This window comes from Furipterus horrens, unplaced genomic scaffold, assembly GCF_987537825.1.
Source record: "Furipterus horrens unplaced genomic scaffold, mFurHor1.1.pri manual_scaffold_2, whole genome shotgun sequence".
In the NCBI taxonomy this organism is placed as follows: Eukaryota; Metazoa; Chordata; class Mammalia; order Chiroptera; family Furipteridae; genus Furipterus; species Furipterus horrens.
Window position 1 is genome coordinate 147,866,223 of NW_028327172.1, and position 72,089 is coordinate 147,938,311.

The 72,089-nt window shown below is 37.5% G+C and overlaps 1 non-coding gene and 2 pseudogenes across 1 annotated transcript; 2 read left to right on the top strand and 1 right to left on the bottom strand.

The window, feature by feature from the left end:
- Positions 1–7,404: 7,404 nt before the first annotated feature.
- On the top strand, positions 7,405–8,457 carry LOC150019689 (farnesyl pyrophosphate synthase pseudogene; annotated as a pseudogene).
- Positions 8,458–21,432: 12,975 nt separating this feature from the next.
- Positions 21,433–21,849, top strand: LOC150019690 (large ribosomal subunit protein eL31 pseudogene; annotated as a pseudogene).
- Positions 21,850–53,603: 31,754 nt separating this feature from the next.
- On the bottom strand, positions 53,604–53,677 carry TRNAN-GUU (transfer RNA asparagine (anticodon GUU)). Its single transcript has one exon. It is a non-coding gene; the product is annotated as a tRNA-Asn (tRNA).
- Between the last annotated feature and the right edge of the window lie 18,412 nt (positions 53,678–72,089).

A 72,089-nucleotide genomic window follows, 5' to 3' on the forward strand; every position in this document is an offset into this window, starting at 1 on the left:
GGTTTGCACAGTCAGAAGCAATAAGGCTTTATTTTCCCCAGTGCTGGAACCATGAGCTGTGTGGTCCTGTTTGGTGCTGGGAGCCCTCCGGGAGCCCTCCCCAGGGGTCCTTTCCTACTTTTTAAAAATGTATGACTGAACTTTCCACCGGCCTGAGGCTGCTGCCGCTGCTGCCACCACCACATCCTGTCTTCTCTGCCCCGGCTCCGCCCCTCCTACCTGTCTGGATGAGTATTTCTTCTTTATTTCTTTGTTTGTTGGACCTCCATGCAGCTCAGTTTTCTAGAACTTCTGGTTGTCTCTAGTTTTGAGGTAGTTATATTCCTTCTTAGTTGTGGTGGGAGATACAATGTGCTTGTCTAGGCCTCCATCTTGGCCTCTATTCACTTTAAAATTAAGTATTGTGATAGATGCCTTACTAAGCTCTGACATTATTTCTAAGTTTTCTGTAGGTGTTTTTGGTGTCTCTAGGGTGTCATCTGCAAATAATGAAAATTCTTTTTGATTTCTATTTTCCAATTCTTGAGTCTTTTTTTCTTATTGTTTTATATAATACAGACAGTAAAATAACAAACAAATGTGATGCAAATAGTGCTCTACTTTCAGTCTCCAACGCAAAGTCTTTTCACTTGATCAACTAATCTAGCCTCCAAAGTGGATTCCTCAATTTTCTGTTCCTCTCCATTCTTTCTGCACTCAACAGCCAGAATAATCTTAAAAACACAATCTAGGTTATGTCATTACCTTGCCTTAAACCAGTGGTTCTCAACCTGTGGGTTGCGACCCCTTTGGGGGTCGAATTGAGCCTTTCACAGGGGTCACCTAAGACCATTGGAAAACACATATATAATTACATATTGTTTTTGTGATTAATCACTATGCTTTAATTATATTCAATTTGTAACAATGAAAATACATCCTGCATATCGGATATTTACATTACTATTCATAACAGTAACAAAATTACAGTTATGAAGTAGCAATGAAAATAATTTTATGGTTGGGGGTCACCACAACATGAGGAACTGTATTAAAGGGTCGTGGCATTAGGAAAGTTGAGAACCACTGCCTTAAACCTTTCACTGGTTTATAATTGCACCTAGAATAAAATCTAAAACTTTTAACAGAGTTTACATATTCAAGCCCTTCTTTTCTCACTAGATTTTCTCACATTACTTTTATTTCCTAAAGATGACAAAGCTTTCCTGCTTCAAGTCCTTCTTGGTGGCTGTTCCTTCTTCCTAGAATGCCCTTTCCCTATAGAACTACTCTCTACTAGGAAAGTTCCCAGAGAGGCCCTCTTATTCCAGAAATTCAGTCATCTTATTCTTTTTAAAAAATATTTCATATAACTCTTCATTTTTCTTTCAGAGTATATACTACCTTGTGTAATTATATATATTTATTTGTGTGGCTACTTAATATATGCCTCTCCCATTATACTAAAAGCTCTGTTATCCCCTCATCCCTAGCCTATGGCAATTTGCCCAGAAAATACTGTACTCTTAATAAATATTTATTAAATGAATAAATGGATAATGAGGATATAAAGATAAATAAGACATACTCCTGGCTCAGAAAATGCACCCACAAATCTTTCCCTTTAGCCTCAATTATTTGTTTTCCTTACTAGGATTAGAAATGGCAATAATAGCAAGATGACATCCATGATCCTGACTTCATATTCCTTGGTGAGAGGACCTTTGGTCAGAAATTGACTAATATAAGCAATTATAGCAGCCTGAATCTGGGCTGACAATGGCAGGAGAAGCAGAATAAATGGGGGCAAGAAAATAAATACAGAACTTATTCATTACCCATCCAAATCTGGAAGCTAGGGCAGCTAAAATACCCATGATTGGAATTTATTGGAATGAAGACCTAAACAACTCTTAGGTGAATGAGGGTCTAATGTATTACATGGTGACCATAGTTGATAATACTGTACTGTATGATTGAAATTTGCTTAAGAAAGTAGAACTTAAATGTTCGCACCAGAAAAATGGGGGAGTGTAAATTATGTGAAGTGATGGATATGTTAGTCAACTCAATGGGGGAACCTTTTTACAATTATATATGTATTAAATCATCACGTTGTACACATTAAATATCTTACAATTTTTTTGTCAGTAGTATTTCAAAAAAGCTGAAAAAGAAAACCTATCATATTACCTGGGAGTTGAATTTAATCTGTCTCCCCTTTTGCAATGGTCTTGAATAAAGTCTCCTTAAATAACCCACTACTACCACTTCACAATCCCTAAGCATTTCTCAGAACACAGTTCAATGTGACTCTGGTCTAACTAACCAGAATCAAAAACCTCAAGAAACACAAAGCCCTTTTTGAATTCATCTCTGCCTACCACTACAACCTCAAATCCTTCTGCTCCCTGCCTGATATCTTAAATTTCAACACTACATTTTTGTAATTCACCATATAAACTATTATTGACCTTTATATTTTTAGTTCACACTCTCCTCTCATCAGGAGTTTGTCTTTATTAGCTTTCTTGTCTAGATAATGCCTATTTTGACATTCGGTTCTGTATCTTTTCTTCCAGAAATTTCTTTCTGGTTTTTCTAGTCCTCTCTCTGAGCTTGATAATTATCTTTTATATTGGTACCCAGTGTACATCACTATCATTGCACTTGTTGCATTGTACTATCAAGATATGTCTGCACTTGCCTCCCTTCCAAATTGTGAGCTCCTTGAAGGCAGGAACTATATATTAGTCATTTTCACCATCTAACATAGTACCTGTCTGAGGATGTGGTATGGTGGCAGCAGCAGTGGTGGCAGCAGCAGGCCGGCAGAAAGCACAGTCAGATGTTTTAAAAACTAGGGAGGGACACCTGGGGAGCGCTTCCAGCACCAGACCAGACCACACAGCTCACAGATTCAGTGCTGGGGAAAATAAGGCCTCATTGCTTCTGACTGTGCAAACCAGTGGGATTTGGGGTGGAGGAAGAAACTTCCAGTCTCTCAGCAGAGTCTGCCTGTTTAAATGGCCCCAATGGTCCTAGAACATCTGCAGACCCACCCACTCTGCGAACAACAACTAGGGCAACAGCTAGAGAAGCGCCAGTCCCATATGGAAGTGGGAGAAGTGCCTGGAAAGGGGGCGAGTGTTGAGCAAGCAGCATTGTTTCCTCTCAGACCGCTCCCCCACACACAGCACCACAACATGGTGAAACGGGTCGACCTGTAAGGAGCTACACTCCTTACAATGTAACAGGTGTGACAGCTCTACCTAAGAAACAGAGGCAAACAAACACAGGAGACTGTCAGGATGAGGAGACAGAGAGGTATGGCCCAAAAAAAATAAAGGATCAAGGTTCCAGTGGGAAAACTAAGCGACGAGGAGATAGCCAACCTAACAGTTGTACAGTTCAAAACACTGGTGATAAAGATGTTCACAGGCTTGAGAGATATGCTTAAGTATGGTAAATGCATAAGGGAAGGAGTAAAGGCTATGCTAAATGAAACGAAGGGAAATCCACACAAAACTAATGGTGAATGAAAGGAAATTGGGGTTCAAATCAATGATTTGGAACATAAGGAAGAAAAAATCAGTCAACCAGTACAGAATGAGAAAAAAAGAATAGAAAAAAACGAGGAGAGGCTTAGGAACCTTTGGGACAACTTTAAACATGTTAACATCGGAATCATAGAAGTGGCAGAAAGAGAAGAAGAAGAGCAAGAAATTGAAAGTTTAATGAAAAAATAATGAAGGCAAACTTCCCAAATTTGGTGAAGAAAACAAACATGCTCAACATCATTAGCCATCAGGGAGATGCAAATAAAAACCACAGTGAGATACCATTTTACACCAGTCAGAATGGCCATCATCAACAAATCAACAAACAACAAGTGCTGGCGAGGATGTGGAGAAATGGGAACCCTACTGCACTGTTGATGGGAATGCAGACTGGTGCAGCCACTATGGAAAACAGTATGGAATTCAAAAAACTAAAAATGGAACTGCCTTTTGAACCAGAGATTCCACTGCTAGGATTATACCCCCAAAATCCTAAAACACTAACTAATTCAAAAGAGCTTATGCACCCTATGTTCATAGCAGAGCTGTTTACAATAGCTAAGTGCTGGAAACAGCCTAAATGCCCATCTGTAGATGAGTGAATCAAAAAACTGTGGTACATTTATACAATGGAGTACTATGTAGCAGAAAGAAAGAAGGAACTCCTGCCATTTGCAACAACATGGATGGAACTAGAGAGAATTATGCTTAGTGAAATAAGCCAGGCAATGAAAGAAAAATACCATATGATATCGCCTAATACAGGAAACTAAAGAACACAAACAAACGAACTAAATAGGAAAAAGAGCAGAATAGCTGTCAATAGGAGGGAGGGGGGAGGGAGAGAAGGGGGATAAGAAAGGGAAGGGTTTAGTCAAGGAACGTGTATAAATGACTCAGGGACATGGACAACGGGGAGGGATATGATCGTGGGAGAAGGGATGGGCTGGGTGGGGGAGAGCAATGGGGGAAAGATGGGATAGCTATAATTGAAAAAACAGAAAAAAATATATTTAAAAAAATGACAACAAACTCACAACTATTAACTACTGAATCTAATAAGCAAAAAGAAAATTCAACTAAGCAAACCAGAATAGGAGCAGAATCATAGGTATGGGGATCATTTGGAGGATTATCAGCTGGGAGGGGAAAGGGGGGGAAATGGGGAAATGATGCAGGGATTAAAAAGCATAATTGTTTGGCAAAAATGGACAGTGAAAAGTTAAGAATAATATAAAAATAATATAACGAAGCACAGAATTTATATGCACAATCCATGGACATGAACTAAGGGGGGATATTGCTGGAAGGAAGTGGGGTACTGGGCGAAAGGAAATAAAGAAAAAAAATGGGACTACTCTAACAACATAATTAATAAAATATACTTAAAAAAACACATGCAATAAAACCATATTATAAGGGAGGAAAAAAGAAAATATAAACACAGGATTCAAGTCAAGGGTTAAATGAGGTCAGAGAAATTCAAAGTTATGGGAGATCAGGCGAAGATTATGTGAGGTCAGGGAATGTTATATGAGATGGGGAAGAAGCCATATGGTTAAGACTGGGGTTATTTGTCAAGGTTCTAACTTTTGTTTTGCATAATGGGTTTTAGGATGTTCGTTACATTATGGAAAACGTAATAAATACACAAGTAAGCACACTTAGTTGGAAGCAGAGCTAGAATGTGAATGAAATTTTTCTGAACCTAGTCCAAAGGTCTAGGCTGCTTGTGCACAGGAGCTGGTCCAATATCTCCTCCTCTTTTGCAACAGGGAGAAGGTGCAGGGTGACTTTGTAATCTGCACTCAGGTAGGCACAAAGTCAGGGCCTTATTGTATGCTAGGAGAGGATCAAGGCTGAAGAATTTCAGATAAAATAAATACATGTATCCAGGGTGAGGCAAAAGTCGTGAGTATGCAAAACAGAGTTTATTCATGTATTATTATTTATTAATTATTGTATTATTTTCTATACAAACAACTGTAAACCTGCTTTCACCCCACCCTGTATTTCCCTCTTTTCTGTAGAGAACAAATTTAAAGAATAGCCATTACTAAATAGATTGATGGAATCAATACAACAAACCCCAAACAGTTGTTAAATGATGAGATCCTCCTTTCATTGTTAACTGAGAATTTGCAAATGATGAATAATTAATTCTTGCATCAATAGTTAACACAATTTAGTAATAGAAGAGCTATTTGATTAAGAAGTTAAATTTTAGGTCACAACACATAACCGGTAAGTCTGACTCTTCTTTTATTAAGTTAATCTCAAATGGGTAGGACCTTGAAATAATATAAAATATGTGAAGCTTACATGCACAAGAACAAAAAAAACACATTTTAATATTTTCACACTAATTCTTTGGTTATGTTATATGGGATTGGGTCGAAGCAGAGGTAAAAATTAAGTGTGAGCTTTACAGAAATTTTTTTTCTACTTCAGATCATATTTAAATTTTCTCCTAATGATTGGTCAGTATCTGACTAAAGCCATGATTGCTCAGGCAAAGTATAATGGAGCTCAATAATTTTTCTGTGAATCTGATCAATATAAAAAGCTAAACCAAATAATACAAAGAAAAAAAGCTCCCAGAAACAGCATTTTCTCCCCTCCCCATTCACTCTCCCACCAGCACACACATCATCAGTTTATTCTTGAGCACAATTTATCCTGCATTTCCATTTAACCTTTTTCTCCATATGTAAGACTTAAAATTTTTTTTTGCTAATAGTGTGCTGACTTGACATGGTGCAGAACTTAAATACTTACCGGTACACTAAATTATTAGGCATTACAGAAGTCAGATCAGAAAAGGAAAACTCTGACTCCAAAAAACCTCCGCTGCCTTGCGGCATACCTCTTCAGGGGAAAGGCTAAGGGAGTAAACCCCGACAGAAAATCCGGAGCCGGAGTCCCTAAGGCGGTTTGACGTTGTAGTCAACACCGGCAACTCCTGCGGCGCACCTGAAGCCAAGCTGTATTGACTCCGTCTTTCCCTTGGACCCTTCAGCTGCGAAGAGAGGGGGCGTCTGCTGCATGGGCAACAGCAGACCCTCCATATCACCCTGCCCAGGCTCTGTAGCTTCAGCTTCACTGGAGAGGACACTCCAGCATCATCACAAGAGTCGATTCAACACGGGAGGAGACAGATACCGTGTCACTCCCGAGTCGGACTGCACAACCATTCTCGGCAGTGCAGATAGACTCTTAAGAAGCTACACCATCGTCTCTCGAGACGGACGGCTGCCGACAACAACAGAAGTCAGAGTTCCTGGCTGGTTTGGCTCAGTGGATTGAGCGTCGGCCTGCGAGCTAAGTGTCGCTGGTTCGATCTTCCAGTCAGGGCACATCAGAGAAGGAAAACTCTGACTCCAAAAAACCTCCGCTGCCTTGCAGCATACCTCTTCAGGGGAAAGGCTAAGGGAGTAAACCCCGACAGAAAATCCGGAGCCGGAGTCCCGAAGGCGGTTTGACGTTGTAGTCAACACCGGCAACTCCTGCGGCGCACCTGAAGCCAAGCTGTATTGACTCCGTCTTTCTCTTGGACCCTTCAGCTGCGAAGAGAGGGGGGGTCTGCTGCATGGGCAACAGCAGACCCTCCATATCACCCTGCCCAGGCTCTGTAGCTTCAGCTTCACTGGAGAGGACACTCCAGCGTCATCACAAGATGTCGATTCAACACGGGAGGAGACAGATACCGTGTCACTCCCGAGTCAGACTGCACAGCCATTCTCGGCGGTGCAGATAGACTCTTAAGAAGCTACACCATCGTCTCTGGAGACGGACGGCTGCCGATGACAGAAGTCAGAACACAAGAACTGGCATCCAAAACAGAATACTTCACTCATCCCTCAGAATGAATGAAGACCAGAAATTGGATGTTTATGGCCAAAGAGAAGCAGAATTTCATCCAGCACTTTTCCCAGATTGTCAAGGTGCTGACTGAGAATGACACAGGGCACCCAGATACTGAAGATGCTATTGCGTGGCTCAAGGAGATCCTGAAGTACAATTTTAGCGGAGGCAAATACCAGCAGGGTTTGACAGGGCAGATAACATTCCAGGAGCTAGTGGAACCAAGAAAGTAGGATGCTGATAGTCTCCAGCAGGCTATGACTGTGGGCTGGTGTATGGAAGTGCTCCAAGCTTTCTTCCTGGTGTCAGATGACATTAATGGATTCATCCCTCCCCTGACAGGGGCATATCTGCTGGTGTCAGAAGCCAGGTATAGGTTTGGATGCCATCAATGATGCTATGTTTCTGGAAGCATGTATCTACAGACTGCTGAAGCTCAACTGCTGGGAGCAGCCCTATTACCTAAATGTGATCAAATCTTCTTGCAGAGTTCCTATCAGGCTGAGATTGGACAGACCTGGACCTCATCACAGCCCCATAGGGCAATGTGGGTCATAGCAGATTCACTGAAAAGAGGTACAAATCTATTTTCAAGTGTAAAACAGTTTTCTACTACCTTCCTGTAGTCGCTGCCATGTATATGGTGGGGATTGACTGGGAGAAGGAACATGCCAAAGCCAGGAAGATCATGCTGGAGATGGGAGAGCTCTTTCAGATTCAGGATGATTACCTTGACCTCTCTGGGGACTCCAGTGCAATGGGCAGGATTGACACTGACATCCAGGACAAAAACTGCAGCTGGGTGGTGGTTCAGTGTCTGCAATAAGCCTCTCCAGAACAGTGCCAGATCCTACAGAACTATGGGCAGAAAGAGGCCAAGAGGGTGGCCTGGGTGAAGATGTTCTGTGAGGAGCTGAATGAACAGGCTGTGTTCGTGCAGTATAAGGAAGACAGTTACAGGCACCTTGTGTGTCCCAGGGAGCAGTACTCTTTGCCCCTGACTCCAGCCATCTTCCCAAGGTTAGCACACAAGATGTACTAGCAGAAGAAGTGACCTAGAGACTGCTAGGACGGGGAGGAGAGGCACTCAATAAATTGCAGTAAATCTTCAACAACAACAAAAGGTCAGAACACTCTTATTTTTGTTTTGATTGTGGTCAGCTTGACCATAGAGAGACAAAATCCAGTGTGATGGCTGTGTCTGGCCTGCCTCATCAACTTGTCTCAAACGTTCTAGAAATTACTAGATAATCACCCTGTGATCTTATTCATTCTGGTCATGTAGACTCAGCTCTGTACTGCTAATGTCATAGTGGTTCTCTCCTGGTCATGGACCTTGAAGTCTAGGCTGGAAGTGTGAACATAAATCAGCACAAAAGAAAGTTTCTGAACAAAGATGATATGATTCATGATTTGGAGAGTGAGTACAGACAGCAGTAGAAACACATGAGAGTAGTGGGGTCCTGAGTTCAGCAAATCTCTATAAATAGGTTAGAAGGTAAGAAACAGGAAATAATTAATTCAGTAATAAAGATGTTGAATTTAAGTTATTAGCAGGACATCCAGTTTCAGCACATAGTGGAGAATGCAGAACTGTTACTCTGGGAGATAACATTGCAATTAACTAAGGTGATAGCAAGTCATGGAATAGAGATCACTGAGGCTGTGAAAGAATCAGGTAGATATGAAGGGTAAATTCTTGAACTCAGTCCCTCAGCAAATAATAACAATTGCACAGGTACCAGCAAAATCCCCTCCCCCAACAAACTTAAGAGGCTTTATCATCACAAACAACACACACACACACACACACACACACACACACACACACACACACACACATGGATTCTCAAAGCTTTAAGAAAAGAAAGATATATCTTGGTTATAAAATGTTTATGTAGGGCAGGAAAGATTCTCCCCCAGTTCTCTTAGGTTCTGCAGCTGGGACAAGAATTAAACTGACAAGAGACAGGTTAATAGGAGAAAAGCATATAAATTTTATTTGATATTAATATTTCTATGTGTACCCAGTGTCCTTCATATAAAGGAAGGAAAGATGAAAAGAAGTGGATAGGCCTGAGAGCTTATACACCGCTGTAACAAAGACTGAGAAATTGTGAGAATGTGACAAGACAAAGGCAAAGGGGGTTGGGGTTAGGAGGAGTATATTGTGGGAAAGTGTTTAGGAAGTAAATGAGGGAAACTTATGAAATATAAGGATTATTTTTGTAAGGCTTTTTTTGGTACAGATTCATCTCAGCATTATGACTTGCTTCTGAGTAGAAAAGAGGGCAGAGAATCCTTCCTATATCTGCTGTTTCTCAAGTGACTTCGGCTCAAAATAACCCATAAATCAAAGTGGGATATTGTGGGGTGACATGTTCTGACCCCTTTATTTGCCATTCTTGACTAAGCAAATTTTGTGAACTGTAACATAAATACACCAAGATTTCAGCACACTTGTATGAAGTACCTCACAATATAAAACAGATATATACTGAAACTAAAAGCATTCCATTACTATATTATAGCATTAATTTCATAGTAAATTTCTTCAGTGTTGCAACATCCTGCCAAATTAGAACTATACTAAGTACTTTGGGAAATAAACAAGTAGAAATCCACCTCTTGCGATCATTTTTCAAAATAAGGGAAATTAGTATACATATAAGTGATGAACATTGATAAGCATAAGACAGGGTAGAAAGCATGTCTTAAGTCAGAACAATAAATCCCAGACCTGGCTCATGTGTCTCAGTAGATTTTGTACTGACCTGCAGACTGAAAGGTCACTGGTTTGATTCCCAGTCAGGGCACATGCATGGGTTGTGGGCCAGGTCCCCGTGCATCGATCCTTCTCTCCCTTTCTTTCTCCCTCCTTTCCCCTTTCTCTAAAAGATAAACATTGAAAATATATATTTTAAAATTCTATTCCAAATGGGGGGTTGAGAGAAGCAGCAGCAACTCTCAGGTGCTTAGGAAGGCTCCATAAAGGACTAGACAACTAAATTAGTCCTTGAAGCATAGTAGAATTTGGAATGTAGAGATGAAGAAGACAGCTATCACCAACAAGAAGAGCAATGGCCTATAGCTGGGAAAATTCAGCTTGTAGGTAAGAGAAAGCAAGCGTTTGGTTGAGCCAAGGGCAGGATTTATTGAAGGGAGTAGAGGTTCTTAAGACTGGAAGTGTTGGTTAAGCTCACATCATGATAGTCTCAAAGGTCATATCCTAAGGATTTGGACTTGATTCTGAAGCCAGGAGACTCTGAAGGTTCAGTGAATAGAAGGAGGCATGATACAACCATAGCTATTATAGTTCAGGAAGACAAAATGGCAACACTGTGTAAGATGTAAGGAGAAAAAGAGCCTAAGTGCAAGCAGAAATGAGGCTCTGTCATATTAGGGTGCAGGGATTCTATGTCCTAATAGAGCATCAGTGTCCACATTTCATAATGCAACTAGTCCTATTTGAAATGAAGATGTTCTCAAACTAGGATGAGGGGCAATTTTCTCTGTCTTAATATGAATTTTAGCCTAAGGATATTTTGTAAAAGTGAAGTTACTTTTGAAAATAAAGACTCTTCATGGAATAACTTTGCTAAAACACAACACCATGGAAGGATCACACAGGGTAGTGTCAACTGCTGTAAAAGACTACAGATAACAAGTTTTGATCTTTCAGAGAGTCTCTTGATCCAATGCCACAGTTAAAGTGACATTAGAGTTTATTTTTAAGTTTTATTGCTTTGTTCATAAGAATGATAGCTAAGAAAGAAAAACTAACTTTATTCAATATCACAATCAATGGTAAATGATGCTACCCAGATAGGCATTTGGTTTTATTTACTATATTTTTTGAAGTCAAAGTTTGGAGACATATTAGAAACACAGCCTAAAACTTTCAAGAGGTCTCCAATGATGGCTGTAGAAACTTTTAAGTTGATTGGACCTGATAGATGAAATTAATCCTTGATATATTTATAGCTAATAAAGAAAAATTAGACTTTGGGGCTATCCAGTGTCTTTTACATTTGCAGTCTTCATTCATGAAATCATGAACCTTGTACTTGTCCTTCATGGCACTTGTAATTAAATAGAAAGAGAAATAGTAATCACATAAAAACATACAAGTAAGTATATTTTTACTAACCATAGTAAGTTTTTTGGTAGAGTAAAAACTGAGCACCATGAGAGAGACTCAGGGGATGTATGTATGTAGGGGATCAGAGAAAGCATCTCAGAGGAAGCAGTATTTAAACCAAAGTAGAAGTTAGCCAGGAAAAAAGGATCAGTGTTTCACAGTAAGACAGAATCTCAAGTCAGGTGAACTATAATAATCACATTGAAATTACACGAACCTAGTATACATTTCATTGGACCTAGAAGTATAACATAAAAATATTACAGATCATCTAACAATATATGAAAATGTCACATACTAATTATAAATAGCAATTTGCAATACTATGGTTATAAACTTTTTGGCTTGGGGCTATATATTTCTATGTCTTATGATTTTATTAATTCTCATTTAATGCTATTGTCCCTTACTGTGAAGATTAGAACAATTAAATACTCCTTTCATCTATATTAATTTATTAGTTACTGATGATGAATCCAGTAAATGTTGCTGTGTTAGTTGGCCAAAGTAAGTTTTATGGACAAGATAGCAACACAGCTAAACAAGCACATGATCAAATACTTAAAAAAAAGAAACACTGCCATCATCAGCAAATAAAGTTGAAAAACAGATGGACAACAGGGCTAAATATTTTGATATATTAAATAGCAATCCATTTAACATTAGTTGGGTGACCAAACATAGTTTCTATAGTTACAGGCACTGATGTAACAGGACTGTGCCTCATCATCATTTCAGAATCAAAAGTAGGTAACTGAAAATGACCTAAGTTCTTAGCACTGAATTCCTTGACTTAAATACTAACAATAGATAGAACTGCTCTTGCAGATTTTTTTTTTAGAAACAGGAAGATTTCAAACCAAGAAAACCAGCAATGGCACCAAGTAATTAGTGGCATAAATAAAGAGGAAAATTTGAGTGGCTCCAAAAGTGTGATCCAGGTACAAGCAGCATCAGCATTACCTTGGAACTTGGTAGCAATCCAAGTTGTGGGCTCTCCACCCTGGTTACTAAATCAAGGGAAGGCCTGTGATCTCTGTTTTCAACAGGGGGCTCTGATGCATACTGAAGAAGGTTTTCTCAAACCTCATTGAATTTAAGATAAAACCAGATTTAAAAGCTCACCTCAATTTTCTTGTAGTTTCCTAAAAATTATTTTCTTTAATTTCTTTCAGTTTGGAACAAGTGGAAGCCATGTAATAGCATATCATTTATAGCCACTAGATCAAGAATTTAGCTATAAATTGAAATTGTTAAACTTTGAATAAGTTCCACTTTGACCTTTGAATATTTTTTGTTTTTTGTTTTATTTTTTCAGATTTAATGTGTTTTATTGATTAAAATATTACATTTGTGCCAATTTCCCTTCCCTCTGCTCCCCTCCACCCGGTGGCCCCCCTCCCTCCAGTTGTCCCCCCCTTTTAGATTATGTCCATTAGTTGTGCATACAGTTCCTCCCAACCTCTCTCCGTCTATTCCATTCCCTCCTACCATGATCCCCAATTCCTATATCATCTCCCTCCCTCTCCCCACTCCCCCTCTCTGTTGACCTCCCCCCCAATATGCTTCCCGTACCCACAGTTCCTTTTCCACTCTCGTTGCCCGTTTAGTTTGCCTTTGTTTCATCTCCCTAGCTTCTGTTTTTTAAACCAGTCCCTTTAACATCTCATATAACAGTGGTTTGGATCTAATGAACTCTTTCAGTTTTATTTTGTCCTGGAAACACTTTCTCTGTCCTTCTATTCTGAATGACAATTTCGCTGGATAGAGTATTCGTGGTTGTAGGTTTTGGATTTTCATTACTTTGAATATTTCTTGCCAGTCCCTTCTTGCCTGTAGGGTCTCCCTTGAGAAGTCAGCTGATAGTCTAATTGGGACCCCTTTGTACATAATTCTTTTCTTCTCTCTTGCTGCTTTTAAGATTCTCTCTTTATCTTTAATTTTTGACATTTTGATTATAATGTGTCTTGGAGTGGTTCTCCCTGGGTCCAGTCTCTTGGGAACTCTCCTTGCTTCCTGGACCTGCAAGTCTATTCCCTTCCCCAAGTCTGGGAAGTTCTCCTTTATTATATTTTCACTCAATTTTTCAAGTTCTAGTTCATCTTCCTCGCTCTCTGGCAAACCAATGATTCTTATGTTGGGCCTTTTATAGCTGTCCCAGAGGTTTCTGATCCTCTCATTGTTGCTTCCCATTTCCTCTCGCTGCATTGGTTGACTGCTTGTTCCTTCTCCATATTCCAGTTTGTTGAAATGAACTCTGGATTTTTTTTCCTCACCATCTGTCTCGTATGTGGTTTTGTTCCTTTCGTTATGTATGTTTTTCGCTTCTTTCTTATCTTTTTCCTGCTCTTTTGTGAATTCTGTAAGCCACCTGATAACAATGGCCCAGAACTGAGTCTCTGACAGGTTTCTTATCTGTTCATCTGTCAGGTTCTCTATCTGCTGCCTGGTGAGCTGTGTCACCGGGATTTCTATAGTTGTCTGCCACATTTTGACAGATGCGTTTTGTTTTCTTGGGCCGGCTATAAGGGGCAGTGCCTGTGTACGCGTCACAAATTAGCGACCGGCTCCTGCCTGTCCGCGACCTATTTCGCAGCCCTGTGGTGCTTTCTTTGGGGGCGGGGGTCCAAGATGGATTCACACAGTTATTCAGCTAGGAGACCGGGATCCGTCCTCCCGCCCCCCTGGGCCTCACTGTTCAAGGCGATGCGGCGGCCGCTCTCCCCAGCGCCGGGGTCGCGCACTGCCAGGGGCTTGACCGCACCCGGGATTCCTCGCTGCCCGCCGCTCCAGGTGCGACCGCAAACAGCGTTGCCCTCTTTAACTCTTTCCTGCCCAAATGGCACCGCTGGTTTATAACTTCGTATGTTGGGCTTCCGTGTAGTTTTATTTTCTGGAATTTCTAGTTATCCTTTGTTTTGAAGTAGTTGTATTCCTCTCTAGTTGTAGAGGGAGACCTAGCGTGTCCGTCTAAGCCTCCATCTTGGCCGGAAGTCCCGACCTTTGAATATTTTTAATATGTTGTAGACTTAAAGTTCTGAGGATCACATGAAATTTGTGTGATCATAAATATGTTTTTACTTAACACAACTTGAATTTCATGGTAAAAATAACATTTATACAATATATTTTCATTTGCAAACTTTTATTGTGTTTTTTTTAACAAGGTTACTTTTATTTGTATTTTGTTATTTTTATTATTTTATTTTTTATTTATATGTTTTTAGAGAGAGGGGGAAGGAGAAAGAGAGGGAGAGAAACATCAATGTGCAGTTGCCTCTCACGTGCCCCCAGCTGGGGACCTGGTATGCAACCTAGTTATGTGCCCTGACTGGGAATCGAACCAGTGACACTTGGTTCACAGGCCGACACTCAATCCACTGAGCCACAGCAGCCAAGGCTTGCAAACTTTTATATAGTTTAGTATGTCTCACATGGCATGCATTAAAGTTAATAGCTGCCTGTACTTATATCAGACAAAATAGATTTCACAGCAAAGGCCATGGAAAGAGACAAAGAAAGACATTTCATAATACTTAAGGGAACAATCCATCAAGAAGATATAATCCTGGTAAACATATATGCACTCAACATAGGAGCACCCAAATATATAAGGAAAATCTTGGAAGGCTACAAGAAGGATATAGCCAGCAACGCACTCATAGTAGGGGACTTTAACACCCCATTGTCAACAATGGACAGATCTTCGAAGCAAAGAAACACCAAGGATATTGAGGCACTGAACAACACTCTAGATCAAATGGACTTAACTGATATATACATATATAGAACATTTCACCCTAGAGAAGCAAAATATACATTCTGTCCAAGTGCACATGGAACATTTCTAAAGATAGAACACATGGTAGGGCACAAAACAAGGCTCAACAAATTCAAGAAAATTGAAATTATATCAAGCATCTTCTCAGATCACAATGGCCTGAAATTGGAAATCAACTTCAAGGAAAAAACTCAGAAACATTCAAACTCATGGAGAATGAATAACATGCTATTAAATAATGAATGGGTCAACAATGATATCAAGGAAGAAATAAAAAAGTTTCTGGAAACTAATGATAATGAACACACAACAGCCCAAAACCTATGAGACACAGTGAAGGCAGTCCTGAGAGGAAAGTTCATAGCAATACAGGCCTACCTAAAAAGGATAGAAGAATCTCTAATAAAAAATCTAACCCTACAGCTACAAGACCTAGAGGAACAACAACAAACAAAGCCCAGAGTAAGTAGAAGGAAGGAAGTCATCAAGATCAGAGCACAATTAAATGACATAGAGATGAAACAAACAATTCAAAAGATTAACAAAAGTAGGAGCTGGTTCTTTGAAAAGATAAACAAAATCGACAAGCCTATAACCAGGCTCATCAAGAAAAAAAGAGAGAGGACCCAAAAAACAAAATCAGAAATGAAAGAGAAGAAATCACAACCAATACCACAGAAATACAAAGGATTGTAAGAAATTACTATGAACAACTATATGACAAGAGATTTGACAACCTGAATAAAATGGACTAATTTCTGGAAACATATAATCTTCTAAAACTGAATCAAGAAGAAGCAGAAAGTCTGAACAGACCAATAACATCTAGAGAAATTGAAACAGTAATCAAAAAACTCCAAGCACACAAAAGCCCTGGACTGGATGGCTTCACAGGTGAATTTTACAAATATATAGGGGAGAACTAACTCCTGTCCTTCTCAAACTAGTCCAAAAAACCCAAGAAGAGGGAAGACTCCCTAACTCTTTCTATGAGGCCAATATTACCCTAATTCCAAAACCAGGTCAAGACACAACAAAGAAAGAAAACTACAGGCCAATATCGCTAATGAATATAGGTTGCTAAAATCCTCAACAAAATATTGGCAAACAAGATCCAGCAAAGCATTAAAAAGATCATACACCACAATCAAGTGGAATTCATCCCAGGGATGCAAGGATGGTTTAATATTCACAAATCAAGAAATGTAATGCACCACATAAACAAAATGAAAGACAAAAATCACATGATCATATCCATAGATGCTGAAAAAGCATTTGATAAAGTACAACACCCATTTATGATGAAAACACTCAGCAAAATGGGAATAGAGGGAGCATACGTCAACATAATAAAGGCCATATACGAGAAACCTGAAGCCAACATCATACTCAACGGGCAAAAACTGAAGGCATTCCCACTAAGATCAAGAACAAGACAAGGATGTCCACTCTCTCCACTCCTATTCAACATAGTTTTGGAAGTTCTAGCCAGAGGAATCAGACAAGAAAAAAAAAAATAAAAGGCACTCAAATTGGAAAAGAGAAAGTAAAACTATCATTATTTGAAGATGACATGACAGTGTACATAGAAAACCCTATAGACTCCACCAAAAAATTACTTGCCCTAATAAGTGAATTTGGAAAAATAGCAGGGCACAAAGCCAATATTCAGAAATCTAAGGCATTTCTGTACACCAACAATAAAGTATCAGACATAGAAACTAGGAAAAAATCCCATTTACTATAACAAGAAAAATAAAGTACTTAGGAATAAGCTTAAGCAAGGAGGTAAAAGACCTGTACTTGGAAAACTACAGAACACTGAAGAAAGAAATTAAGGGAGAGACAAATAAATGGAAGCATATGCCATGTTCATGGATAGAAGAATCAACATCATTAAAATGTCCATACTACCCAAAGCACTTTATAGATTTAATGCAATCCCTATTAAAATACCAATGGCATATTCCATAGACCTAGAACAAACAGTTCAAAAATTTATATGGAACAAAAAAAGACCCCAAATAGCCACAGCAATCTGGAGGAAGAAGAACACAGTAAGAGGAATGTTAATACCTGATATCAAACTATACTACAAGGCTACTATAATCAAAACAGCCTGGTACTGGCATAAGAACAGACACATAGATCAATGGAACAGAATAGAGAGCCCAGAAATAAGCCCAGGTTCATATGGTCAACTAATGTTTGACAAAGGGGGAAAGAACATCAAATGGAGTGAAAAGAGCCTCTTCAACAAATGGTGTTGGGAGAACTGGACAGGAACGTGCAAAAAAAATGACACTAGACTACCAACTTACACCATACACCAGAATAAACTCTAGATGGGTCAAAGACTTAAATGTAAGCTGTGACACCATAAAAGTCCTAGAGGAAAACATAGACAGGAAAGTCTCAGATATCCCATGTAGCAATATTTTTGCCAATATATCTCCTAGAGCAGTGGTTCTCAACCTTCCTAATGCCGCGACCCTTTAATACAGTTCCTCATGTTGTGGTGACCCCCAACCATAACTAAAGCATAGTGATTAATCACAAAAACAATATGTAATTATATATGTGTTTTCCAATGGTCTTAGGTGACCCCTGTGAAAGGGTCATTCGACCCCCAAAGGGGTCGTGACCCACAGGTTGAGAACCGCTGTCCTAGAGCAAAGGAAATAAAGGAAAAAATAAACAAATGGGACTGCATCAAACTAAAGAGTTTCTGCTCAGCAAATGAAAACATCAGCAAGATAAAAAGGGAACCAACATGATACCTCAGACAAGAGTTTGAGCTCCAAAATATATAAAGAACTTATAAGACTCAACACCAAAAAGACAGACAACCCAATTTAAAAATGGGCAAAGGACCTGAACAAACACCTCACTAAAGAGGAAATACAGAGGGTCCAAAGGCATATGAAAGAATGCTCAACATCGCTAACCATCAGAGAAATGCAAATTAAAGTCACAACGAGATACCACCTCACACCAGTCAAAATGGCCATCATCAACACACAAGTGCTGGCGAGGATGTGGAGACAAGGGAACCCTAGTGCACTGTTGGTAGGAATGCAGACTGGTGCAGCCACTATGGAAAACAGTATGGAATTTCCTCAATAAACTAAAAATGGAGCTGCCTTTTGATCCAGCAATTCCATTGCTAGGATTATACCCAAAGAATCCTGAAACACTAATTCAAAAGAACCTATGCACCCCTATGGTCATAGCAGCACTATTCACAATAGCCAAGTGCTGGAAACAGTCTAAGTGCCCCTCTTTAGATGAGTGTATTATAAAACTCGTACATTTACACAACAGAGTACTATGCAGCAGAAAGAAAGAAGGAACTTGTACCATTTGCGACAAGATAGATGGAACTGGAGAGTATTATGCTTAGTGAAATAAGCCAGACAGGGAAAGACAAATACCACATGATATCACCTAACACAGGACACTAACGAACAACACAATAAAATGAGCAAAATAGAACCAGAGGCAAGTAAACAAGGAGCAGACTGACAGTGACCAGGGGGGAGGTGGGTGGGGAGAAGGGAGGAAATAAGGAGAAGGGTTTAGTCAAGGAATTAGTATAAATGAGCCATGGACACGGAAAATGTGGTAACGGGGTGGTGATGGACTATGGGAGAAGGGTGGGCGGGTGGCGAGGAGCAATGGAGGAAAAAGTGGGACAATTGTAATAGAAAAAAAATAAATTACAAAAAAACTAATAGCTGCTTTCTTTTAGGAAAGCCTGTTTTAGAACATAGCCAATTTATTTAAAAATATAGAAAATTACAAAAAGATCACCTTTGACTTTAAAAATATATTTCTCTCATCATTTAAAAAATAATTTATAAACATTAAGTGTATATACATTTTTTATATTCTGTATATATATCAACTAACTCAATCATATTCAAATATACCAATTTTTAAGTCACAAGTATGCTATACACATGTAACATACATCTCTTCCTCACACCAGATTTGAAGCCATTTGGAATCTCTTCCAGTGTACAGTAGTCCCCCCTTATCTGTGCGGAATATGCTCTAAGACCCCGTGTAGATGCTTAAAACTGTAAATAGTACCAAAAAAAAAAAAAAGCAACAACAGTAACTAATAATACAATATAACAATTATAGCAATAAACTGTAATAAAATTTATATGGATGTGATCTCTCACTTTCTCTCTCAAAATATCTTATTGTGCTGTATTCATTTTTTCTCTTAAAGGAAGCACTTTGCGGCTTCTCCTTGGCATGTCAGAATTGCTAGCATCATGATTCTTGTGCTTTGGGACCATCGTTAAATACAGTAAGGGTGACTTGAACACAAGCACTGTGATACTGAACACCCCATCTCATCACTAAGATGGCGACAAAGTGACTAATGGGCAAGGAGCGTACACAGTGCGGAGGCACTGGACAGAGAGGGTTCATGTCCCAGGCAGGGTGGTGCTAGATTTCATTCCACTAGTCAGGACAGTCACAACATTTAAAACTTATCAATTGTTTATTTCCAGAATTTCCATTCCATATTTTCAGACTGTGGTTGTTGAGGGTAACTGAAAGCAAAACCGCAGATAAGGGGGGCACTACTGTATATTGAAGGCCTCCTCATTGAACACAATCTGATTTTCTGTAGTAAGATTTTGTCTAATCTTTCTTCTGCTCCACACGCTGCATTTGTAGAGGTTTCCCAATACTGTGAACAGTCAATTAATAAACAAATACATTTTAACTTAACCTATGTGTTAAAAATTAAAAGAAACATTATTAAGCAGAGCTTGCTATAATGCCAAAGGCAGTTCTAGGAGGAAGCATATCAAGCACAGTGTTTTGAGTCACTGGTAATTAATGTCACAACCAAACAACCATGTAACATAAATAAGAACTCCCACCTGCCTGGGGGAGATGGGTTGAGACAGATTGAAGAGGTGGTAAGGCATGTAGCTGTTCAGTTTGATTAAGAAAATGAAGGAATAAGAATTGGTTTTTCCTATTCTTCCTATTATGAAAGTCTCGAGGAGTCTCCAGAAAGAACAAGGAGCTAGAGTACTATTAACACACCTCACATAACTATATGTAGTATGGAGTACAATTTCTTTCTGGTAAAGACTTAGAAAGAAAGCTAGGAAAAAGTTCCCACTTGGCACACATATAAGGACACTTTTTTCTATATACTACTATAACTAAGTTTGGGGACTAAATCTCCTTAAGGTAAAGATAATTTAGGGTTTGAACTAAACTCTGAACTGTAGAGTTTTCTCATTAGATAAATAGTCTTCCCTCTGTCTATCTTATTTTGCAGTGTGGAGAAAAGTAAGTGATGCCATGTATATAAGTAAAGTTCTTAGCACAGTGCCTAGCATACAGGAAGTGTGGTGTGCATATCTGTCATCATAATCAAGGTCATCATTGAATGAACCACATCCTCTTTGCCATCATGCTCCTTGTATTTAGGACATTTTATTTACAAAATTTGACAATATTAGTATTATTCAAATCTTCCAGAATCCACACTCAATATTAGTCCTGAACCTAAATTGCACTTTAATCTCCTTCTACTATAGAGAGCATGAAACTAAATCAGCTTTAACACAGTTCCTCTTCATCAATGGCATAGTCTCAGGAATTTCTCTCAAAAAGTACAATAATTTTTAAATTCAGGAAAATCAACTCCTGACATAATTCCTAAATAATCAGATTTTTTTCCTGTTAATTTTCAGATAAACTTTAGAGCTGCAAGTAAAATGATCTACACCACAAACTCATGGTTTAAGGCACAGCATGGTTTGGAGGCATGCCCAAAGCTGTTCTTCAAGTCAGCACAGGGCTGAATGGGCACAGGTCTCCTGACCACATGCCAGACTGTCTTCATTATCATATATGCATCAAGTATAAATGATACAAAAGAGCTTCCTACTTGTCATATTAAATAGCATATTACCAAGGATTATTCAGGCTTTCCTTATAAGAAATATTTTACACAAAATATTTAATTCTCTGAGTTTCTAACAAACCAAGGAGACACTAAGCACACTAACTTCAGTATTTTAGTTGAAATATTTCATGTAAAAGAATTAAAATGTGGTGCTCTTTCTTTCAAACTTGGGCCCAGCATAATGGCTCTCACAAAGAAGGGTGGCCAGAAGAAGAGCCATTATGCCATCAACAAGGTAGTGACCAGAGAATACACTATTAACATTCAGAAGTACATCCAAGGAGTGGGTTTTAAAAAGTGTGCCCCTCAGACGCTCGGAGAGGTCCAGAAATTTGCCATGAAGGAGATGGGAACTCCAGATGTACACATTGATACCAGGCTCAGCAAAGCTGTCTGGACCAAAGGAACAAGGAATGTCCCAAACTGTATCCGGGTGCAGTTGTCCAGAAAACATAATGAGGGTGAAGATCCACCATACAAGCTCTATCTGTGGGTCACCTATGTACCTGTCACCACTTTCAAAAACCTACAGATAGTTAATGTGGATGAGAACCAACTGCTGATTGTCCAATAAAATTATTAAACTGCCAAAAAATTGTGTTACAATTTGTTTTTCGTATAAACACTACTAAGTATATTTGCAACATGTCAATTACATGCATTATATGGGAATATTTACTTTAACACTCATTTGTTTTACTGAGAATTTTGAGTACTGTATCAAATCACTGACTCAGATTCCAAGGAGATTGTCTTTTTTTTTTTTTTTTTAAATCAATGACCTGGTTTATTCTCCAAAAGAATTTAAAATAAATATTGTGATGTTTATCCAAGGTAATTATTCCCACACTCATCTCCCAGCACCTAAAATACTTGTCCTCCTTTCCTAAAGTAAATTTACATTCGGAGAAAGGGTTTTGATAACAGATTATTTTCAGGCTATAATTTGATAAGCTTATCAATTTAAGATAAAATTCAAACTCCAATTTCATAAGCTGGCTATAAAATTCAATGTCATTCTAGGGACCATACAAATATCAATATTATCAGCATCTGTACCTTCTCCAATTCTTTCTTTTTATACATAAATGAAAAGATTTTCTTTGATATACACTATCTGCCTTGGCAATCAGCTTTCCTCTGTAAAGGAATCCATCACCCATATGTCCTGTAACATCTTTGAGTAAATTCTGACTTCAAAAGTTTAAACCATCAATAGAAGAAGCTTCAGGTAGAAACTTTCTTGTTCTCATTTATTTATTCTCTCTTTCTTAAAATTGTTCACCTTGCTAGAATGGATAATATTAGTGAATCTACTGAAGTTTAAGGGGAAAGAATAGCAGTTATAAAACCTCTTATAACTATGATCATTCGATGTCCTTCTTCAATTTCCAGGTTAAAAATTAAAAATCTTTAGATTTTCTAAATTTTTCTCACATGTCATTATTTTTTTAAAAATATGTTTTATAGATTATATTGTTATAGTTGTCCCAATTTCCCATCCCTCTGCTTCCCTCCACCCGGTGGCCCCCCTCCCTCCAGTTGTCCCCCCCCTTTTAGTCCATGTCCATTGGTTGTGCATATAGTTCTTCTCAACCTCTTCCTGTCTATTCCATTCCCTCCTACTATGCTTCTTAATTCTTATTCCATCTCCCTCGCTCTCCCCATTCCCCCTCCCTGCTGACCTCCCCCCAGTATATTCCCAATGCCTATAGTTCTTTTTCCACTCTCATTGCCTATTTATTTTGCCTTTGTTTCAATTCCCTAGCTTCTGTTGCTGGTTCTTGTGATGCAATTTTCATTTTAATGTTCATAGTTTTGATCCTCCTTTCTCTAAACCAGTCCCTTTAACATCTCATATAATAGTGGTTTGGATCTAATGAACTCTTTCAGTTTTATTTTGTCCTGGAAGCACTTTCTCTGCCCTTCTATTCTGAATGACAGTTTCACTGGATAGAGTATTCGCGGCTGTAGGTTTTGGATTTTCATTACTTCGAATATTTCTTGCCAGTCCCTTCTTGCCTGCCGGGTCTCCCTTGAGAAGTCAGCTGATAGTCTAATTGGGATCCCTTTGTACATGATTCTTTTCTTCTCTCTTGCTGCTTTTAAGATTCTCTCTTTATCTTTAATTTTTGACAATTTGATTGTAATGTGTCTTGGAGTGGTTCTCCCTGGGTCCAGTTGTTTTGGAACTCTCTGTGCTTCCTGGACCTGTAAGTCTATTTCCTTCCCCAAGTTCGGGAAGTTCTGCTTTATTACCTTTTCACATAATTTTTCAATTTCTAGTTCTTCTTCTTCGCCCTCTGGCAATCCTATAATCTGTATGTTTGATCTTTTATAGCTGTCCCAGAGGTTTCTGAGCCTCTCCTCACTTTCCTTGCTTTCTGTTTCCTCTTTCTGCACTGGTTGACTGTTTGTTTCTTCCCTATGATCTGGTTTGTTGATTTGATCTCTGGATTTTATTTCCTCACCACCTGTCTCATATGTGTTTTCATTCTTTTCAGTATGAGTGGCTTTCAATTCTTTCTCATCTTGTTCCAAATCTTTTGTTAATTCTGTAAGCCACCTAATGACTATATCTCTGAACTGAGCCACTGACAGGTTTCTTATTTGTTCGTCTGTCAAATTCTTCATCTGTTGCTTGGTGAGCTGCATCACCGGGATTTCTATAGTTGTCTGCCTCATTTTGACAGATTTGTGTTTTGCTGTGCTTCTTGAGCAGGCTATAGGGGGTGGAGCCCAGGTACTCGTCACAACCCAGCGACCTGTGGTGATCGCAACCTTTTCCACCGCGCTATGGCGCTTTGTGTGGGGGCAGGGGTCCAAGATGGATTCTTGCCATTATTCTCCGCTGGGAGACTGGGATCCGTCCTCCTGCCCTCTGGGTCTCGCCCTCTGAGGCAATGTGGGTGCTGCCTTTCCCAGTGTTGGGGTCGAGAGCTGCCGGGAGTCGGCTGTAGCCGGGATTGCTCTCCCTGCCACTGTTCCTGGCGCTACCGTAAACAGCACCACCCGATTTCCACTCTTCTTACCTGTCTGATGAGCACTACTGGTTTATAACTTCGTACATTGGACTTATGTGTAGTTTTATTTTCTGGAATTTCTAGTTATCTTTTGTTTGTAGGTAGTTGTATTCTTTTCTAGTTGTAGAGGGAGACCGAGCGTGTCAGTCCAAGCCTCCATCTTGGCCAGAAGTCTCACATGTCATTATTATTTGTGTGTGTGTGTGTGTAGAGTATATTTTCTTTTTTTAAAAGTATATTTTATTGATTATATTGTTACAATAGTTCCAATTTTTTCCCCTTTGCTCCCCTCCGCCCAGCATCCCCCCTCACCCAACAATCCCCCCCGCCCCCCAGTCTATGCCCATGGGTCATGCATAAAGCTCTCCTGCCTCACCCTTTCATATATTCTTCTTCTTCCTTTTTAAAAAATTAATTAAATTATTTTAACAATAAAAAATAATAATCCCTCCCTCTCAGACTTAAGACCCTTTATAATCTTATAAAGGACAATGGGCGAAGGTCTCAAGCTCCTCTAGCTGCTTCAAGCTGAACATGGTCGTTGTCCTACGTACTCTTGGGTCCAGAATTCCCTAATAAGAGTGGGGGTGTGGAGGGGAGGGTGGCCTTCCCACAAGGGGAAGGATCGTGCAGACTCCAGGTCAGCTGGCTATCCCCAGACAATGGCATGCTTGATTTAACAGGCTGGCATCCTTGTTGTATTCTGGAGGCAACAGATTTGGCAACAGGGTTAAAGGATATCATTCAATCCATTACCACTAGATGACAAAAGACAGGTATTAATTTTTCAATGTCCCACATTAGGGAAAAGAAGGGCTTCTTTGGAGGAAGGTGTGCCAGGTACATCTCACCTGTCCAAAACCCTTTTGCCCATTATACTTAGTTTGGACTGAGGGAAATATTTTTCATTTGCCCCCTCTCAGGCCTCTGGGCTCTTTCTGTCCAAGCCTTTAGGACAGAAAAGAGAAACCAGTTTTAAAGTGAAGCCCACAGACCACCCCATTCTCCACCAACCCAGTCACTTAGTTCAGTCAAATCATGGAGTCTCAGGAGGCAGCGCTGCAGACAGGATTAAGTAAGGCCTATACGTACAGACAATCACTCAGGCAATGAGATCGTAGGCTTATACCCTCTGGTTCAATTTTGATCATTTGTTTGTGTTGTTCATTAGTTTCCCGTAATAGGTGATAGCATAAGGTATTTTTCTTTCGTTGCCTGGCTTATTTCGCTAAGCATAATTCTCTCCAGTTCCATCCATGTTGTTGCTAATGGTAGAAGTTCCCTCTTTCTTTCAGTACTTATTCATTGTCATTTTCCCCCTTTGTACTCGTGTTTCTCTCTGTTTCTTCATCTTCTTAAAGCAGACCCTTTAGAATTTCTTGCAATGCTGGTTTGGTGGAGATGTATTCTTTTAGCCTTCTTTTGTCTTGGAAACTCCTTATTTCACCTTCCATTTTGAATGAGAGCCTTGCTGGGTAGAGTATTCTTGGTTATAGGCCTTTGCTTTTCATTGCTTGGAATATTTTTTGCCATTCCCTTCTGGCTTGTAGTGTTCCTGCTGAGAAATCTGATGATAGCCTTATTGGAGCTCCCTTGTATGTTATTAGTTGTTTCTCTCCTGCTGCTTTTAGGATTCTCTCTTTGTCTTTGAATGTTGCCATTTTAATTATGATGTGTCTTGAAGTGGGCCTGTTGGGGTTCATCTTCATTGGGACCCTCTGTGCTTCCTGGACTTGTGTGATTCTTTCTCTCCTCATGTTAGGGAAGTTTTCTGTCATTAGTTTTTCAAAGAGGTTTTCTATCCCTTGCTCTTCTTCTTCTCCTTCTGGAATTCCTATGATATGGATATTATGTTTCATGTTATCCTGCAGCTGTCTTAGAGCCTCTTCAGTCTTTTTTCATTTTGTTGCACTGTCTGGGAGTTTTTGTCTAATTTGTCCTCCAGCTCACTGATCCGATCTTCTGCTTCCTCTAGCCTGCTTTTAATTCCTTCTACTGTGTTCTTCAATTCAGAGATCGTATTCTTCATTTCCTCCTGGCTTTTATTGATAGCTTCCATGTCCTTTTTCATGCTGGTGTAATTCTCAGTAAGTTCCTTGTAGTTTTTCTGGAGTTCTTTGTAGTTTCCGCTGAGCTCATTGAGCTTCTCCGTAATCCATGTTTTGAATTCCATATCTGATAGTTTGCTTCCCTCTATTTCATTTAGCACTCTTTCTGGGGATTCTACCTTTCCTTTTGATGGGGCGTTGTTTCTCTGTCTCCCCATTTTTGTGACTCCTATTGTTTGTTGGTGCTTCTTAGAATGGTCTGCACTTTACATGTCATTATTTTTAATTAACAAACACAAAACCTGAAAAGTTACTATTTTAGTTTTTTTTTTAATAAAGAAAATAGAACCAAGCAATGTAAAACAAACAAAATAAAGAAATCAATAAAATCAAGAAAGGACTATTAAAAAGTAATAAAGTCTAACATTTCCAGAAAAAGATTCATTCTGAAATATTTTTCTTAGTTTCATCATTACTTAAGTCAAAGTTCAGAATAATATGAATATTTTTAAAGCAACATTTATTTTATTTTTATACTATGCTGTGTTTTTATGAAAAAACAGAGAATAAAAATCATGGAAAAATAATTCCTAATACTCCTCTTTTACAATTTCAGTTACAGTTGAAACTTTATAAGGAGTGTTTCTTCCAATTCTGGAACCTCACTCCATAGAGATAACACTTCCCACCCTTTGGGCTTTCTTCTAGTTAATATTACTATATCTCAAAATTAACACTTTTATTTTGCCACTTCTCAATTTTTATTTTTTGTTAATATGTTTTACTTTTTGTCCACCCGCACCAAACAAACAATTTTCCCTCCTCTCCATGTAGTTATAATATAATGAATCAACTTTCTATGATTCGTTATTATGATCATAAATCTACATAGCTAAACCGTACACAGTTCTATGATAACTTCCCCAGATGTTTCATTTTTTCAGTTCTCCCCATATCTACCTTGGAATCATCCACACACTCTCTAGAACAAGCCTCCAATCTTCTGAGCAGTTGGGGAGAGGTAAGCTTCCCCTCTCTGTGAGGTGACGAAGGTGATCTGGGAGTCCAAGTTGTCAAGTCTTTCAAATATCAGTGCCCTCTGTGTCCCATCTCTTAGAGGTTTCTGCTTCTACAAATTCCTGTGGCTTTTTGAAGTTCTACAGAGAGAAATTGGCTCTCCACCCCCAGTCTTCAGTTTCAACCTCATTCAAATTGCTAAATCAGGTATCACTCATCTGCTCTCCCAATCTCTGCTGACATCTTTTGTCTGTTGTCATTTCCCCCCATTCTCTTTGTTCTTGCGGCTTTGTTCCTTTTTAATCCTTTAATTTCTTTTTAGTGTGGTTTACAGAGGGAACATGAATAAATGCCTCTGTCCAATCCACCACAATTTACTGGAAGTATTTGTCCTCATTTTATGTAAAGCATGATTTTCTATGTGTTGTTTTCTTTTTTTAAACATAATCACACCCGTTTCTCTTTTGCCTACTTCAAGTTGTCTAGTTGTCTGCAGATCAGTCTGATTAACTAACTGGGATAGTGTTTTGTTTATTTGTTTTTTGTTTTTTAGTGAGGCCAACATTCAGCCCTAGGTAAAACTGTAAAGTAGATAAAATTCATTTTCAATGTTTTTAGCTTCCCCACTCTTTTGTCATTTTCCCCACTTGATGGCACCCTTCTCCAAGATCCTTCATCTTCTCTCACTCTCTCTCTCTCTCATAAACTAGATCTTCGGGGCAGGAGAGAAAACAAACTTATTCATACTAGGGTGTAAATGATTGACACCATTAAAAAGTGCTTCCCATGTTATTAAGTAAAATAAAAAAGCTTAAACTGAAATAAAGGTAAACTGGAATTCTCCAAAAAATGTATTTTGGAACGTCTCTCTTGGAGTAGAAATGTATTGGAAGAGGAAAGGAGTAGAGTGAAAAGTTAATGAGAAGAGTCAGAGAAAATGAAATAGGAGGGACAATTTAGATAGATTGGTGACAATGTTCTATTCCAAAGAGATAATTTAATATTTTTCTTCCTATATAAGCAAAACTGAAGAAGCCAGAGTAAAAACATTAAGAAAACAAAATTCCATATATTGCAAAAACTATGAGACACGGCACTGTGAAGATACAAATATCATGAAAATTCTTTTATGTCTTGTGAACAAAATTATTAGATAAAAGTGTCCCAAATTCCATTTATACCTCTACCTAGTTAATGTTTATAAGTGAACTGTCTTTTGTGGTTAATGACATCAGTAGCTAGAACACCAAGGTTCAGATCAGGGAAATACATTTTTATGGACAACTCCAGTGCAAATATAATAAAAAAAGGTGCCAGTGTCTAATAGAAAGATCGCATTGGTTTGACATGATAAGCCAGAAACTCTAGTGACTACAAGAAATTATTACTGGACCTTTCTAGATCCATTATCTCTAAGGCAAGTAGCCAGTATAAACAGAGAAACTGAAGTAGGACCCTCTTACTTAATAAACAAACAAAAATCCACGTTGTGAATCAACCTAACTATGCATCTTAAAAACCACTGAACTTACTTAGAGAGGAATTTTAATTTTCTCATCTATAAAATAAAAGAGAGGGGCACAGATCTGTGGTTATCGATGCAAGTATGTGAAGTGACACTAACCCTTCCATCATTAGATTTCCACCAATCCACAGCAGTGAGAAAATAGTGAGCTTTTCATGAAGCCAACTTTACCCATGTCAAACAATTATCTTTTATTCTATACCCCATCTTGTATGAAACAAGGATGATAATGAACAGCTTTTTCCTTTCCTCCTCCTTCTCCCCTCCTTATTTCTACTTCCTCTTTTACTTAGCAAAATTTAGAAGTCGATGAATTTCTATTGGTCACCAACACCTAAAAAACGAAAACACCTACTGTTCAAGGATATATATCTAAAGCCTTTTCCAATATCAATGCAAATTAATTCCAAATACTACTCTAGTCTTTCTTGTACCAGTTGATCTCGGTTAGTTCTTTTAAAGTTTGTTTGTTTTTTATTTTTATACCTCTATGTTTGTCCATGTTTCAATGATGAAAAAAAGTGAATTACTTAAAATGCAAATAGTCCTCAGTGGAAGGTCAACCAGGTAAGTTCTAGGGTCTGCCTAAGTGCCTGGTGATGGCAGACCACAGGACTCATCTTAAAGATGAAATTACAAAGTAAGCACACTGTCTTTACTTTGATTGTACGTTACAAATTAATGATAATATAGCATCAATAGGTTTCTAAGATGTTTTTATTCATTCTCTCCATTAAGATTAAGAAAATATCAATTGTCCACATCAAAAAATAAGAACACTAATTACAGGAAGTCACTTTAATATGTAAGCCCTCAAAACAATGATGCTCATCTTGGTTTTGTTCACATTGTGATATATATATGTATCACATCATGTGGGTATTCCACCAAGTTCTCCCTGGCTAATTACATCAAGCTACTATTCATAGGATTGGCAGATCCAGTTTCTGTGCCTGAAAATAACATGTTTTGCAATTTTTGATCATAAAGAGTACTTTTACTCTAAAAGTACTAGATGAGGATTCAGAGATGTAAGCTCCTGTCCTAGCTCTGTGTTGCACTTTGGGACTCTCATCAAATAGCCTCTCCTATTTATGCCCTCAGTATCCTGGTCTGTGAATAGAGAGAATAATATTTCAATATATCTTCATGACACTCCTATGAGGTAGATAATGGTCAGGAAAGTCCTTCGAAAACTACAAAGCACTATAAAAATATTAAAAGGTATGCTCAAATTCAATATATATTTATTGATTTGAGACTTCCAGAAACATGTCCTTATTTGTATACAGTTTCCAAGTCAAATATCACAGATTACTACAGATTTCCATTAATTCATGAACATGCACTAGCTTTTCTATTTCCTCCCAGTGACTTTTATACAAAAGTCTGTCTTTTCTAAAATGGTTCCATGAAGCAATTTCTTTATAATGGTTATTTATGGACTCTGTTACCTTATGATGGTCACTGAAATTGCATTTCAAAATTTTCTTTTCTTTTTTTTAATTTTTTTATTGATTTGAGAGAGAGAGAGAGGGAGGGAGGGAGGGAGAAAGAAACATCAATTTGTTGTTTCACCCATTTATGCATTCATTGGTTGCTTCCCATATGTGCCCTGACCAGGGATTGAACTCACAACCTGGGCATACTGAGACAACACTTCAACCAACTGACCCATTCAGCTAGGGCTCAAACTTTTCTATGGAATTAATTTTTCTACACTTGCTGTTCAGTTTACAGGAAGAAATCAAATGATTTCAAGGCCCATAAAACCAAGTAAACAGCAGACAGTGATTAGTTTGAAGGAATATTAGCAGCTACAAATCCATTAGCAGCTGGATGTACAGACCTCCACCAGTGGTTTTTCCAAAATTTTAAATATGAGAACTCTGTTAATGTCAAAATACATCCACAACTGAAAAAAAAAAAAATTGGCAAAAACCCCCCCTACAAAATTAGTAATGCTTTTGAGTGAATTCGTATTTTCCTAATCATAACAGCATCTGTATACATTTTGAGATTTAGCACAGAGACAGTAAGTGGTGAGTGTACAGATCAAGGAACCTCAGCAGGGTTCAACACACACGTAGACAATCATTGACCTACAGCTTACCCTTGTCATGTTCTTTGTCTACCGCTAGAGAATAATTAATTTCTCACATTGAAGCAAAATGGGAGGAAATAAGAAGAATTCAGATATGAATGTGTCAAGTTTCTGCCTTATTGGTTCTCTTTTAAAATTTGGGTATTGATTAATTTTTAATCCAAATTATCTCCTATTAGAAAATAAATGGTTGCAAGTTGTTGAATCTTAAAAATCCTAATTATTAACTGTTTACTATCTGTGCCAGTGGTCTCAACAAGGTCAGATTTAACATTCCTTTCTTATAACGAATAATCGCTAATGTCCACTTTAATAGCCCACTTTATCTATTGCAGTGAATAAACCATCCCAAACAGCAATTCATCACTCCTCAGGATTCTGTGGGTACACTGGACAGCTTGATGCGGTGTCATGTGGGGCTCAGGGACAGTTAAGAGGTCAAAATGACTCACATAACAGGCAGTTGGTGCTGGCTGCTGGCTGGGAGCTCAGCAGGGCCTGTTAACCAAGAGGCCTCACTTCTCTTCCAAGTGGGGCCTGTCTACATGACTCTTCAGGCATTTTCATAGCATGGAAGCTGGGTTCTGAGGTGTGTTCTCTGAAGCCAAGGTGGAAGCTGCAAACTTCTTAAGAACAAGCCTGCTGAAGTTACACAGCATCATTCTTGCGGTATTCTATTGGTCAAAACAGGTCACAGAGGCAGGCAAAATTCAAAGAAAGGAGAAATAGATGCCACCTCTTACTGTTAGAGTAGTGAGGACATATTGTTCAAGAACTTGTGGGATTAGATTGTTGTGACAACCTTTAGAAACAAACTATCACATATCTTCAAATGAAATTCTTAGACAATATAATCTAACAACATACGCAATGTTTTAAAAATAAAAATAGCATCTCAAAATAATTTAATGGAGAAATAGAAGAAAAATAATTCATAAAATATGTATTTCAATATGTAGATGTTCAGAGTGACCACACTAAAAGACCTAATAAAGTAGCTAGATTCTTACATTGACTTAAAGATTGTTTTGATTTTTAAAAAGATAAGTCATTCCATAAAATAGATATATCAAATGAGCAGAGATACAAGAGGACACCAGAACAAAAAAAGGTGTTAGGATAAATAATCACACATGAGATTTAATTGTACATAGTAAGAAAAAATAATTAAGACAAGATAAAGAGTAAATAAAGTGTTCTCAAAAATGACCTGGGCCTTATCTATAAAGAATGAAATCAAAATAATTCTCTATATGACTACAGAAAACATCAATTATTAAAAAATTCTACCACATGCTAAAGCATATATTCAGGCTCCAAAACTTAAAAAGATTTTGGAGATTGCATTTTTCAATACCATAGAGAATACTGGATGGATTTTTAAGAAGTAAACAAAAGAGAATGTAAAGAAGTTGTATAGTAGATGTCAGACACGTCAGAGCAAGATTGAAAAACAATATACAATCTTCAAAGAGATAACTTTAGTATGTGATTTTCACATAATTAATTTCTTATCATGCTACAAAAATTAAAATATATAGCATGTCAATAACATAAAATATTTTAAAATAACATTTATTAAAATTTAGTGTGATTCCTGCATTTCAGGTGCCTCAATAATGTTTGTATTCTTAGTCTGGTAAAGGGATTTCAAATCTCCTTACTTACATAGATCAATGAATTTGCTTGCTTTTCCAATAACTGCACAACTGACTGCACTTAATACTATTTTCATTGAATGGTGTACAGTAGAGCTGGGACTAGGGTGAGGGAAGTGAGGCACTCACTGTGTGCACAAATTTAAAAAAGTCCTTTAGTTCAAACTCAAGTAATCAAGATAAACTCAGTAATCAAGATATTTTAATGCAAACTTTTAAAACATCAGATTAATGCCAAAAAGTCTATAATGCACAAAGTAACAAAATTTTAAATGAGGATAGGATCAGCAGAGTAAGGTTTTAGTAATTCTGATATAATGTATTGATTTCATTTATGAGCCTTTTTATGTAGCTTTTTATAAAACTTTTCAGTATTATTTTATACCGAAGGGCTATTGATTTACACTTATACTAACATACTACTGACATATCTGTAGTAGGACATTTTCAGTATGTCTTTTTAAACTCTAGTAGGATGCAGGAAAACTTTTCTTTGTGTAGAATTGAATGAAGCTTTGGGGGCCATCAAGCACACTTGGTACCCTTCTCTAAGTGGTACCCCACATACCAAATCGTTGTGTCAACAGGAAGTGCCCCACATTTCCAAACCCGCTGGCAATTAGTGACTGCCCTGAAAGAGAACTGCAAGAGAAGATGACATCAACCGGTTAGTGAATTAGATGAGCACAGGCTGTATGAAACATCTTTTGAAAACCGTCATGGACACACATTTAAGGCTGATTTGAACTTTAATTAAGTCACATTTAAAGGCTTTCTAGGGTTTTTAAAACTTAAAGAGCTTTTAGAATATAATACTGCATGTCTTTCTTTAAAAACTAGAAAATAATAAAAGCTTAAATCTGAAGCAACCACAATGCTAATCACAATATTCCATCTAAAGTGCTCCACTCGGAAGAGACCTAACAACTACGCTGTAGCTCATTTGATCTTTTGTCTAGCCACTAAATGTAATTAATGGCTATTATGCTTTATTTAATCATGTCTTTAACTTTTTTGTTCTAAATTTAGACTTTTTTATTTTGGTAATATGCTGTACATCCTAATAAGTTATTTTGTTTGAATTAATGCACAATAAAAATGAACTTCCTATTCCTAAAGTCCATTTGTAAGGAAAAAAAGGTAAGATTCATGAGCAGCAATGTCCAAAACCCCATACATTAAAGTAAAAAAATCCTAAAACTTTATGGATTTTGCTGTGGTTACCAATTCTGAAAGCACATATAAATGATAGGATCTTTGTTTTGTTTTGTTTAGGCAATGGCAACATCTCATAAGTATTAAGTCAGATTAACTGAAAATAAGTTCAGGTGCCCTGGTTGGTGTGGCTCAGTGAATTAAGCACTGGCCTGTGAACTGAAAGGTTGCCATTGCAATGCTCTGTCAGGGCACATGCCTGTGTTGCAGGCCAGGTTCCCAGTTGGGGGTGTGCAAGAGGCAACTGACTGATGTATCTTTTGTACATCTATGTTTCTCTTCTTCTCTTTCTCCCTCCCTTCTCCTCTCTCTGAAAATAAACAAACAAAAAAATCCTAAAAAAAGTAAAAGTAAAAGAAAAAAGAAAATAAGTTCAGGTGCATCTGTGAATTTTTCCTTATACTTTAATGCTGTGCTAATTAATGTCACTTAAAGGTACATGCATTTAAGAAGCCAAGATAAAGCTGGAGTAGGTAGACACTACACTCACCTCTTCCCAGAACCAAACTGGAATTACAACTAAAGTTATAGTAATCAACCTGAATAACTAACTAAAGACTAACTGAAGTCTTATGACTAAGGATTTGCAGAAGAAGCTACATCAAGGCTGCTCCAAACAGGTTGCTCAGGACCAGTCACAGACAGTGTCTCTGACATTGGTCTGAACCAGATTCCCTCCCAAGAGACCTGGAACCAACACACCCATGGCCCAGCTTCAGAAAACATCAGAGCAGGACCCAAATAAGTTTCACCCATGGCATATCCAATGGGAGATTTTGGCAGGCATCAAACTCCATTGAGGAAAATTCTATTTTCTGTGGTCAGCACCTGCACATCAACTTGCACACTGTGGTTGGGTTGAGCTTCACAGTCACCCAGTCTGAGGGCTGTTCCCAGGCACAAGTGATCCAATAGCACTCAAGACTCTGGTATAACAGGAGGGGCCTACACAATAAATATTCTACACAATATTATCTACAGAATAAATATTCCCAAAGCAGCCAGCTCAGGTGATCAAGGAGACTGCACCACTGGACTCCACAGGATATCTACTAAATAAAGCCATGCTACAAAGACTGGGAGTCATAGCAGATCTACCTAATATATAGAAACAAACACAAAGAAGAAGTCAAAATAGAGAGGCAAAAAGCTCTGTCAGGGTGGCTCACTTGGTCAGAGCATTGTCTTATATACCAAAAACTTGTGGGTTTGATCCCTGGCCACAAGCACATATGGGAGGCAACAGATTGATGTGTCTCCCTCACATTGATGTTTCTCTCTCTACCTTACCCCCTCTTCTTTGCTTTTTAAAAATCATTAAAAACATATTATCAGGTGGGGACTAAATTTAAAAAACAAAGAAAGAAACGGGTCCCAAGTGAAAGAAGAAGAGAAATCTCCAAAAAAAAAAAAAAAAAAAAAAAAAACCCAACTAAATAAAATGGATGCAAACAACTTAACAGCTATAGAATTCAAAGTAATATTATAAGAATGCTCAGCAGCTTGAAAAAAGAAATAGAAACCATAAAAAAAGGACCAGTCAGAAATAAAGAATACAATATCTGAAATAAAGAACGCATTGGAAGGAATAAACAGTAGGCTGGATGAAGCGGAGGATCAAATCAGTGATTTGGAAGACAAGGTAGGAAAAAAAACACCCATTCAGAATAGCAAAAAGAAAAATAAATTTTATGAGCATAGTTTAAGGGACCTTTAAGACAACAAGAGGTATAATAACATCTGCATCAGAGGGGTACCAGAAGAAGAAGAGAGGGTTCGAGAACCTATAAGAAGAAATAATGACTAATAATGTCTCTAACCTGATGAAGGGAAAAGACACATGAGTCCAGGAAGTACAGAGAGTTCCAAGCAAGATGAACCCAAAGAGGACCACACCAAGGCCCATCAATTTAAAATGGCAAAGGTTAAAGACAAAGAATCTTAAAAGCCACAAGACAAAGACAGTTAGTGATCTACAAGGGAGCTCCCATAACACTGTCAGCTGATTTCTCAACAGAAACATTTCAGGTCAGAAGGAACTGGCATGAAATATTCAAAGTGATGAAAAGCAAGGACCTACAACCAAGACTACTTTAGCCAGCAAGACTACCACTTAAAATTGAAGGAGTAACTGGCCAAGATGGAGGCCTAGACTGACATGCTCCATCTCCCTCTCAAACTAAGAAGGAATACATCTACTGCAAAACCAGAAATAACCAGAAGTTCCAGAAAATAAAGCTACATGGAAGTCCAACGTATGAAGTTATAAACAAGTGGTGCTCATCCAGATGGGTAGGAGGGGCAAAGCCGGGGCGGAGGGGTCATGCTGTGCTCACAGTGGGAGCTGCGGTGATGGCAGTGGGACAGCGGTAAGCACAGACACCCGTATTTAAAAAGAGGTGAGAAACACCTGGGAAGCACCCCTGGCTGCAGACCAGACCCATCAGCTCACAATTCCAAGGCTGGGGAAGGCAGACTCCCATTGTCTTGAACTGTGAAGGCTGGAGGGGGTGAGGAAGAAGTTCCTGGTCTCTCAGCAGAGAGTAAATGGCAAGAATCCATCTTGGAATCATAGGGTTGCCAGAAGGTGAAGAAGAAGATCTAGAAATTGAAGTTATGTGAAAAAATAATGAAGCAGAACTTCCCTAACTTGGGGAAGGAAATAGACTTACAGGTCCAGGAAGCACAGAGAGTTCCAGAAAAACTGGACCCAGGGAGAACCACACCAAGACACATTATAATCAAATTGTCAAAAATTAAAGACAAAGAGAGAATCTTAAAAGCAGCAAGAGAGAAGAAGAGAGTTACATACAAAGGGGTCCCAATAAGACTATCAGCTGATTTCTCAAAAGAAACTCTGCAGGCAAGAAGGGACTGGCAAGAAATATTCAAAGGAATGAAAAGCAAAAACCTACAACCACGATTACTCTATCCAGTGAAGATGTCATTCAGAATAGAAGGGCAGAGAAAGTGCTTCCAGTATAAAGTAAAACTGAAGGAGTTCATCAGATCCAAAACACTGTTATATGAAATGTTAAAGGGACTTGTTTAGGAGAAAGGGGATCAAAACTATGAACATTAAAATGAAAACTGTATCACAAAACCAACAACAGAAGCTGGGGAATTGAAACAAAGGCAAACTAAAGCAATGAGAGTGGGAAAAGAATTATAGGTACGGGGAACAAATTGGAGGGAGGTCAGCTTGGAGGGGGAAGGAGGAAAGGGAGGAAGATGGTACAGGAATTAAGAAGCATAGTAGGAGGGAGTGGAGTAGATAGGAAGATGTTGAGAAGAACTATATGCACAACCAAGGGGCATGGACTAAGCGGAGGGTGGGCAACTGGAAGGAGGGGGTCACTGGGGGGAAGGAAACAAAGGGAAAAGAAATTGGGATAACTGTAACAGCATAATCAATAAAGCATATTAAATAAATAAATAAATAAATAAATAAATAAAATTGAAGTAGTAAAAGAGAGCTTTCCAGACAATAAATAGCTAAAGGAGTTTGTTACTATCAAACAAGCATTATAACAAATTTTAAAGGACGTGCTTTAAAAAGAAAGGGAGGCAGAGAGGAACATAGTTAATAGCATACAATGGCCAAGCAATAGCCCTGGCCTGGCAGCTCAGTTGGTTAGAGTATCGTCCTGATACATCAACATTGCAATTTTGTTTCCCAGTCAGGGCACATACGGGAATCAGCCAATAAGTGAAATAAATTATTTTTCCACTTATTCATGCATTCATAAATGAGTGGAACAATAATTGATGTCTCTCCCTCCCTTCTCTCTAAAAAAAGGCAATAAATAAAAAAATAAAATCGCAATTAATACATACCTATCAATAATCAGTTTAAATGTAAATGGTTTAAATGTTCCTATCAAAAGGCATAGGTTAACAGAATGGATAAGACAACAAGACACATATATATGCTGTCAACAAGAGACCTGCCATACACACAGACTAAAAGAAAGGGATGGAGAAAGATATTTCATGCAATGGAAAGGAAAAAAAGCTGGGACAGCACACTTCTTGTAAACATTTATGCTCCCAACACAAGAGCACCTAAATATGTAAAGGAAATCTTGATGGACATTAGGGAAATATTGGCAGTAATACAAATATAGTAGATAATTTTAACACCTCATTGACATCAATGGAAAGATCTTCCAGACCGAAAATCAATAGGGAAACAATGGCCTTAAATTACACACTAGATTAGATGGATTTAACTGATATCTTCAGAGCATTTTACCCCAAAGCAACACAATATACATTCTTTTCAAGTGCACATGGGATATTTTTTTAGGATAGAACATATGTTAGGACACAAAACAAGTCTCAATAAATTTAAGAAGACTGAAATCATATCAAGCATCTTTTCTGACCATAATGGTAAGAAACAAGAAATAAATAAAAAGAGGGAAAAAACTAAAAACCACACAAAGACATAAGGGCTAAATAACATGCTATTAAACAATGAAGGGGTTAACAATAAAGTTAAGGAAGAAATCAAAACATACTTAAAATAAATGAAAATGAGAACACAACAACCCAGTCTACGGACATAGGAACAACAATCCTAAGAGGGAAATTCATGGTATTACAGGCTTATCTCAAGAAATAAGAAACATTGTAAAGGTTGGGACAATATCCACAAATCAATAAATGTGATACTCTACATAAACAAAATAAAGGATAGAAACCTCATGATCATATCAACAGATGCAGGAAAAGCATGTGATGAAATCTAGTACCCATTTAGGATAAAATCTCACATGAAAGAGGTAATAGGGAAAACATACCTCAACATTGTAAAGGCCACAAATGACAAATCCACAGCCAACACCATACTCAACGGGCAAAAATTACAACTGTTTCTCCCTCAAGTTTGGGAACAAGACAGGGGTGTATGCTTTCATGACTCTTATTTAAAATAGTACTGCAAGTCCTAGCCACAGCAATCAGACAATAAAAAGAAATAAAAGGCACCCAAATTACAAAGAAAGAAGTAAAATTCTCATTATTTACAGATGACATGATATGTATATAGAGAACCCTAAAGATTCCACCAAAAAACTACTAGAACTTATCAATGAATTCAGTGGCAAGATACAAAATAAATATCCAGAATAGAGTTGCATTTTTATACACCAATAATGAAATATCAGAAAGGGAAACTAAGGAAACTATCCCATTCACAGTTGCTTCAAACTAAATAAAATACATAGGAATAAATTTAACATAGGATGCAAGAGAGCTATACTTGAAAAGACACTGAAGAAAGAAATCGAAGAAGACACAGGAGGAAGCATATATTGTGTTCATGAATAGGAAGAACTAACATCATTAAAATGTCTATACTACCCAAAGCTCTCTATAGATTCCATGCAATTTTTACCAAGATATCAATGGCATATTTCACAGAAGTAAAATAAATACTCCAAAAATTTATATGGAACCACAAAAGACCCAAAATACCCACAGAAATCTTGAGAAAGAAGAACAAAGTTGAAGAGTTATGCTGTGTGATATCAAACTATACTACTATACTACTACTATATTACTAGGCCATAGTAATCAAAACAGCATAGTATTGATATGAAAACAGACATATAGAATAATTGTACAGAATAGAGAGTCCAGAAATAAACCCACACCTTTATATCAATTAATATTTGACAAAGGAAGCAAAAACATACAATGTGGTGAAGATAGTCTATCCAACAAATGGTGTTGGGAAAACTGCACACATATAGGCAAAAATAAAAATAAATCTAGACCACCTTTTTACAACATATACAATAATAAACTCTAAATGTATTTAAAACCTAAATGCTAGACTTGAAATCATAAAAATCCTAGAGGAAAACACAGACAGTAAAGTCTTGGACATTTCTCATAGCAATATATTTTTATTATATATCTCCTCAGGCAAGGGAAATGAAAGAAAAAATAAATAAATGGGACTACATCAAACTAAAAAGGTTTTGCATAACAAAGGAAACTATCAACAAAATGAAAAGACAACCTACTGCATGGGAGAACATATATGCCAATGACAATCCAATTAGAAAATGAGCAAAGGATCTAATAGACACTTCTCCAAGGAGGACATACAGATGGCCAACTGACATATGAAAAGATGCTTAATTTCACTAATCATCAGAGAAATGCAAATTCAAACCACAATAAGATATCACCTCACACCTGTCATAATGGCTGTCATCAATAAATCAACAAGCAACAAGTGTAGGTGAACTCTCCCTCACTATTGGTGGAAATGCAGATTGGTGCAACCACTGTGGAAAGCAGTATGGAGTTACCACAAAAAATTAAAAATGGAAGTGCACACAAAAGCCCTGGACTGGATGGCTTCACAGGTGAAATTTCCAAAAAACTTTTGTTTATCTTTTCAAAGAACCAGCTCCTACTTTTGTTGATCTTTTGATTTGTTTGTTTCGTCTCTATGTCATTTAATTCCCCTCTGATCTTGATGATTTCCTTCCTTCTACTCACTCTGGGCTTTGTTTGTTGTTGTTCCTCTAGTTCTTGTAGCTGTAGGGTTAGATTTTTTATTAGAGATTCTTCTATCCTTTTTAGGTAGGCCTGTATTGCTATGAACTTTCCTCTCAGGACTGCCTTCACTGTGTCCCATTGGTTTTGGGTTGTTGTGTGTTCATTATCTTTTGTTTCCAGAAAGTTTTTGATTTCTTCCTTGATATCATTGTTAACTTATTAATTATTTAATAGCATGTTATTCATTCTCCACGAGTTTGAATGTTTTTGAGTTTTTTCCTTGAGGTTGGTTTTCAATTCCAGGCCATTGTGATCTAAGAAGGTGCTTGATATAATTTCAATTTTCTTGAATTTGTTGAGGCTTATTTTGTGTCCTACCATATGGTCTATCTTTGAAAATGCTCCATGTGCATTTGAAAAGAATGTATATTTTGCTTCTTTGGGTTGAAAAATTCTATATATATAACTAAGTCCATCTGATCTAGAGTGTCGTTCAATGCTTCAATATCTTTGGTATTTCTCTGCTTTGAAGATCTGTCCATTGTTGATAATGGGGTGTTAAAGTCCCCTACTATGAATGTGTTGCTGTCTATATCCTTCCTGAAGTCTTTCAAAAATTTCCTTATATATTTGGGTACTCCTATTTTGAGTGCATATATGTTTACAAGGGTTATATCTTGTTGATGGATTTTTCCCTTAAGTATTATGAAATGTCCTTCTTTGTCTCTTTTTATTGCCTTTGCTGTGAATAACTAACAATAATTTATATTCATAACAGTCTGCACATTTTTATTGTGAATAGCTATATTAGATGATTAAAATAGAGGGTCTTTACTAAAAACATTGCTGTATTCTTGATTATTTGAATAATTAAAAATTAGGGCTGGTATTTTCAGTGGTATTGGCCATAATGTGTTCCACACCTGTAGAGCACTCATTAGGTTCCTTTGGGTACAGTAGGATTTTGTGAGTTTTCCAAAACTGTTTTAGCCACAAAAAACAATAGTTAATTTAATTTACTAATAAATCACTTAAATTGTCCATTTTTCTGTTGTCCTACAACATTTTACATTACAATTCAAGATATTATCGAGTACAGCAGAAATAAAAAATCACTTGGCTTTCTATATTCATAAGACATGCAGTTTTCAAATGGCTTATAAAAATCTGATTCCTTAAAATATAGACAATAATATTGTCATAACTATGTATGTTGTCCGATGGGGACTAGATTTATCAGGGTGATCAAGATATATAAATATCTAATCACTATGCTGTATACCTGAAACTAATATAATATTGTACATCAGCTATAGTTGGAAAATAAAATTAAAAAACAAATTAATAAGAAATTAAAATCTGATTCCTTATTTTATATAATGCTCCAACAGTAGAAGATATATACCAAGTAAATTTTCTATTTTTCTTTTATTATTATTGTTGTTATTGTCATTATTATTTGTAGAGTACATCCCAAGTGGGACCTTACAAAACCTAGTTATTGATTTATGGTCTCAAGATTACTTCATTAGGAAGCTTTCCTTCCCAATTTGGCAATCTATTTTTGGCACAAGAATCTAGACCAAATTCAAAGTTCCTTAAATAATTTCTAAAATAAAACTGTTGAAAATTCTCTATTAAGTATACTCTAAGTTTGGGGCATTAAAATGATATTTAAAACCCAGTTTATAATACAAAGTATGTTATTACATGCTTCAGTAAAATATATGACTTTAAGGCAAATTTATAGGTCTGCAGCCTCCATTCTGCAGCATGGTCAAAATTATATTCCATCTGAAGCATGAAATTTGGTGAGTAACAAACTAGCTTTGTTATTAATGAATATATTCCTTTGTCTACTAGTCATTACTATAAAAACATTTATAATTACCTACAAAATACAGTACTTTCTCTTAAGAAATTTAAGGCACGAGAAAAGATATTATGGAAGTTGATATGAAACTATTGCTATTCGCATAGAGCATGAACATTTGTCTAGAATTCCAAAAGAGAAAACTAGAAAAGTTTTAAAAATATTTTCTAAATTCAATAAATGGCTCTTGCATTCCTATGGAAATAAAACAGCATTTTAAAAATACATGATTTACTACAGACTACACACACACACACACACACACACACACACACACACAAATCCAGTAAAGTTTCAGGATACAAAATCAATGTTCAAAAATCAACTGTTTTCCTATATACTAACAATAAAATTTTAGAAAAAGAAATGAAAAAAGCAATTCCATTTTATCCAGAAGAATAACATACCTAGGAATAAACTTAACAAATAATGTGAAGGACATATACACTGAAAACTACAAAAGATTATTAAAAGAAATTGAATTAGACAGAAAGAAATGGAAAAATATTCTGTGTTCATGGATTAGAGGAATCAACATACTTAATATGGCTATATTACACAAAGCAATGTACACATTTAATGCAACTCACATGAAAACCCCAATGACATTTTTTAAACAAATGGAACAAAAAAATCATCAAATTTATATGGAACCATAAAAGACCCCAAATAGCTAAAGCAATCTTGAGAAGAAAAGAACAAAACCAAAAGGGTCATACTCCCTGATTTCAAATTATACTACAAAGTAACAATAATCAAAACAGCATGGTTTTGTCAAAAAAACAGACACAAAGACCAATGGAACAGAATTGAGAGCCCAGAAATAAACCCACCCATATATGGGCAAGTAATTTCCAACAGAGAAGCCAAAAACATACAATGGAGGAAAAAAAGCCTCTTCAATAAACGGTGCTGGGAAAATTGGAACTCCACATGCAACATAATGAAACTAGTCTATCTGTCACTATACACAAAAGTTAACTCAAATTGGATAAAAGACCTAAATATAAGACCTGAAACAATAAAATACATAGAAGAAAACTTAGGAACTAAACTATGGACCTTCATTTTAGAGAGGATTTTATGAGTTTGACCCCAAAGGCAAGTCATATAAAAGCAATAATAAATGAATGAGGCTATATCAAACTAAAAAGCTTCTGAACAGCAAAAGAAACTAAAAAAAAAAAAAGGCAACCAACCAAATGGGAGAAAATATTTGGAAACAATAGCCATCATAAGGGGCTAATACTCAAAATATATAAAGAACTCGTACAACTCAGTAACGACAAAAACAATTCAGTTAAAAAATGGATAGAGAACCTGAACAGACACTCCTCCTAAGAAGACATACACATGGCCAAAAGATATATGAAAAAAAGCTCAACTTCACTAGCTATAAGGGAAATGCAAGGGAAAAACACAATGAAACACCACCTCACACCTATTACAAATATCATCAACAAAACAGGTAATAAGTTTTTGAGAGGTTCTGGAGAAAAAGGAATCCTCATACAGTGCTGGTAGGATTGTAAATTGGTGCAGACACTATGGAAAACAGTATGAAGGTTCCTCAAAAAAATGAATATAGCTACCCTAAGACCCAGCAATCCCTTTTCTTGATATCTATCAGAAAAATTTGAAGATATTTACTCATAAAGATCTATGAACCTCTATGTTCATTACAACATTATTCATGGTGGTCAAGAAAGGAAACAACTTAATGTCCTTTGATGGATGATTGGATAAAGAAGATTTAGTATATACATATAATAGAATGCTACTCAGGCATAAGAAAAGATAAAATAACTGACATTTGTGACAACAAGGATGGATCTTGAGCATATCGTGCTAATCAAAATAAGTCAAATGAAAAAAAAAGACAAGAACCATATGATTTCACTCATGTGTGAGCTATAATACAGAAAGTAACAAACTAACGAACAAAACAAACAAAAACTCACACACACAGACAACAGTATGGTGGTTACCAGAGGGGGGTGGGAGTAGTGGGAGGTAGGAGAGGGTAAAGGGCATTAGATATATGGTGATAGAAGAAGACTTGACTTTGGGTGGTGAACACACAATGCAATATACAGATGATATATTATGCAATAACTGAAACTTATATAATATTATTAATTGATGTCACCCCAACAAATTTAATAAAATTTAAAAAACACATGATAATGAGACATCATCCACAAGATGTCATACCTGTGAAAAGAGGTCGACTGGCTGAAACTAAGGAAGCCTCAGACCCCTTCACTTGAATGGGCTCCTCCCAAGATCCAGTATTTGTAATTTTGTATTCTTCTTCTTAAAGAAATCCTCCTAAACTGCATAATCTGCAGGCCCAGAAAATCTGGATCTGCCACAGCAAAGGCATAAACAATATGTGATTTCCATAAGTAAGTATGATACTTGGCTGAGATATTTCAAAATGTTATAACCAGGGAGATATGTCAGGTTCTTGGATAACAAAACTCAATAATATTAAAATATCAGTTCTCTCAAATTAAGTAAATAATGTAAGCACAATAAATATTCTAACAATATTTAGAAAGCATAACAAAACTTTGGGAAAATCTGGGAAACATATGGAAAAAATAAGAATCACTAAGAAATTTTTCAAAAAGATAGTAATTGAGTGTGAGATGTAGAATTAATGGGCAAATGACTGTTTTTCCCAATACAAAAGGTATTATAAACCTTCAACAATTTAAACAATGTGGTACTAGTATAGCAATAGACACTGAACAGTGTAAATGGGTGAATTCTATGGTATGTGAGTTATATTAATACACAATACTGCATTATTTCATATAGTATATTATATCACTATACAATATATGAGAGCAAAATAAAATATTATAAGTAGCTTTATTATAACAATGCCTTTTTTAAAGCATGCAGTCAAATTGCAAAAGAGAAAGCAATAAACGTGAAGACATTAACAACATCCCTAGTAATTAAAGCAATACAAATTAAAGCAATAAAGAGACACTATTTTTACTAATCAAAATAATAGAGTGATAATTTTTAAATGATAATTCTCATTGCTGTAAAACTATAGCAAGACAGATATTCTCATATATTGAAGGTAGAGGTGTAAATTAGTACAGCCTTTTCTGAAGGCAGTATAGCAATATATATTAAAAGCTCTAAATATAGTAATACTCTGTCTCAGTGGTATTGCTTATTAAAAATATCACCTATGAAATTCATGTTAAATATCAGGGGAAAATCATTATATACAAAGACCCACATTTCAGTATTATGTATGAAGTGAAGAAATGAATATCTTAAATGTTCAGTGACAGTGAATGAGTCACGTATGCTGTGGTGTACACAGTAGATGGAATATTATGCAGCAGCTAAAATATATTACATCCTCATAAGGGAAAATTATCACATGATATAAAGAGAAAAATGAGAGCACAAAATTGTATATACAATATGATCATAACTAAGCTTAACTTTTTAATTTTCATTTCTGTATTTTCAAATTATTTTGAATAAACCACATTTATAAATGTTTAAAAGTATCCAAAGGAAAAGATAAGACCGTACCAAAAACTATAATGTCAGGCACAGTATGATGTGTGATTTATGGATATTATAATGACCATAAGATATTCAGAGAAGAGTTCAAACTGAGTGCTTCAGTGTTTTATCAGCAGATGACTTTGAGTTTAAAGGACTCCCCCCCCCCCAAAAAAAAAAAACCATCATTCAACAATCTCTTATTTATCAACCCCTCAGTCCTGGCATGTCCAAATCAAAACCAATAAATTAATAATAATGTATACTTCAAACTAGTTCCAATCCAGATTTGTTAAATATGTTTTTAAAGTTAAAAGAGTATATAACCTATTCTAAAATATCACAACTAGTATCAACTATGGCAATCTCTTTACGGATCAGTAGGAAGCACAATCCTGACACAGTCTTTACCCCTGTCAATCATCCTGGGAGATGATGCTAACACTCTTAGCATGGCCCTTAGAAGCTTGTAGAAAACATGGCTACATTAGGAGAAGAGGGGACACCAGAACTATCACAGCAGATGGAAAATTACAGGTTCAAATAATGATCTAGAGTGGATTGGCTATGTCAGGTCAGAAAGCTCACCTGCCAGCAATGTTCTGTGGAGACTCTGTTTAATAAATAGGAAAAGCACTGGGATGAGAGGAACCAACATCACTTGGAAGGTTAGTGTGGCTGTCTTCTGTAGGTTTGAACTGACACTAGGGATCAGAACTGGGCTTCTTGATAGTGATTGGGATGACAGAGTCCTGAAGTTACAAAAGGCAGGTTGTGGGGAATTACTGTAGTGCCTGGAAAGGTTAGATTGAAGGTGTTGGGGAGTGGGGAAAGTGTCTGACCCACTGAGATATGGAGATAATAGAATGCAGCATTTATAGGGACATGATGAATGAACCAACTGCCAATAAGCACATGGCTCAAACTGTACAATCAAAAGAAATCAAGCCTGGATGTTCAAGAGACTGAGAGCAGTTACTGCAATTAAAAGAAGTTATCATACTCTGCCTAGTTTCTGAGCCATTACTCAGGCTGGGAACCCACTAACTAAAGGATGGGCTGGGTCCTAGAAGGAAGAATCCTGTCACACAAGGTAAGTCCTTTCCCCAAAGAGCCATACAGCTCTTTACTCCAGTACACTGGAGAAAGAAGAATTCCCAGGTATTTTAAGGTCACAGGGTTTGAATTAACATTGATATTCAGGGACCTAAATTGTCATCATGCTGCACCCTCACCCCACCCCAGTTAGAATGGGCACTTTCATGAGCCAGTTAACAAATGAAGTCCTGGTTTCATGGACCAGCCAGAAGTGCTGAGTGCATAAATGTGTTATTGAAATGGATATTCTTGGTAGTTGGCAAGATTCCCACATTGGTTTCTTGGCGTGTGGGGCATGAGCTACCCTAGTGGGAAAGGCCAAATGGGAGCTCTGAAAGTGCCTCCCCCTGTCCCCAGCCTAGCTAGTAAATAAAAACAATGTCCTGTGGCAAGGAAAAGGGCAGAGATCAGTGCTACGTTTGAATATCTGAAGCACACAATAGAAGTTTATATCATATTTCCATTTCATTCACTGGACTGACCTTTACAAAAATTATATGGATCCTAGAGGATGACAGTGAACTATCATAGACTATTGAGTAGCGGCCTCAGTGGTCCAGCAGATACTCAAATAATGTCATTTCATTCAACATTGTTTCATTAAAACATGGACAAGTTGCCATAGGGACTTAATTCTCATTTATATTGATTAGCCTATGTAAAATTGATCTTGTTATACGTTGTTTCACTTCAAGTCACAGATCTAACAATGACAGTAAGAGGACTTACTACCCCTGTGATTAATACAACCTCAGGTGGATGACATGTGGTAATCCCACCAGGAAAATGCAGTTTTCATTTATGTGGGACAGACACAAGTATACATTTACAGTCTAGCTCGAGGGCTATGTTAATTCTCTCACCCCTAGTCATAATATGGTCTGAATGGGCCTGGACTGTCTGGATGTTCTGCAGAACATCACAATGGTCCATAACATGTCAGGCAGACCAGATAAGCAAAAAGGTGAAGTATATCGGAGGCCTTGGTAAGACACACACAGTCCAGAGGGTAGGAATGAATCCCACAGACATTCAAAGGCCACCATGAGAATAAAGTTATGAGTAATCCTGTGGTCTGGAGCATCCCTTCCAAAAGTAGTTGGCAAAATACTGAGTCTCACACTTTCCACCACTAAGAAAATAGCAAAATGCCTGCTAGGGCTGTTTGGGTTCCACATTCAAGAATAGTACTTTAACCTACAGGGGCTGGCAAAATACGTTGTTCATATGAAAAAGACATGCAGGTTGAGATTATTACAATAGATTTATTAACTCAAAAGTGTGTCACAATGGCATATAATTTAAACAAATAAATAACACAAGAATAAATTCTGTTTTTTGTGTACTCACAACTATAAACCTACTTTTGCCCACCCCTGTACTTATCAGGTGACAGAAAAGGCTGTCAGTTCTTAGTAGGGCCCAGAGCAGGAAAGGGCACTGCATTAAGTCTGGGCTGCAATGCAAGCAGCCCTTCCACTTGGGCCACAGAATTGGACATATTCTATAGTATTAGATATATCTTTGGTGAGGAAAGATGCCTTCTGGAGTAAATGGCAATTCCAAAAATGAGAATCACAATACAGACCCCTAGAGTTTTGGAATAAGGCCATTTGTCACCTGCAGCAAATAGTTATACACCATTCGAAAAACATCTTTGAATGTGCTCCTGGACCTTAGGAACACAGTGCTTGATCATAGGTCATTGAGTCATCATGAGACCAGAACTGCCATTCCGAAGATGGATCCTATCAGACCCACAATGTCATAATGTTGGGTAGGCCTAACAGCAAGCCATTGTAAGGTGAGAGTGATACATCAGGGTCAAAGGAATAAGTAAACCACATGAGCAGAGAGCCTAAACCCCATGGCACGTACCCGTGTTACTGCGCGCCTCTCCCTGAACCAACATTTCTGACCAAATAGGGGTGGGTGAGTGGGAGGAAATCTGTTGTGACCAGATGACAAATGAGGAAAAAGGCTGAATATACTCACAATTGGGTCAGTTCAGTATGTGGGTGCAAGTCAAAAATAGATAGCAACTACACTACGCCTCACTCAAGAGTGACCCCAAAGGGCAGCAGCAAGGACAAAGAGCCTTCCAGTGAGTTTCAGGCAGTATCACTAAATAGAGAGAAAAACAGCCCAAAAAGGCAGTGGTGAGGGGCTTGGCTGGTTAATCTGAGTCTGTGAAGGTGAAAGATGGGAAGATGAGCATGGAAGCAAGTTCTCAAAGACCACAAATGATTCTGCAACTTCCTTAATGTATGCGTCTCTAGTCTCATCAACCAGTGAAACTTACGCTCCTCCTTGTAGATCTGGGCACAGCGTATAATTGCTTTAACCAATAGAATGCAGAAGAAGTAACATTTTGAGATTTCTGTGCCCAGGCATTAAGAAAGCCTAGCATCTTCCACTCTCCCTCTTGGAGCCCTGAGCTGCCATTTAAAGAAAACCAGGCTACCCTGCTGGAGAGAGAGGCCCTAAAGGATGAGATGTCATGTGGAGAAAGAGGCCATAGGAAGAAGTACAAAATGCCATATATCTAGTCCCAGCCCCAATCTGACTGGGTCACAGGAGAGATCCCAAGTAATACCAGTGAAGGCATTGCTTAGCTGAGCCTTAATTTATGGAATCAAGAGATATAAAATAAAATGGTTGTTATTTAAAGCCACTGAATTTTCTAGCGTTTTTTTATGCAACAATTAATAACTAAAATAGAAGTTGGTATCTGAAAATGCTGTCTGTCTTAATAAGAAACTAAAACATGCGGCTTTAGCTTTGGGATCAGAGGGTAGACAGAAGATGGAGCTCCATAAATAAACCATTAATGAAGGCTTGAAAGACAGTGATGAGATTGGAGACTAAAGGAAAGGGGACCTGAGTATTATTATGAATTAATAGATGTGGCACACACACAACACAGTGGTGAAGCTGTCATCTGCTGTAAGGTGGAAAACAGAAAAGGCACCTAAGTAACTCCTGGGCCTGGCTGAGGATATTTATAAGCAAATTGGTGAGAGCACCACTGTTTTTGTTTTTAGCTGCCTGTGTAAAAGTACATGAAGAGTAAGATAAGAGAAAAATACATAGTGTACAGTTTTGAGCAGAGTTTATAGGAAATATAAAGAAACCAGAACTTACTGGGTTGGAAAACAATGTTGTTTTTTCAGATGACAGAAGCCTTTCAAGGTAAGAAACATATTTTGGGGGAAAAAGTCAAATCCGGTACACTGAAATTAAAACATGCGTCAGTCTAAAGTTCAGATCAAGGGTGGGACTGTAAGACACTATTTTTTAAACCTCAGGAAGATTTTAGGTGACGCATCACAGAGCCTTTCAGCTGAACAAAAATCTGTGAATCCTTAGGGCGGCCTCACACAGCCTCTCAACTAGCCACCAGGACTTCTAAGAATCATAAGGAAGTTGCCTGGAGCAGCTTCACAACCCTATTTCAGAAAGAAGTGTAGGTATGGCTTTTACCAAATGGATTCATTACAGTTTGACACAAACCAAACACAATAATGTTTTTTAAGGAAACAATCCATTTGTACAGAAAGGGGTAGACAATTCATAATTAAAAGAAGTCTCAGGGTCCTCAAACTGCTACAGGCAGTAAGCAGGCTAAGGGAGCCACTTAGCTTCAAAGAGGGGCCATTTGTAATGGAAAAGGAAGGATGAACCAGAGGGCAGAGCCAAGAGGCACAGGAACTATTCCCACAGATCAGGACCATTCTACAATGTAGGGCTGGCAACACATGCCCTGCTGGATTTCAAAATTCTTATGCATCAGTGACCACTCTGCGCCTACCATTTCCTCCTTTTTGTCTATTCCAATTTTCCTGTTCCTGCCTAATCATTGTTGGGTAAATGTTAAGCAAGTAGCTTAACTCTTTCATTTAGAGTTCTTCAGAGCAAGAGGAACCATCCTAAGGAGTTATACACAAGGAAAACCTGAGAGGGCCCATCAACTCCCACAGCTGATTTAGATGACAAAGTCTTGTTTTAGAGCAGATGCAATAACGGATGAAACTTTTAGTTTGGGGGAGAGTGTAAGTCATGTTCTCTATGAGGGAGGAATGTGAATTGTGGCCAGAGGTAGACTGTGGTAGCTATTCTTTAAGAACAACTCCAAGAAATTCTGCCCTTACCTCCATGCACATACTGCTACTGCCATCTGAGACAGCACTTATGCCCCACTGAACGTGGGCTGGGGTCTGCGACTGCACTAAAAGAATGCAAGGACTTTTGAGCCCAGGTATTAAGAAGCCTAAGCAGCTTCCACTCCTCCCTCTTTGACCCTTACCCCAGGATGTGAGAGGTTCTGGCTGTCTTGCCATCTTGGAAGGAATGGCCACAAGGAGGAGCCCTGAGGCACCAGACATCCAGCCCAGCCCCATCTGACTGCAACTGTGTGAAAGACCCCAGTAGAGAAGCCCCCCAAATGAGCTCAGGCCTAAACACAAAATCATGTCATGTAACTAAACTGTAAACTAAGTTTTGTGTGGTTTGTTATGCATCAACAAATAACAAACAATTAGGGTAAGGAAGTTGGGGAAGAGGGATGTGGATGAGCTAATGGGAGTGAGCATGAAATCTGAAGTTCTTTGTATTGTATGTTAACTCTCACAATAAAGCATCCACTGAAAAAGAGACACTCACAGAACATCTCAGCTGGTTGACATCTGCCAGCATCTGTCATCAGCCACCGCAGTGCTGTTTTAATGAGCTCATGAATGGAGGAGCCAAGGTGCTAGGGATGAGGCCATGCATAGGCCTGACAGCCTGGGCTGAGCCAGTGGCTGCCACCGTGGTATGTTCAGTCTGCCAACAACAGAGACTAACACCAAACGCCCCAAAATGGTAACCAGTCAAGGACACCAACTGGCCACTCGATGGCAAATATATTGCATTGGACCCTTGCCACACTAGAAGGGGCAGTGACTAATACAAACTCCAAGTATAGGCTTCCCTTGGCACCCACAGAACCTTAGCTAGCACTACTATCTAAGGACTGGTGCTCAATCAATGACATGGAAACCCACATGACATTACATTGAGCCACTATTCTTCAGAGAAGGAGCAACAGTGGACATATATCCATGGGATCAACTTATCCTTTCACTTACTGCAGCTCCCAGAAGCTGTTGGCCTGATGAGCAGTGGAATGGCTTCTTAAACGCACAGTTGAGCCAGAGCCAGCTTAGAGATGTTACCCTGGATAGCCACTCTTTGGGACGTTGCATACACCTGAAATCAATGACCAGTATATGGTACTGTATCCCCAATACATAGAATATATGGGGCTGGGAACCAGGGATTGGAAGTAGGAGTGTAACAGCTTACCATCACTTGCAATAACTTACTTGGGAAATTTGTGCTTCCTATACATGACTCTAGGCAGACTGTTTCCACCAAGGACCCTGAATTCTGGAGCCTAACTACCTGGGTTCAAATCTACACGGTGCTAAGGTACAAACTGCAACTTGAGGCAAATGGTTCAATTGCATGGGTACTTTAGCTGGCTCATATGGGCAAAGACAACAACCTCCATGGTTGTGAGGATCACCCACTTTCATCCATGAAAGTACTTAGAACAGTACCAGGCAAGTAGGAAGTACTCAGTAAATGTCAGCCTTCATTAAAATGTAAACCTGGGGGAAATATAAAGAGCATAAATATATATTTGCAGCAATAAGACATACCACTTCTCTCCAGAACCATCTTTCAAATTTCTGTAATCTATACTCAAGACAATAATTATTATAATAAAGCGACAATTACTTCTCAAAGGTAGCATATGGAGAATAAAGTACAAGGTAACTTTAGAGAGAGCTGTGCATTTTGTGAAAAAAATGGTAATATGCTTATAGAATGTCAAAGCAAAATATGCTAGCAATTTCACTTTTAATCTTTCTCATTTTATCTTTAACAATCACACAGTTGTAGAAAAAAGAAAAAAGAAAAAAAAAGTTTTCTCCCTTCCATTCTCTCTAAAATTCTAGTACTAAATAGAAAAAGTAAAATATAACATACAAATGTTCTGACAATAATGTCCACAGAAACATTTTATGACAAACATTTCTGAATTTACCAACGTACCAGGAATAGTTAGTAAAAGGGAGTATGAATATGTATTTACACCAACGGGGAACAGACAAAATGTACGAGTTTTAAATCAATTTAGAGTTTGAAATTAACACTCCTGAAATACCTACTTCCACTCGACCTCCGACATTTCTAAGGTCCTGAAGCAGAGCGAGGCCAGCCTTGTCCTCGCACCCGGCGTGGGGGACTCCGAGGCCGCTCGGAGCCCGCGGGAACCTGGCGAGGCTGACCGGAACCTGCGCGGACAAGAAAAGGGGGAGGTGAACGAGGGCGCCTTTGGGTAAGCCGTGGCCAGAGTTTGGGAAATGAGAGAGTGGCAGTGAAAGAAGGCGGGGGCTTTAACGGGATGGACCCACGTGCCACTGCCGGGGAGGGTGGAAAGAGCCAACCGGGCCCCCGGGAGAAGGAGGCAGTGAGAGAAGAAATCCGCAGCCCGAAAAACTGAAGAGCAGCCCGCTGGGAGAACAGCGAAATGAGATTCCTGGTTTCTCTTCTCCGGTCCTTGGAAACCCACCCACAGAACATCCCGGAGATCCAAACCCAGAGATTTGGGCAAAACCACCAAATCACTCATGACAGTCCAGTAAAAAGAGAAGACGTCCCTGGGTGGGCTCGAACCACCAACCTTTCGGTTAACAGCCGAACGCGCTAACCGATTGCGCCACAGAGACCTCCCTGCAACTCAGCATTCCAGTCATAACCTTTATGAAGAATAGTAAGGGCTGATCGTGGCTCGCTTTCCGTCGCATTTCTTGATTCATATTATTAAAATCAGAAGATTTCCCTTAACATTTCTAACCCCCTTAATTCTCTTTTCCACCTTTACAGCATATTGGAAAATTACAAAATACTGCAAGATCGAACAGAATTTTCAGATTGCAATGTGTATGAAAATAGTACCCCTTTCCTCAAATCTCTTTTCGAACATTCTGTTTCAGGAACATAATTGTTTTTAATGTCTCCTTTTATAAGAGAATACAATTTTAATTTTAAGAGTTGAGAAACTTTCCTTTTGTTTAAACTTTTTGTTCTGTGCTCTCTGCTCGCTATTCTTCATGATTTACTTGTATAGCATTCCCAAGGTCATCTGAATTGAATTTGCCGTCTTTGTTTTTATTTCCAGGTATTATTAAACACATATATGCAATCCTTATTTGTTTGTTTTGTACTAACCTATAATGCAGTTGTTTGTAACTAACACTTTGTTATTAGAAAAGGGCATTTTAGTCCCCGTGCACCGTAGTTCATTGCTAAATCTTCCCTTGATTCTCACCCACATTTGAGCCATGCCGCTTAAAATGTACATTTCGTGGGATTATTTATAACCCAATTTGAGAAAAGAGAAATTAAAGAAAAAAAGTTTAATTTATGACTAACTCCTGAAAATCTCTAGTGCGGACACGAATGGCAAAACATGTACTTTCCTATATTCTATATAAAAATCTTCCAGATTGTGTATTTCCTGACTCCTTTAAAAGCGCTCTTCAGAACTCCTCTTTTTTCCGTCTTCCCTCCTCAAAAAACTGCTAGTTTACACCTACCAATTCTAAATTTAAATTTTTAAGTCATCACATTGCTCTACCCAGAATTCTTTGAGAAAGAATTCGTATCATGATTAATATAGGTTTATTCGAAGTGCTTTAGTTCCTGTTGCTTGATAAGAACTTAAATAGGATTTGGAACCAATTAGTTCCTTGAAAGCTATCGGACATTAAACAGCTGTGAAGTCACACCAAGCTTTACCCCTCTGCTTTCAATAAAATTTGAGAATACTTAAAGTTCTGAATTTGAAAAAAAATGCAGGAAGCAATTTATAAAGGACATATAAGGAGTCTTATTTCATTATATGATGCTACCCTTATGCTAAAACTTCATTTATATTTTACATACCTGTCAAGGTTGGCTAAAACTATTAGGCACTGGCTTTTCTTCTGAATTCCAAAACAAGTGTCCTTTCCTCTGCTATTGTTCTAGTGATTATTCAGGTAGAACAGACTGCAACCAGGTACTTCATCAACCCTTCATTTAATACTCTCCTGCTTAAAATAACTATAAGAACTGTCCCATTTATGTAAATATCTTTTCTTCCCATCTCTTTTCCTCACTTCAGTCCTTATATTAACATTTCAAGTTCTAAAAAAAGAAATAGCAATGAGAAACAATTGATGAAAAATACTAATTCAGAAAAAGATATTAACTCATTGTGTGCCAAAAACAAACAAACAGACAAACTTATTTATGTGACTACTATTGTTTGTTTTAAAACTCGGTCTTCAAGCCTAGTCCTGTAGTTGTTAATATTTTTAATAAAATGAATGGGCACTTCCACAATGCATTAGTTTTGCCTCTCTTTTATTGTCTCTTTGCTTGAAAATACATCAAAAGGACATATAAATATTTAACATATTGAATAGAATCTCAAAATTCAACTCCAATAATGTGTATGAAACATAGCTTTTATGCACAATGTCTCCTTACAAAAATAAGAGTATGTGTTGTCATCTAAATCCTTGTGATTATCTCATCTTAGGCCGTAACATCTATGCCTAGTTTTTAAAACCAATTTAAGCCCACTATATTAATTATAGCAACATACATTATCTTTCCTTATATTTTAGAATAACCCAAGACAAACAATCCTTAGAGCTTCATTAGTACTTGCTAAAATTGAAAAGGAGTGGGCATTTTGCCCTTTCTTTGTATACCATACATAATTGTAATGCAACTTTACCTTTTCCAAGAATATTCCCTATCAAAGTGCTGACCTGTGTAGATTAATGGGCCTATATATTTCATTTCCATCTTAGAGAGGAAGTGAAAGAGAGACACAGAGAGAGAAGAACATTTGTGCAAATGAGATCTACTTGACTTAACAAACAAGGCAAGATGGACCATATTGATTTATAGACCTTAATCCCTGTACCTTTTCCTCCATTCTTCCCCTTCCCACTCCCCACTGATAACCCTCCAAATGATCTCCATATCTTTGATTCGATTCCTGTTCTAATTGTTTGCTTAGTTTGTTCTTGTTTTTTAGATTTGTTGAGAGTTGTGAGTTTGTTGTCATTTTATGTTCATAGTTTTGATCTTCTTTTTCTTAAATAAGTCCCTTTAACATTTCATATAATAATGGCTTGATGATGATGAATTCCTTCAGTTTTATCTTGTCTGGGAAGCACTTTATCTACTCTTCAATTATAAATGATAGCTTTGCTGGATAGAATAATCTAGGTTGTAGGTCCTTGCTTTTCATCACTTTGACTATTTCTTGCCAGTTGATTCTAGCTTGCAAAGTTTCTTTTGAGAAATCAGCTGACAGTCTTATGGGAATGCCTTTGTGGTAACTATCTGCTCTTTTCTTGCTGCTTTTAAAATTCTCTATTTTTTACCTCTGGCATTTTAATTATGATGTGTCTTGGTGTGGTTCTCTTTCGGTCCAACTTGCTTGGGAGTCTCTGTGTTTCCTGGACTTGTGTGTCTATTTACTTCACAAAATTATGGAAGTTTTCTTTTATTATTTTTTCAAATAAGTTTTCAATTTCTTCTTCTCCCTCTTCTCCTTCTGACACCCCTATGATTCATCTTTTGGTACTTTTAGAGATGTCCCAGAAGTTCCTAAGCCTATTCTCAACTTTTTTTTTTTCATTCTTTTTTCTTTTTGCTGTTCTGATTGAATGCTTTTTTCTTCCTTATGTTCCAAATTGTTTATTTGATTCTCAGCTTCATCCCCTCCACTGTTGGCTTCCTATAGATTTTTCTTTATTTCACTTAATGTAACCTTCATTTCTGCCTGGGTTCATTTTTTTTTTTTTTTTTAATGCCGTTGCAATACCCAATGAGTTCTTTGAGCATCCTGATAACTAGTGTTTTGAACTCTTCATATGATAGGTTGCTTATCTCCGTTTTGTTTAGTTTTTTTTTTTTCTGGAGTTTTAGTCTTTTCTTCATTTGGACCATATTTTTTCCTTTCCTCAATTTGGCAGCCTACCTATGTTTGTTTCTGTGCATTAGGTAGAGGTTCTTTGACACCCTGTCTTAGTAGCACGGCCTACTGTAGAAAAGGCACCAGTAAATTGTGTGGGGTGGAGTCTTCGGTAATCACCAGGGTGGGACAACTCAGTTCACTGCTTTGTGGCTCTGTGTGGGGAAAGGCTCAAAGACAGACAATGCTGCTGCCTGGCCTCTGGAGATTTTCCTGGGAGGAAGCGGTCTCCTGACACTCACCCTGTTGTGAGTCACTTCACTTTCTTCCCACATACCACTTGTGCCCTTCCAGCTGTTTTTCTGGTGCTGAATCCCAGAGGGCTGGGTCTATGCAAGTCCTGAGACCTTAGTGGGCTCCTTAAGAGGAGAATCCTACAGTTTCTTTAGGTGCCCGAACCCCCACTGGTTTTTACAGTCAGAAGTTATGGGTACCTATCTTTCTGGCACTGGAACCCTGGGCTGGGTGGTCTGGTCTGGGGTTGGGATCGCTTGCTCCTGAGGTATCCCTCCCCATTTTATATACCATATGTGAAGGTGGGACCACCCATTCCACTGCCTCTTCATGCCACTCTGCGCCTCTCAGAGTCTCCACCCCTCTTACCCATCTGGATGAATGTGCCTTCTTTAAATCCTGGTTTGTCAGACTTCTATATAGCTCAATTTTCTGATGCATCTGGGTAACATTTGTTTTTTAGTCTAGTTGTAATTTTTGCTGTAGTTGTGCGAGGACGGGAAGCCTCCATCTTGACTGGGAGCCTCATCTTCCCACTTTAAATGTGAAAAAACCTTTAGGATCCTCTAGCCCAACCTGTCTCACAAGAGCAGCCTCACTGAGGCTGCCCCACTCTCTCTCACAAGTAGCACAGTTGCTAATACCAAAAGGACATCTAGTGCTGATTCACACAAAGAGGAAAGGAAAGTAAGACACTGCACCACATCTTACAATTGGAACATGAAATGTAAGAAGCATGAGCCATGGTAAACTGGAAACTATAAAGCAAGAAATGGGATGTCTAAACACTGCAGCAATTGGTATTAGCGAAATAAAATGGACTGTAATGGGACATTGCCAGTCAGGTAACTACAAAGTGTTCAACACTGGAAATGACAAACTGAGAAAAACGAAGTGGCTTTAATAGTGAGGCAAGATGTAGCAGGCTGTTAGGGGCTACAATACAAGTTTTGATAGAATAATATCAATCAGACAATAATATCAATCATACCCACCAATCAATGGACAATCAATCAAGAAAATCTATCATACCATCATTCAAGTCTATGTTCCATCTACAGAGGTTGAAGAAAATGAAATGAAAAGCTTTTATGAAATTTTTTAGAAAGAAATTGATTGCACACCAAAATAAAACATGCTGATAACTATAGGTGACTGCAAATCAAAGGTAGAAAAAAAAGCAGAATCAAATGTCTTTGGAAAATTGGGACTAGGGGTCAGAAATGAGCAGGAGACCAGCTTGTGGATTTCTGTGAAACCAATAATTTGTTCCTCACAAACACATTTTTCAAACAACTGAACAGATTACTGAATACATGTACATCACTAGGTGGAAGAATGTGGGAAGTCAAAAAGAAAGAACAATCAAGATGGATGACAGAACACTAAAGCTTGTTAGAAGCAGACAAGAGGCTAAAGCAAAAGCAGGATTAGAATCCTGAAGCAGTTTTTCAATGGCTGTCATGTAGAGAGAGAAAAAGAGAACTATGTATTACAATAATCAATGTACGGAGATAAATGAGAACAACAACAACAACAAAAGAAAAAACACACAAGGGATCTTTATCAGAAGATTCAAGAAATAAAAGGGGAATTCAAACCTAGATTAGGAATGTTGAGTGACTAACAAAAAGGACATCATCTGACCAGGTGAAGATGAAGGGAGGGTGGAAATACTATACTGAAACACTAGATAGAAGAGACCAAAGGGTGACAGATACCTTTGAGGAATATTCCTATGCAGAAGAACCTATATTTCTGGAAAGAACAGTAAAAGCTGCCCTAAAAGTATTGGGAAGAAATAAATCACCAGGAGCAGATAGGATAATGATAGAATTATTTTAATTTACAGAGACCGAATCTGTCAAAATCCTAACAAGAATATGTCAACAAATTTGGAAAACAAAACGACAGCTTATAGACTGGAAATATTCAGTATACATCTCAGTTTTCAAGAAAGGAGCTGTCAAGGAGGGCAGTAACTATAGGACCATGGCCACAATTTTCCATACAAGTAAGCAGTGCTCACAGTGATACAACAAAGGCTTTTACGTTACATGGAGCAAGAAATGCTAGATGTTCAAGCTGTATCAGAAGAGGAAGAGGCACTGGAGATCTAATTGTGAGCATTTGCTGGGCTCTCCTATGAATTTCAGAAGGTTAGTTTATGTTTTATAGACTACAATAAAACCTTTGACTGTGACAGTCATGAAAAGCTATGGTTGCTCTGAAAGGAATGGGTGTGCTTCAGCATTTTATTGTTCTGATTTGTTGTGGACCTGTACAGTATGTAGACAGAATGGTTTTCTATAAGCAAAGGTGTCCAACACAGGTGAATTTTATTTCTTTATTTACAGAAAAAATCATATTAAAAAAGGGCTAGACTCAGAGGGAAGAGGAGTGAAAAATTGGTGGAAAAATATCAATAGCTTAAGATACCATCTTACTGGCAGAAAGTAGCAAAGATTTGAAATAACTTCTGATGAAAGTGAAAGAAGAAAGTGCCAAAGAAGGACTGCATTTGAAAACCATGAAGACATAAATTATAACTACAGAAGAAATACGTAAGTTTAACATAGACAATGAAGACATTGAAATTGTTAAAAGATTTTGCTTACCTTGGTTCAGTCATCAATTTAAACAGAGACTGAAGCCAAGAAATCAGGAGAAGGCTGAGACCCAAAATAGCAGCAATGAAAGAATTGGGAAAGATCATTAAGAGCAAGGATGTGTCAGAGACCAAAGCTAAGATAATCCATACCCATGTATTCCCAATTACCATGTATGGACACAAAAGTCAGACAGTGAAGAAGGCTGATGGTATTGGAAGAGAGCTCTATGGATACCCTTGCTAGCCAGAAAGACAAAAGTGGATCCTAGAGGAAATTAAACCTAAAACATTGCTGGAGGCAAAAATGACAAAACTGAAGCTATCTACTTTGAGTACATAATGAGAAGTAGTGTTCTCTTGGAAAAGGCAATAATGCTGGGAAACAGAATTCTGCAGGACAAGAGAAAGTCCTAAGACAAATCGACTGCAAAGAAGAAGCCACAGGAATGTGCCTACAGGAGCTTAGCAGGGCTATTGGGGACAGGACCCTGTGGACATCACTCATTGGTAGAGTCACCAGGAGTCAGAGCTGACTCAATGGCACATAACACACATCAGTTTAGCAGGCCAATAGTAGCATGGCACAAAACACTATTCTGCCTCCTGAGTTGACTATTAAGTGTGGCCCATTGACAAATTAAAAATTGAGAAAGGTATATTAGAATAGCTCATTTTTAATAATTTTAAAAATTATGTTTCCTATTTAGAAAATTTTGTGAAATTATTCAGATAATTAGTTCCATTTTATTGTTAATTAAAGTCAGGTTTAAGAGAAAACATAAAGGGAGGCAGAAATAATATACTGATAGTCTACCTAGTGGGTTCCATCAAAATTATTAAAAATACGCTTTTTTTCTTCATGAAATTCTCCTTTGTATGTGGAAATCATTTTTATGGCTTTGCCAAATAATACATAACTAAAATCTTAATCATTGCTTATCTCATTAGTAGGAAAGTATTATTCATTAATAGTACTTTAAAATTAAATTTATTGGGGTGGGGGGCATTTCACTAATAGTATTGATTATTTCAACTGTGTCCAGACCAATAGACTCTTAGATCCAGCTGGAAATAAATGGATTTTAACTTTCTTCAGTATACTCAGGAAACTTCTCCATGATAAATTCTATCTTATAGTTCGTCTGTTGCCCATTACCAAGGGAGCCACAACCTTTTATTTTCTGGGATGGTTTTGCAAAAGCAGTTTGAGGCTATACCGTCTACACAGTGAATGTGCTGATAAATTGGTGGTTCTACCTCTTTCTGGACTCACCTATTTAAAACTGACATTTAAAAGGTCAAAACAGATATCCTCTTTTCATTTGCTTCAAAAGGATAAGTGGCTGCCAGGGGAGCCTCAATTCCTCAGCTGTGGACTACCAGGGGGTAGGAGGAAAGGGTCAATCAGCTTAGGAATTCAGAGAGAGGGGAGGAGAAAACCAATGCGGAATGAGTTCAGCAAGGTAGGCAGATAGAGAAGGAAGAACACTAAATATTGTTTGGCTTGGAGTACATGTTTCTCTATTTCCTCCTCTATAGAATTAATGAGATTTGCTTTGCCTAAGTCATAGACCTATTGGAAAATACATGAATATATTTCTTTTACTTTTATTTTATTTTTTAATAATTTATTTATTTATTTATTTGTTTGTTTGTTTGTTTGTTTTTGGAGAGAGGGGAAAGGAGAAAGAGAGGGAGAGAAACATCACTGTGTGGTTGCCTCTCACTCGCACTCCCAACTGGGGACCTGATGTGCAACCTAGTCATGTGCCCTGACTGGGAATTGAACCAGCGACACTTGGCTCGCAGGCCAACGCTCTATCCACTAAGCTCTTTTACTTTTAAAATATTATATAGACATGCCATATAAACTCCACAAAGATCAATAAACCTGTTTAAAATGAAAGAAAAATAATAATATCTTAATTCAGTCAGAGGGTATAATTTAGATTATACCAGAGGATCTAAACTTCTGGTCATTAATGCCAAAATAATTTATTCTGGAGAAGCACCAGTCACTGTCACAGTACTTTCTGGTGGTATCCAGCCATTCCCAATGAGGGCAGAGGCAAGGATATGAGGGTGAAACCCCTCCCCTCCATTTCCACAGTTTCAATAACATTTTAGATAGGGAGTTCACATACCAATGCCCCAGGAAAAATGCCCTTCTTGCAGCTACTTCCCACAAAAAGGATCAAAACCTTGATTAAAGCCAACTTAATTGTTAAGGCTATTAGTAAAGAGCTGGTACTCAATAAACTGTTTATTCAGTGAACAAATAGTTAACTATTGCATCATTAGAATTTTTGAAGGCATATAAAAACTACTTTAAGTATTAAGAGCTATAGATGTATATTATTTTAAGCAACCTCAAATAAATTCCTATTTGAAAAAAAAAACATATTTTGTAGTATTACAAAGTGATTCATCCTAAAATATTATAAATAGCAAGTAAGTGCTTTTGCATTATTAAATCATGATCTCATGAAAAGGACTTTTTTCAAATATGAGGTAACATGAATAAAGCATTAGCACAGTGCCCAGGGTTTATGAGGTCTAGTAAGTTCCTTGTCCCCATGACCCTCTGAGGACACTATCACTCTTCTAGCAGCCCAAGTTGAAACCCTGACATCTCAGGTCCCTCTTCTGTTATTTCTTACCTGAGGTCAGTCACAAAGTTATAGATTCTATCTACCTTCACAACATCTTTCCACTATGACTTTATCTCCTTTTTTCAACCCAATCCCCACCACTCAATATTAGTCCAATATATTCCATTTACCTATTTACTTACATATAACCTAAGCTCCAATAAATGTGTACCAAAAATAATAACAACATTTAATGAGCATTTACTGTCAGACACATGCATTACATTTATCTCACATCTACTCTGTAAGGCTTACAATGATTTAAAATTTAAACTTCAGATAACATGTCCAAGGTACCATCTGCTGTCCTTTGTCACTGTGCCTTGATTTTGCTAATCCCTGTGCTTAGACCTTCCCTTTGCCACCTTGCCTATTAAAGTAATATGCCTTCTTCCACTGCATATAGTGCCCTCATCCTCTGTGAAATCTTTCCCACTTCCTTCAACTACATATAATCATTCCCTCTTATAAACCATATAGCACTTTTTCCTTCACCAACATCACATTGTATTGCTGCCATCTTTGTCCTTATTTAATTCCCCTTCCAATTTCTATATTCCTCAGGTCAGAAATCCATCTTTATACCTCTTATAACACTTGACTTAGTCAGACTAAGTAGGTGTATTGGATTATTGAGAATAATAATGAAGATAAAAAATATATTAAATATTTGTTGTAAAATGTTAGCAAAATTTTCAGATTCATAATATGAAACAGACTAAAAATTAGTACAAGATATTATCCAGGGAGATGATAAGGTTCCCAAGTTGGTCAAAAAAGAGACTAATAAGAATTCAAATCAGTTGTTTCTAGAAAAACATTAAAATATGTTTTAAAGTTTAAAATATTTCTATTCCTAAAGGTGATTTTGATACCATTAGGACTGAAGTGTTTTTTGTAGATTTATTCATTTAACAAACACTTATATAATACTTTGTGTCAGGTATTGCTCCAAGTCCTTTGCAAATATTTACTCATTTAAATTTTGTAACAGCCTTATGAGGTAGGTTCCGTTTTATCACCTCTGTTTTACAAGAATAAAAACTTAAAAGTTCAGTAACTTTCCCAAAACCATACGGCTAGTAAGTGACAGAGCAAGAATTCAGATTCGGGCATCTTTCTCCAGACTACTTACTTAGCCACTAGGCTATGCTGCCTCGTTATTTTTAATTCCACATTAATGTGTCATATAAACATTTTTTAACAATTGGAAAACTTTTAAAATATCCCTCTAATTTAAAAGAGTTTTTTTTTTTGGCATAATTTCAGACTTAAAATTGCAAGAAGAGTAAAAAGAATTCAACTAAATTCCCCAAATGTTAATATCTTACCACATTGGCTTTATCCTTTTCTCTTTCTATCAATACATAACATTTTTTCTGATCTGTTTAAGAGTAAATTGCAAATGTAATATCCCCTAAATACTTCAGTGTGTGTTTCCTAAAATTAAGGAATTTTATTACACAACCACAGTATAATTAGCAATGTTAAGATCTTAACATTGATACAACACTATTAAGATTAGGTCTAGATTTATAGACTTTATTTGGATTTCACCAATTGTTCCAAAAAGGTCTTTTATTGCAGAAGGAAACCCAAGATTGTGATTTGCATTTAACTATCACACATTTCAGTCTTATTTAATCTGTAATGTTTCCTGAGTCTCTCTTTCTGTCTCTTGCATATTATGACTGTTACATTTCTAAAGAATTCAGGCCAGTTATTTTATGAAATGTCCTTAAATGTTGGGTTGTCTGGTGTCCCCTCATGACTAGATTCAGTATGTGCTTTTGCTCTAACACATTTGGATATTGTAATATCAATCTGAAACAACAGTAAAATGGAAAAGAAAAGTCTAGGCCAACACTAAGAAAGGTGATTCTGATCATGACCAGAAACAGAACTTCTCAGTATTCCTCAACATCATACAATATGAAGTCTCAACTATTTAAGGATAAATTTTTTTAAAGATTTTATTTATTTATTTTTTAGAGAAGGGGAAGGGAGGGAGAAAGAGAAGGACAGAAACATCGATATGGGAGAAACAGCAATCAATTTCTTCTAGTACATGTCCTAATTGGGGACCAAACCCATAACCCAGGCATGTGCTCTGACTGGGAATTGAATCAGCAACCTTTCACTTTGCAGGACAACCCCCTATCAACTGAGCTACATGGGCCAGGGCAGCAGAAATGTTCTTGAAATAAAAACTTAAAAATTAAAAATCCCCTAACTGACCAATTTGTTTGTTTGTTTCTGTTATATATTCACTAAATATTTGTGATCTGACACTTCTCCTAAGAAATACCCACCAGAAAAGGGAACGACAATTGCATATAATTCTTCGGTGAGATGAAATTCTCAATGAATGGCCAATGAGTTTTGTGGCTCAAATATGAAATCACTAGCTCTGACTAGCGTGGTTCCGTTGGTTGAGTGAGCCAACCTAGTGACCTTTTGCTTTGCAGGATGACACTCAACCAACGGAACCACGTTAGTCAGAGCTAGCGATTTCATATTTGAGCCACAAAACTCATTGGCCATTCATTGAGAATTTCATCTCACCGAAGAATTATATGCAATTGTCGTTCCCTTTTCTGGTGGGTATTTCTTAGGAGAAGTGTCAGATCACAAATATTTAGTGAATATATAACAGAAACAAACAAACAAATTGGTCAGTTAGGGGTTTTAAAATAAATTTTTAAATTTGTATTTCAAGAATATTTCTGCTGCCCTGACCCATGTAGCTCAGTTAGTAGGGGGTTGTCCTGCAAAGTGAAAGGTTGTTGGTTCTATTCCTGGTCAGGGCACATCCCTGGGTTGTGTTGTGGGTCCTGTCCCTGGTTGGGGTGCATGCAAAAAGGCAACCAATCCATGTTTCTCTCACATATCGATGTTTCGCTCCCTCTCGTTCTCCCTCCCTTACTCTCTCTCTCTAAAAGTAAATAAAGTCTTTTTCTTTTTTAATGAAATTTTTATGCACTGGTTATGAAGGATCAAATCTTCCATATTTGTTAACCTTTGATGAACAGATAAACCTGAATTTTTGAAACTGTGAAACTAACTCACTATAACTGCTGGGGTTTATCAAGGTACCACCAAGTGTGCCTTCTCTTGTCCTGGGTTGTATGTAATACAGAATCGTTTGTATTAGTCAGGGCTCTACAGAGAAACGGAACCAATAGGATATATAGAGACATGAAGTATTGGCTCCACAAGTTACAGAGGTTGAAATGGCCCGTGATCTGCGAGCTGGAGGTCTAGGAAATCTGGTAGTATGGTTCCAGCCTAAGCCTGAAGGCCTGAGAACTGGGGAGCCAATGGTGTAAATCCAAGTTCTTCCCAAGGACCAGAAGCACCAAAGACTGAAGGCAGGAGAAGATGGATGTCCCAGTTCAAGCAGAGGTCCTCTCTCTGACCCTTTGTTCTGTTCAGGCCCTCAATGGATTGGATGATGCCCATCCACACTGGTGAGGGGGATATCATCAATGTACTGATGCAAATGCTAATCTCTCCCTAAAATACACTCAAAGGCACACCCAGAAATGACATTTTACCAGCTATCTGGGCATCCCTTAACCCCATCAAGTTGACACATAAAATTAACCATTACATAGTTCTTAAGTATAACCCAAAAACAAAGGGAAGAGAGATTTTTCTAAGATTTAGTATTGTGTAAATAATCACAAAAACAAAAAATTTCTTTCACGGATAATAGAGGATCCACGCACAATTCAAGTGATCTCAATGGGAACACTGAGCCAAGGGCTCTCCTTTGCCAAAACCAGAAAAGAGTTCATTATTATTTACTTAGGAGAAAAAAAAAATCTCTTTCTGAGCTAAAGAACCAAATACAACTATCTCTGGCAATCAAGAGAATTACCTTTTTCCTTCAGGTAAGCTTCACCTTGCTATCATATTTTCTTGACCTAGTGAATAATTTTTTTAACTTTTAAAAAATTGAGTGCCAGTAATAGAAATACAGGGACTATAGTTGAATCAAGAAATGTTATTGTCCTAGAGTCAAAATATTTTCATTTCTCCAAATTCTTGCACTTAGAGTAGTAGATGCATTTTAAATCCTTCAAGTTCTCAGGCTATAATGAATACATTTTTATAAAAATAATAATTTGAAGGATTTTGCTTGAAGTTGAATGCTAGTTTCTAAATTAAATTAACAGTAAGCATTCTAACAATAAAAAAAACTGTCAATTCATAATTGACTTTTTAACTCCTTCATAGAATATACAGAGAGATTGTCAAAACACATATAATCAACATTTAAAAAGTTATCTAAAAGGTCCTTGTAGGTGAGCACTTAAATTTATATTTATGTATACAATTTAGTCATTTTAGATGGGAGACTTTGATGCAATGACTTCTTTTTCATAAAGGTATGAAAGAAAATCCAGACCCACATAACTCTTGAATAATCAAGTACTCTGAAAATAAGAATTTCTGTAATGCAATTCACTTTACTGTACTGGAATTGCAGCTGTGGTGCTGGCATAAAGACAACATAGAGATCAATGAAATAGAATTAAAACCTATATATCTGTAGCCAATTGATGTTTGACAAAGGTACCAAGACAATTCAACAGGGAAAAAAAATTAGTCTTTTCAACAAATGGTTCTGGTACACTAAAAATAACCCAATTTAAAAACGAGTAAAGGATTTGTAGGCATTCCTACAAAGAAGATATACAAATAGCCAAAAGACACACAAGGAATTATTCAATATCATCAGCCATTAGGGAAACAGAATTAAACCATAATGAGATATGATTTCACATCTATAAGGATGGCAATAATAAAAAAGATGGACAGTAACAAGTATTGACCAGGATGTAGAGAAATTGGAACCCTTACACATTGGTGGTGAGAATGTAGAATGATACAGACACTTTGGAAAACAGTTTGACAGTTCCTCAAAATGTTATCACATGACCCAGTGATTTCACTTCTAGATGATTAAAAACATACGGCCACACAAAAACTTATACAACAATTTTCATAGCAGCATTATTCATAATAGTAAAAAATGGAAACTACTTAGTCCATCAGTTGATGAATTTATAAACAAAATGTGCTATAGCCAATTAATGGAATATGATTTAACCATAAAAAGGAATGAAATAGTGACACATGCTGTAAGGTAAATGAGCCATGAAAATTTTATGCCAACTTTTCTTTTTATGTTAAAGGAAAGAAGTCAGACACAAAAGACCACAGACTGTATGGTTCCATTAACATGAAATGTCCAGAATAAGCAAATGTATAGAAACAAAACACAGAAGCAGAGACTGGAGGATGAGGGAATTGGAGAGTGACAGCTCATTGTATGGATTTGGGGGAGGAGATGAAAGTGTTCTGAAGTTAGATAGTGGTGGTGATTGCACAACTCTGTAATACATTGAATGGTACACTTGAAAGGGGTGAATTATATCTCAATAAAAATATATAAATAAAAACAGGAAGCATAACTGTGCCTTTGCATTGTTCACCAGTGTGGAAATGAAGGCACAGAGGATTAGCTAAATTGCCCAAAGTTAGCATCAGAACCTGCATTCTGATTGGCAAGTCTGTGTATTTTAACCTACTATTTTTCAATGTACCTAGCTAGATCTAACTCACACGGTTTCCAGTTAATTATCAGAATTTAATGACAAAACTGGTAGGAAACATTTCCTTACTTACGGTGTCAAATGCAGTGACTCAATATCTAACTCTACTCCTGTGACATCAGTTTATTTAGGACCAACTTAAATTAGTACACATTGACAGAATACGGAGCATGTGCCCAGCACTGTACACATTGTTGAAAATGTAGAACTCGAGCTCAGAAAATCAGGGAACTAGAAATATAGATTGAGAAATTGTGGATCAATGGGTACTGGTTAGAGTCTACAACTGGATAAAATTGCTGAGGAGGAGCAAGCAGATAGAAGAGAAGAACTAGAATGGAACCCTGGGGACCAATGGTTCAGAACCATCAGAAATCGCCCTGCTACTGACAGGCACAGATAAGAAGTGGTTAGTGAATGACAGATGCAGGAGAAAGTTATCCCACCTGATATAAAACCTTAATTTTATCACATTATATTGTTGTTATTTGTTTATACAACTGTCTCTCTTGGTATTCCCTGAGCTCCTCAGGTTTCTGCTTCCCTCAATGCAAAAAAAGTAATTAGATAAGTCACTAGGACCCTCCAAATTGTCAGATTGCATGAACTTTCTCCATTCTCTTCCTTATCACTGTATTGCATTTGATACTGCAAACAGATAGTTACCTATTTTTCTTAATATGTTGATATAAAAGTGGGGCTTCTCTCATGGAGGCCCAGAAAAGGCATCTCCTAGGTACTGCAGAGCATCCTCCCTTCTTGTGTGCTACTCACCATTCACTCACATCTCATCCTCCCTCTCTACCCCCAACTGTCTCCACTGCAGAATGAAGCTCCTTCATACTTCTTTGTGATGCTGCCCTTAGGAAGCTCCATAGAAGCTTCCTTAGGGGACCCCACCATGGAAAAAAGAAAGATGAGGATGTCTACAGAACAGAAGAATAGTAGGGGAAGAGTCCTGACTTCACCCAAACACATTGCCTTACACAAGCTGGTGACACATTTCCTGGGGAAGCCAATCTAGAATCCCTATACTGAGTGGATCCTCTGAGTTGGATTATCTGAAGTCATATACATTGCTATTCTTTGAAATTTCATCTGTGTATGTTTCAGGCCAAGAAAGGGGAACAGACCTTGTTCTCCATTTGCAATATAGGTCTATATTTTTCTAGGATGGGAGGTAAAGAGCTAACCAATAAGGTAGCAGTAATATTGTTTTTGTTAATGGCAGTACCACCCCTTTTGTTTCCTAAGAAAAGGCATGGCACCTGAATTATATAACTTACTGCTTCTTTCTTTGCCTCCCATTTTATCATCTCATTCTATAACACAATCTTTAATATTATTTCACACTTATCTCCTCCACTAGACCATAAACTTGTGGAGGATGGTACACATGCTTCATCGCTGCATTCTCTTCACTTAGCAAAGTGGCTGATCACATAGTAAGTGATGAGTGCATAGTTCAATGAATAAATTTCAAGGAGGGTGTGGTTGAGCCCCACAAAAAGTCAAGTAAATTAGAAAAGAACCAATGTCCATTTGATGAAAAAGTCCAAACATTACTGACCATATTAATCAAAAGAGCAGTAGAGAGAAGGTGGCTTGCAGGAGCTGAGGGAAATGGCAAAGACATTTTCCCATTTCTTTCTTGTTAAATACAACTCCAGTTTTATTTAGGCACTGAGAAGATTCCCTTTGATGTGGATGACATCGCTGGTTCCCATGCTCCACCTTCCCCTTGCCTGAAGCTGCCTGGGAGATAATGATGTTTCAGGGCTAGAATTTCCCTGCCTGCAACTGCCTGGGAGATAATGGGGCGCTTCAAATTGAAAATAAACTAAAACTGCGTTTTGCTTTGATCAGCCCATCACTTCCGCAGCTGCAAGATAACCAAATGGCTGACTAAGCTCAAAAATCCCTTTTTTTCCTTCCCCCTATAAAAGAAACTCTTCTCCCCTCGAAAGGAAGAGTCCTAGCCACCCATGGCACGGCTCCCTCCCAGCTTGCTAAGCTTGGACCATCTGTGGCAGGGCTCCCTCCCCGCTTGCTGATTCTCCCAATAAACTTCTTTTTCCTGCTTGCTGCATCTTAATGGCCTTCTGAGCGACTCTGTTCTTACAGTGGAAAGGTGGGCCAAGTTCCTGAACTGTGTCAGAATTCTGGCTAATGAAATGTAAGGAGAAATCCTTCAGGGGAAAACATTATCCTCTTTGATAAGAGTAAGGCTCATTAAGAATGTACTTTTTGCTTGTCTTCCCAGCATGAGGACTATACCTGAAGTTGCGGCAGCCATTTTGCAACCATGAGGTTAAGGTCAAATGAATTGCAGAGCTCTTACATTACTGAACCTCTGAGAACACCAGCAACTCTTTACCTACAGAATTCTTGTCACATAAGAAAAACAAACTTCTGTTTTAGATTTTCTGTTACATCTTAATTGATATAGGAAGAAAGAAAAGAGTGGAAAGAAAATATAGACTACTCATTAATAAACATATTACAAATAATATAGATTGGCAGCTAAAAGACACAGAAGTTGTTTGGTAGTTGGAAATGTAAGTATAATTAGATTACAGGAGCCTCTAATGCCTGAGAAGAGACTTGGGCCATAATTTTGTGATCAACAGGGAGTCAAAGTAGGTTTTGGAACTTTCAGATTACTTTGGCAAAATTAGCAAGATCCATATATACCCAAAGAACAATGCTTCTCTGTCTGACTTTATTTGATATGACTGTATTGGCTTTGCCCAGTGTGTGACTCACTTGGTGTGTAAATCCCCTCACTCAGTTTGCACATTAGTAAGCAAAACAATAACCTTGTTGCTTACTGATGCTTGTTGAGTTTATACAAACATAAAGTCTCAAAGAAACTGAAATGTTAAATCATTTCAGTGCTGCCATGATATGAACAGCCCTGTGGAAGTTACAAGTAAACAAACTTCTGGTACTGAAAAGTGACAACGATAGAACTAAACATCGTATTAACTACTGACATATAAAATGAGACCACATAGATACTTCCAAAATATCAATTTCAGATACTTAATCTGCACAAAGAAAAAGTAGACAACCTTAAGTAATAAATCTTGCATGTTAGGCATGAGATTATTAGGTTTTTCAAAAATATTTCTACAATGGTGTGGAGGGTTTTTAAGTTGTTCACCTTAAAAAATTTAAATGATTTTATCATATAAGAATAAAAGCTCTTATGTTTATTCATAGTTTCAAACATGTTTCTCCCTTCCCACTAAATCTACTCAGAAAAAAAAAGAAGCTTATAACGGAGAGATACACAACTTGGGAAATCTATGCTATGAACATCATGTAACATTCAAACACTGTATGAGAAAAATACTGGGGAAGAGTGTTTACTTTGTCATCACATAATAATCTTCTTACAAAGATTATTATTAACTAAGAAAAAGTAATGTGTCATTTGGGGTTTTTTCTAACTAGGGATTGATGTTAGAGGTTTTAAAATACATTATAACAAACTTACTAGAAAGTACACAGAACAGAAAGTGTTACTCTCTTGCCATAGCTGTCACTGATATTTTTATAAAGAATTGACACCCCCTTTGGACTCCTTCCTATTCTCCTCTTTCCTTCTTTCCTTCTCTCCAAAGGGAAATCACTTTACTTTAAGCTGATAAGTATTCTTTCTGTTAATAGTATACTATACTTCATATGTGTATATTCTTACATCTTTTACTTATGAAATTCTTTATATATAAATGATTAAATTCTTTATATGTTATTTATGCATCCTGAATATTAATCCTTCGTAAAGTACATGCCTTGTAATTTTCTTTTAACCTTTTACGATGTCTTCTGTCACATACATATTTTTATTTTAATATGACCCAACTTATCCTTTGGTCTATGTATTGTGCATTTTAATGTTTTAGGAACTCCTTTCTTACATCAAGGTCATGAAGATATTCTCCTTCATTTCCTTCCAATATTTTAAATAATTTA